The 71,789-nt window shown below is 44.5% G+C and overlaps 1 protein-coding gene and 1 non-coding gene across 4 annotated transcripts; one reads left to right on the top strand and one right to left on the bottom strand.

Moving 5' to 3' along the window:
• The first annotated feature begins 3,707 nt into the window (after positions 1–3,707).
• On the top strand, positions 3,708–43,327 carry HKDC1 (hexokinase domain containing 1). Of its 3 annotated transcripts, XM_027530697.1 has the most exons (18): positions 3,717–3,779; positions 9,351–9,513; positions 13,888–14,036; positions 14,129–14,248; positions 18,222–18,317; positions 20,118–20,217; positions 22,407–22,590; positions 25,907–26,062; positions 27,153–27,386; positions 28,392–28,696; positions 30,270–30,415; positions 30,515–30,634; positions 33,610–33,705; positions 33,876–33,975; positions 35,367–35,550; positions 37,656–37,811; positions 38,441–38,674; positions 42,403–43,327. In XM_027530697.1, exons 1-18 carry the CDS (start codon positions 3,717–3,719, stop codon positions 42,548–42,550), a joined length of 2,754 nt encoding a protein of 917 aa, XP_027386498.1. In that variant the 3' UTR covers positions 42,551–43,327. The 3 variants fall into 3 exon arrangements, with proteins under 3 accessions (XP_027386500.1, XP_027386498.1, XP_027386499.1); XM_027530699.1 differs by lacking the exon at positions 13,888–14,036 and having other exon boundaries at positions 3,708–3,779; positions 42,403–43,300; XM_027530698.1 differs by lacking the exons at positions 3,717–3,779; positions 9,351–9,513 and adding an exon at positions 12,232–12,267.
• Positions 24,421–24,492, bottom strand: TRNAC-GCA. The gene has a single exon. It is a non-coding gene; the product is annotated as a tRNA-Cys (tRNA).
• Positions 43,328–71,789: the final 28,462 nt, after the last annotated feature.

The following is a 71,789-nucleotide window of genomic DNA, read 5'->3' on the forward strand; positions in this document are numbered from 1 at the left end:
CAAAGTACTGGAGTTTCAGCTTTAGCATCATTCCTTCCAAAGAAATCCCAGGGCTGATCTCCTTCAGAATGGACTGGTTGGATCTCCCTGCAGTCCAAGGGACTCTCAAGAGTCTTCTCCAACATCACAGTTCAAAAGCATCAGTTCTTTGGCGCTCAGCTTTCTTCACAGACTGGTTCCAAATAGGAAAAGGAGTACGTCAAGGCTGTATATTGTCACCCTGCTTATTTAACTTATATGCAGAGTACATCATGATAAATGCTGGGCTGGAAGAAGCACAAGCTGGAATCAAGATTGCCGGAGAAATATCAATAAACTCAGATATGCAGATGACACTACCCTTATGGCAGAAAGTGAAGAGGAACTAAAAAGCCTCTTGATGAAGATGAAGCCATACTGCCTGCATTTAAATATCTATTCCATGTACCACTCGGGCTCTGTGCCTGTTTATTTGTAAAATAGAAGAGAATGATAGTTGCTATGGGAATTAGTATTGTAAAACACCCAGTAAACATTACACAAGGGTTTACTAAATAATAGGTAAATTCTGCTGGATTTCTTATCTTTCTGCTATGCTCAGTACTTAAAGGAAAGTAGATATTGTCTTTAGGCCTTCCCCTAGGGGCCAGCTCTATGGAAACAGAAGTGTGTATAGATGTCAAAGTTCCTTCTTACACGGAAGGTTTGGGCCAGACAGATAATACATTTTCACTGAAATGTTACTCGGTTTCCCTGGTGGCTCAGCCATGAAAAATCCACCTGCCAATGTAGCAAACAGTGGGTTTGATACCTGTGTCAGGAAGATCCCCTGGAGAAGGAAATGGCAACACACTCCAGTGTTCTTGCCTGGGAAATCCCATGGACAGAGGAGCCTGGCAGGGTAGCCCATGGGGTTGTAAAAGAGTCGAACATGACTTAGCGACTGAACAAAAAGAAAAAAAATTGTCACTTAGCTGGCCAACCCTCAAATGGTGTTCTTAAGCAAAATCTAAGTGCTTATAAGACTTGCGTATAGCTACATGGAGCTTTTTTTTTTTTTTTTTTTTTTAATTTTGCTGTGGCAAGATCTTAATTCCCTGACCAGGGACTGAACCTGTGCTCCCAGCAGTGGCAGTGTGGAGTCTTAACCACTGGACTGCCAGGGAAGTCCCCCACAGAGCTCTAATAAGGGTGAATAATTCCAACGGTCATACTGAAATAATCAGATGAAGGATGGCAAAACAATCTAATTATTCAGTCTTTATAAGTTGAGAGGGCTGAGCTAGATGACTCCAAATACATATGATCTTTATAGTCATTAAGCTTCTTGATTTAGTCATCCAACTCAGACCTGGAATGTATGAATCGATGCTAATGTGCTTAGATCAAAAAATGGAATGATACAACAGATGAAAATCCTCAGGTGTCTTTTGCCTGATTAAAATTCCAGAGGCTGCCTATCTGGCACATAGAAGCAACCACAAGATTGCAGAGATCTTTGGTTATAGCTTCGTTCCTTTTGTCCACGAGTCATCGTAACCCTTTATTCCCATGTCGAGTAGATCGATGATCTCGGTGCCACACTGCACCTCAGAGGTTACTTTTTCAATGAAGGAATTAGGACAATGCTGTTATCCCTCATGGGCAGGTGACCTGCCCGGGATGTTATCCTCAGCCAGTGTAGACTCAGGGACAACACGATCTGTCTCAGGAAACCAACAATTCCACATGCCGAGGAGTGTCAACAACGGAAGATTAACCTTTGCTTGCTTGTAGGAATGACAGGGGAGCTGAAAGCATTCAGAGTCTGAGGGGTAAATACACTGAAAAGGATAGTTTCTCAGTCTGGGAGAGGGTTTTATATCAATCTGAGAAAAGCATTTGAGTAATTGTAATCGAGCATCCTGGGCTCAAGCTAGACCTCTAGTGGCTATCCACATGATGGATGGGCAGTGAGCACTGATTGGAGAATCAATGCCTTCTGAAGAGGCAGCTGTCGAAGGTTCTCACCCTGGCAATTGTCTGGAAATTGTTTTGGTTAATGAGATTATGCTGCTGAAAAGCAAACAAAACTGAGGCTGTTGAGCTGACCAGGAAACAGTGTTTTCCCTTTGTATTGTAGAGCAGGTGCCTATGGGAGCGGAGAAACACTGGGGTGCCCATCTGACCGTCGTTTACATCAGGCAGTTGCTAATTTTAGGAAGCGTTTGGTTAGTGTTTGGGACCTTATGCTCAGAAATTTCCTTATTTAGCCATTTCCCGCCACTGGGAAGATCCTGTTGTAGTGATATCTCTGTGTTTAGTTTTCCGAGTACTGTTGACCCTTGAACAACTCAGAGGTTACGGGCACCAGATCTTCCATGCAGTCTAAAATTTAACAGTTAACAGCCAGCCCACCATGTATGTGGTTCCCCCGTATCTGCGATTCCACACCTGCAGGATTCAACCAGCCCTGGATCATGGAGTACTGTAGTATTTACTGTTGAAAAAAATCCACATATAAGTGAACCCATGCAGTTCAAACCCCATGTTATTCAAGGGTCAACTGGAGTTGGAATTCTTGACAATAACCCAACAGAACGCTGCTGCTAGTAGTAGCTATTAATCATCTATCATGTGGAAAAAGAAGAAAGGCAATGCTATGTATTGGTTAAAAGCTGGGCCCTGAAATGAAACTCCTGGATTCGATTCTTCATTGTACTGTTTGCAAGCTTTGTGATTTTGAGTAAATTAACCTTCCTGGGCCTCAGTGTTCACGTTTATAAAATGGAAATAGTAAGTGTTCCATCCATGTTAGCTACTGTTGTTAACATTGTTGTTGGTTTTATTAGCTGACCAACGACTCTAGGAAGAATGCAAGGTCTGTCGTACCCATATGTTGGCTCCTTTATGGGCCCTTCTCACATCAAGTATGATGCGTGAGATACATGAACCAAATATCCTAGTGGTCTGAGACATTTCCTGCTTGTGACTTCGATTTTTCTCGCCAATAGCACAGTGAGTACAATGAATACAGGTGATTTCATTCCTTCTCATGGATATTTTCCCCCTAGTTCCTTATCTGGGAAATCAAGGTTTTCTGGCTTGCCATTCTGAAAAGATAAACCTTTATTGATTTTTTTTTCCATTACCACAGGCTGTTAGCTAAGAGATCTTGATCTGTCACAAATGAAGGAATTTGCCCCAACATTCTTGAAATCTCTGACCAGGGCAATACTTAGTCTTAATTAAGGTAGTGCTCTAGAAGAGCAGGGATCCAAGAGTTACGTCCCTGTGTTGAGAAGAAAGGACCGAAGAGAAAAGCCTGGGACTAGACTTTTGCAGAGCAGCTCAGCCGGTTGGGAGTTGGCTTTGTTTAATGGTCAACTCCTCAGAAGATTTTCCTCAGCTGAGTGGGCTTGGTGGGGCACTAGCTTGAGCACGTTGCTTAGCAACGAGATTTTGTGACACCCAGTTCTCAAAGACTCAAGCAACTCACCCCTTGCCTGCCCTCCACCAACCTTCAGCTACCACCTCAAGCCTCCTATTAGACAATCTAGTGCGTGCTGGAGGGAGGGACCAGAGACTGGGGGCGAAGTTTAATCATTGAACTGAGCAGCCCACAAGTATTTAATCTGTAGCACCTAGTTCCCCGGAAGCCTCCAGGCTGGACTGGAAGTGGGCAGCTCTCCAGAGACGTGGGAGTAACACGGCACGGAAACCTCTGCTCACCTCAGGAGAAACCATACTTGGAGAAAATGTTTGCGGTACACTTGATGGCGTTTTACTTCACCAAGCTGAAGGAGGACCAGATCAAGAAGGTAAGCACTCTCAGAGCTGACACCTGGTTCTGTCTTCCCTGATAAACTGGCCCCTACGTGTAAAAAGATTTAAGAGAGCTTATTAGAGTAGGCACAAGGGACACAGGAGTGGTTAAAAAAAAAAAAAAAAACTCACAGAAGGGGACAAAGAGGTAAATCTCCCACCAGCTTACATTGCATAGTGTCCTGAGCCTTCAGTTTCACTCAGAAATTCCTGGCAGACACCAGACGGGAAGGGGATGAGGAGAAAGTCTGTAGAAAGCCTGGAGATGATTGTGTTTGATGTGAGAGATGTTTAGGAGGGAGGGATACAAAGGAGAATCATTTTGTTTTGTTTTTTTAAAGACTTTGAGAACTTTAGAAGTAATTCACGTGATTCTTCACGTGCTTGAAAAGATATAAATGCAAACACCAAAAGGGGTGTGAGATTCCACGTATAGTAATCAAAATATAAATTATTGGTATGTGCTGTTTGCCAGGGGTGTGTGTGCTGTTAATGATGTGCATTATTTTGCCACTTTGCCCAAGAAACCTATCTATGGAACTGATTCCAAGGTGGGCTGATTAAAAGTTGCCAAGGCTGGAGGCCAACAGCATTCTCTCCTGGCAGCCTGGAATGAGGCCAGCCTGCCACTCTAGCCATACCAATGGCAGGGCTCTGGGCACAAGAATCTAGAGACCAGAGGTCCTCCCAGCAGGTCAGTTCAGTTCTGTTGCTCAGTCGTGTCTGACTCTTTGCGACCCCATGAACTGCAGCATGCCAGGCTTCCCAATTCCCGACTTCCATCACCGACTCCTGGAGCTTGCTCAAACTCATGTCCATCAGGTTGGTGATGCCATTCAATCATCTCATCCTCTGTTTTCCTCTTCTCCTTCTGCCAGTAGGTTGGTTTAGCCAAGATTACCCAGGTATTTAAGGTGGAGTAGGGATTAAACCCAAGCTTCTGACTCCTCCTCCAGCATTCTTTCCATTGTGTCATGATGCTTCCTAGCCTTTCAAACTGAAAGGAAGGAAGCATGGCACCTTTGGGCAGCCCTCCTGCACTGGGTGGGATAACCTCCCTCCCTACATTCATTAGGGAGCTGACTTGCTTCTCCGGAAATATTGTAAATCAGTCAGAGTTAAGTTATCTGACTTTTCATTTATCAATTAGATTCATGGAGCCCTCTACTAGCTTAAGGAGGTGGAAAAGTGCTAAACAGCACTGCTTAAGAATTCATTTACTTCTTAATCAAGATGCAAGCTGCATGGTGTCTCTCCAGCCCCCAAGGGGAGCCTTTGCAACCTCTATACCTCCAATTCTAGCAAATGAGTTTCATTTCCTTGGGCCCCGTTGTGGTGGTTAACCTTTAGTCACACCCTGGAATCAGGCTGGACGTGTTTGTCCAGCAGCACAGGTGCGGGCCCAGGAGGCAAGGTACGCAGCCTCCAACAGTCTATTCTCGGTCCTTCTGGGAGGAGGATCGGTGTTTGTCAAGGCCTGGAGGTGACCCCTCTCTCTCTGGGGAGAAAGTTAAGAGTGAGGTGAGCAAGGATATTCAGGAACATTTTCCAGCCACCTGGAGTGAGTGGGCCAGCAGGTGTCTGGCATAGCAAGGTTTTATGAGCTGCCTGGATGAGTCACAGGTTTAGAGAAAGAACAACTCATTCAGCCTCCTCATGGTGACAATACATCTGGTCAAAAGGCACAGGCTCGTTCTCCCTCCTGGTCAAGCAGCCAGTCCCCTCCAGAGTTTCTGTGCTTCCTGCCTTGAGAGTTGTCAAGATCCTGGGCCCTACTTGCCCGCAAGTGTTAGTATTCAAAACCTGGGACGATTTTTGAAACCTGCTTATACCAACATTAAAATGAAAATAAAACAGAAAGGAAGAAGAAAGGGAAAGAGAGAGGGAAGATAAGAAGAGAGAGGAGAAACCACTCTTACAGCTGCTTTTCCAATTCCATGCATTGGCATTATTTGACCTAGGGATAGCATTGAGCTGAGTTTGGTCACTGACCTGTAGATTGTACATTTATAAGAGAGAGGACTGGCTAGGGTTTTCTATGTGTACTTTTTACAGTTTAGTAAGTCAACATTGCAAAAAGTAGAGATGTTACCTTTAGTCCCATCCTTCTCATAAACACTGTCATATTTGCCATGTGGAAGACTTTGTAGTCTTTTTTCACAGTGGATGTTTTTATAGTTATATGGTGCATATTGTTCTGGATCTGTGTCCTTCACTTACTGTTATATCGTAACCATGTATATAGATTTCTCCATAATTATCATTTTAAGACCTTTCTAATATTCTGTTCAGGCTTTCCTGGTGGCTCAATGGTAAAGAATCCACCTGCCACGATTAAAAAATAAATAAAATTTTAAAAAGAGAATCCATCTCCCAATGCAGGAGATGTGGGTTCAATTCTGGGTCAGAAAGATCCCCTGGAGAAGGATATGGCAACCCACTCCAATATTCTTGCCCAGAAAATTCCTTGGATAGAGGAGCCATTGGGCTACAGTTCATGGGGTTGCAAAAGAGTCTTAGTGACTAAATAATAACAATATTCAATCAAGTTGGATATGCCATAATTTAAACTTCCCCATCTTTTTGGACATTCAGCTACTTTCACAAACACTTTTTGCCAATTAAAGTATTTCTATGTTAAACACAGGCATGCATTTAATTTTCTCCATATTTGGGATTGTTTCCTAAGGGTAGGTTTCCAGAAGTGAAATCACTGGGTCCAAGAGTTGAACCATTTTATGACTCTAGCTTCATAATATGGGACCTTTGGACTAAGTGATCTGTAAAGTCCCTTCCAGCTCCCACATTCTGTAATTCAGCAGCTTTGAGCTTACATTTTTGAATTTGCTCTTTGTATGTTAAATGTGCTACTTGTTGGTTCTTTTGTTTAGAAAATATCTCATGTCGTATGATTTGTGAGTCACTCCAAGAGTAGGCTTGGAGTGACTCACAAGTGAGTGACTCACTTGAGTAGGCCCTCAGGTACCTTCTTTGGTGCCTGCAATGTGTGTTGCTGGTTATACAGTCCTCAAATCACCTGTTTGGGTTTAAAATATAGCATTGTTGTCCCAACATAGGTTTCATTCTTCTTTTCTAGCTACTTTACCAGGTGTTGTGGAAAATAAAAAATATATATACAAAACAAGAAAGCCATACCAGTTGACATTTTTTTGGACATAACTTTAACTTATTGAAACAGCAGGAGTAGTAACCCCAAGTCCTGAATGACTCTTTTAAACATCAGCTGGCAAATGACTCCAAAGGGTCTCAAAACCATTCCTTACTTACAAAGGATGATGCTATGGGAATGCCTAGAGAAGCTCATTATACTCTGGGGATGGGAAGAAATGAGCAGTAGGTTCAGGGCCACTGTCTGAAGGGCCTTGGGGTGGTAAAAGAGCAAGTTTAGTTCCTGAGGGGCACATCTCACCCTTCTCTGAGCCCCAATTACTTGGGTCATGTCCTTTCTGTCGGCTGTCTCCTTGTCTGTTGCTGTGCCAACCAATTAGTCATAAACAGACTCCGAGCGAACAGAAAGCCCTTAATGAAGCATGACCTGGTTCCATCCTATCTCCTCAAATATGCTGACAGCCCAATTGTCCTCTTTTGTTAATGGCTCTCTGATGGTCTTCTGGCCTCTTTCTGGCCCCCAGGCTCCCAAAAGCCATGGACCACTTCACTGGCTTAGGACTCCATATTGGCTCTGGACTGAACTGAGATGCCTGCCCTCTAAGCTTGGCTGAAGGCTGGGTACCTGTCTTATGATAAAGGTCATGTGACCCCTGGCTTTGGTATAATTTGTCTGTTGGATTCGTGGGTCCTGCACAAAGCTGTGAAGCAAAAGCAGGCCATTGGAGTGAGGAACATGGAGGAATTACAGTCCCAGTGCTGCCCCTGACATACAGCTCTCCTAATGGCTCTGAGCCTTGGAGTCCCCATCTCTCAATTAGGAGCCATCATTTTGGCCTTACCTGGCTGCCTCAAGGGGCTTCCCTGGTGGCTCAGACAATAAAGAATCTGCCCACAATGCAAGAGACTCAACTGGATATCTTGGAGATTAGATGAGGTATCACACACAAAAGTATTTTTCAGACTGCAACCAATGTTCTTAGCCTTAGGGAAAAGTGTGGGGAAGCAATTCCTTCAGGAATGTGCCCAGATCAAGCCTTCCTGTGACCTGGATGAATAGCGAGGCTGTTCATTATACAAAGCAGGGTGGCACTACAAGGCGCCTGTCCCACTGTCCCTTCTGATTCTCCAACCCAGCGAACCCTGGGAGTCCAAGCCATACCACCGAGTGACTCGTGTTAGCATGGGGAGGCAGGTAGTAAGATGTGACTCCTACCTTAAAATGGACTGTGTACAGCAAGAATAATTTTTATATCTTTCCTCCATTGGGGCGTTTGTCCTTTGTCACAATTTTCTGATTATGTGAGTGACATCCACTAATTTCTAATAGCAATTTGAGCTGGCTTTAAAAATTAAATTTCATCTTAGTTAGAACAACCTCAGTTAAAAAGGAAATTTAAAGCACTGGACTTCAGAGATTGTGACTTCCCTGGTGGCTCAGAGGGTAAAGCGTCTGCCTACAATGCGTGAGACCTGGGTTCGACCCCTGGGATGGGATGATACCCTGGAGAAGGAAATGGCAACCCATTCCAGTATTCTTGCCTGGAAAATCCCATGGACGGACAAACCTGGTAGGCTACAATCCATGGGGTCGCAAAGAGTCAGACACGACTGAGCAACTTCACTTTCAGAGATTGTACTTGGAAACTGAATTTGGCTTTGAGCTTCCTAGCAGCCCATAAACAAGGGGAGACATGTAAATAGCTATTATTATCACTGCATAAAAGAAAGCTTCCCTGTTTTGGAATGTAAGATTCACTCTATAAGCTAGTCTCTTCCAGTGGAGAGCCAATGGGAAAATGGTGAGGACCTTGAACTAGGAATTAGAAACCGAGTCCTTCTTGTTTTTGCCCCTCTATTGTCCCATCAGAAAAGTGGGGGAACCATTTTTTCCTCAGGGCTTGTCCTTCAGAGGAAGAAGTCCCTACCCCTCACCCCTCAGTTTTCCATTCAATTCTGTTCTTCTAAGCTCAGCGAGGGGTCAGGCAAGGGACCTTTGGAGATCCATATCAAGAAGCTGTCCCAGGGACTTCCCTGGTGGTCCAGTGGTTGAGAGTCTGCCTGCTGATGCGGGGGACATGGGTTCAATTCCTGCTTCGGGGGGATCCCACATGCTGTGTGGCAGCTGAGCCCATGAGCAACAGCTACTCAGCCTAGAGCCTGTGCTCCTCGGGAGAAGCCATCACAGTGAAAAACCTGCACGCCACAGCTGGAGAGTGACCCCTGCTCTCCGCAACTGGAGAAAGCCCGTACACAGCAACGAAGACCTGGCAGAGCCAAAAGTAAATAAATAAATCTTAAAAAGAAAAAAAAAAGAAGAAGAAGAAGCTTTCCTAAGTCAGGAATGCAGCTTTCTGCCTGGAGTGGGAATTAATAGCCTTGAATGGAGGGCAGGTGCCCCCAGCAGCCAACCCTGATCACTCTGCACTCTGTTCCAGGTGGACAGGTTCCTGTACCACATGCGCCTCTCCGATGAGACCCTTTTGGACATCATGGCTCGGTTCCAGGCGGAAATGCAGAAGGGCCTAGGGAAGGACACCAACCCCACAGCCTCGGTGAAGATGCTGCCCACCTTCGTCAGGGCCATTCCAGATGGCTCGGGTGAGTGAGGCTGGGGGCGGCCAGGGACACTGCTCCTCCTGGCTCCCTTTTGGCTGATGGGTACCTGAAGTTGTCTCCTGTTTCCTGGCTTACCTCTCCAAGCCCTCTCTCCACATTCCCCCATCCCACCTTCCCGACTCCAGTAATGTTCCGTATCAAAAGTTTGGAGCCAAAGTTCCGATACATCTTGCTTTCTCCCTGCCTGCCTTGGCCCTACACATTCTGTTCCCTCTCCTGCTAGAGCATCCCAACACTCTTCCCCTTATGAACACCAACCTGGCCTTCCCACCTGAGTGTAGAGATCACTGACCACCTGGGAAGCAACCCATGCTGGGTTAGGCGCTTGTCACCCTGCTGTGTATGCGAGTCTCGCCACGGGGCCAATGCGACCTGAGGGCAGAGTCTGCATCTTCTTCAAACAGTGCTTTGGCGCTGCATAGTCCTGGATGCAGACTAGGCCTGAAATGTTTGCAGAACGGATAGTAAATGGCATTTCACTCCTAAGTACCTAGGTTCTGGGCTACAGATAGCAAGTAGTGGAAGACAGAATAGTGGAAAAAATACTAAATGGTAATTGAAGAAACCTGAGTTCTAGGCCCAGATCTGTCATTGATCACTGACCTTTGGCAAAATGTTTAGCTTTGATTTTTCTATCTGTAAAATGTGTTCTCTCTTGGTGCTATAATAAGTTAGCACACACTTAGTAGCTCTAAACAACACACATTTATTCTCTTGCAGCCCCAGAGGTCAGAAGTCTGAGATGGGTCTATAATCAAGGGCTATCATCAAGATGTGGCTGAGCTGCATTCCTTGCGGAGGCTTTAGGGAAGAGTCTCTCTGTTTCCTTGCATTTCCCAGCTTTTCCTATGTTCACTGGCTCATGCGCTTCCCATCTTCAAGCCCCAATGTAGCATCTTCAGATCTCTGACTCTGACCCTTCTGCCTTCCTCTTGCATACTTTAAAACCCTGTGATTACTTTAGGCCAACTGATGAACAATTTTGATTCTATCAGCAACCTTCGTTCCTTCTTGTCACAGAACCTAATATATTCATAGGACCCATGATCAGGATGTAAACATCTTGTGGGAACTATTATTTTGCCATCAAACTGCTCTACTCTCAGCCTCTGGGTAAAGCCATAGGAAGGAAAGAAATTGGTACCTACTACACACCTCCTGTGGTCATGCAGTGCTAGGGACTCGCTGTCTCATACAATCCCCATAAGAACCCCATGGTGGAGCTCTTATCCCCAACTCAGATGAGAGCAATGAGGGCCAAGGGGCTACCCCCAATGTCAGAGTCCCAGTGCTCCAACCAAGCTCCAGCAGGGGCTTTGGGGCTTTCGAGGGAGCAAGGACTAAAGTTTAGGGAGCTCTCGGGGATGTTTGATTGGATTAGCAGGGCTCTGGGCCCCTCTGGGAGAACACATAGGCCAAAGTTGCTTGACTCTGCCATGTGAGAGGCTCCTGGGAACTGTGATGGGAAAGACCCATTCCCTCGCTGGTGGGGGTTGTGCGGCATGGGCACTGTACCATGTGGAGAAACACAAGCTCTGAAGAGAGACAGTCCTGCTTTGAAATCTCTGCTGAGTTCTGACACTGCTCTTTGAGAATGCTGAGAAGACTGGGGTCCTTGATGGGTCCTCTGGGGCCATTCAGAGAAGCACCTGGTCATAAGGTATGTGTGTGTTGGGAGCACCAGCTCAGAGTCCTCCTGGCTTCCAGTGCTTTGGCTCTTCTTGTGGAGGTGTGTCCCCAGAAGCAAGGGAAAGTGGCCTTCAATGGTCTGGAGGCTGCTGGCTGCTTCAGGAAGGTTTGGAAGTGAAACTGACCAAGTTTTAGAAATTACCTCCTCATCAGGCCAGGAGATGCCACCTCCTGTCTTCATGGTCTCCTCTCACTAACACAATCGGTCTCACCAGGGATTCTGCAGCAGTGAGGTCCCTGGGCCCAGAGTCCTTGTGGAGCCATATGCCTTTGTAAAGTCCCAGAACCACTGTACCCCTGTTCTCATTAGTAAAAGAGATGTGGCCAGTTTGTCCACCAACTTGTAGGTTTGGTAGCATCAGATGAGGTCATGTACAAGGAATGCTCGAAACTCTCCAAGATGTCCCAAGTGCTATGGAGCTCCTGTGAGCTCCTGGTCTGATTTTAGGATTATTTCCTAATCTCTTGGGGCCTCCATTTCTGAAATGTGTGCAGTTTCCAGAAGAAATCCTTCAGAGCTGGCCCACTCTCTAGTTTCCCCTCCTCCATCTGCACCTGCCTGAGGCGGGTAAGCTGATAGAGCCTTAGTTACCTCCCAGCTGTCAGTCGGGGAGCTGCACTTGACTGTTCTTACAAGAGCCTTAAAAGCATGGTTGTGATTTGTGCCTTCTTCTCCACCAGTCACAAGGGAAGGGGGGCAGGAAGTGCCCATCTTGTGATTTGAATGTGTCAGTGATTCCTTAGGCCCCTCTCCAGTGGCCTCTCTTCTTGACCTCTGCCTCCAGGCTGCCTGGAGGCTAAGCCTTGTGGGTGAGACCAGCAGCCTCTGTGTTATCAGCTGAGGGCCCCAGACGTCTGCACTGGGGCAAAGGTTCCACACTCGCCTGAGCTCCTGGGGGACGTCCCTGGCGGCTCAGACGGTAAAGTGTCTGCCTACAACGCGGGAGACCTGGGTTCGATCCCTGGGTTAGGAAGATCCCTTGGAGAAGGAAATGGTAGCCCACTCCTGTACTCTTGCCTGGAAAATCCCATGGATGGAGGAGCCAGGTAGGCTACAGTCCATGGGGTTGCAAAGAGTCAGACACAACTGAGCGACTTCACTTTCACTTCAATGGGATAATTCCTAAATATACAGTTTCCCAGGCTTCTCCCCTTGGAGATCGTGAATCTCCAGAAATCTACTTGTTCAGTCCCTGTGCACCTTTGGGAGATGCTGCACTAGAGGGTGGAGAAGGAAGAGGGGCACAAGCCAGACATAGCACAAGCCAGGGCAGGAAAGCCCAATGTCTATGGTTTCAGCGTACCATGCGGCCACCTTGGCTACCAGCTGATCTCTGGTGTGCAGGACACTTCCATTTCTGTTTTTACTAGCAATTTCCCTCTGTGTTTTATTTCACATTTTACAAGGAATGAATCCGAATGGCCAGCTGGTCCCTTAGATTCAGGCAGCTGTGTCTAGGGTCACATGGTACCAAAAAAAGGCCATTTGGGTGACCAGATTGGTGTGCATGGAGTTTCATTTATACATGCCTTGGGTATATGTCATGAAGTATGCCTGGTCATGTGCAGCCAGTTTTCCAGCACAGTTAATTTTGTACAAAGACTTGTTGGTTCAAGGGTCTGCACACATGAGCTCTCATCCCGTATCTGTGGCTGATGCTAAAGACACTGGCAGGGTCCTAGGCAGGAATTCTGGCTGGCTGGATGCTGATGACTGAGTTGAAGTCATCAGGGTGGGCCACCCACCCCAACATGTGTGTCATTTCTACCATCTTATTAATAGCATCTGTCTTATACTGGGCTAGGTCATGTTACATTTTCTCCTCTTGGAATGACTCTGGCCCAAAATATTAAGCATCCTTGGCTCCTTAAGGGCCAGGATTAGGTGTTTGTCTCCCTTCCCTCCTAGAGTATTTTCTCTCTGTCCGTGAGACTGAGGCTTGTATGAAGCTGGTTTCTCTTCCCTGAAATCCTCCTGTCTTTTCTGCCTTATTTGCGTTTTGTGGAGTATCAACTCTCCCTTCCTGGTTGTGGTGGTTGTGGTGTGCCAGAATAAGCTCCATCCTCGAGGCTCGTTTCTTTCTTTCTTTTTTAATTTTTGGTTGTGCTGGGTCTTTTTGCTGCCTGCAGGCTTTCTCTAGTTACGGTGTGCGGGCTTCTCATTGCAGCAGTTTCCCTTGATGCGGAGCACAGGCTCTATATGCATGGGCTTCGGTAGTTACAGTGCGTGGGCTCAGTAGTTGTGGTGCGTGGTCTTAGTTGCTCTGCAGCATGTGGAATCTTCCCAGACCAGGGATTGAACCCGTGTCCCTTGCATCAGCAGGCGGATTCTTATCCACTGTACCACCAGAGAAGTCTCTCAAGGCACATTTCTATTACCGCCTGCCAAAAGTGCATTCACATTTCCCCTCTCCCAGTGAACACATTTATTCCCAGTGGGCACGGCTGAGGCGCCAGAGGCAGGCAGACTTGGGTCACACCCCAACTTTGCCCTTCACTGGGAGGGTGCAAATCAACAGTCACACTTCTAGAGTCTTGGCACACAGGCATACCTGGCTTGTGGGGGTGTGAGAGTTCATGTTTATCACAGTCCAACTTCTAATGCAGAGCTTGTGTATAGCAGACTCTCAGTAAATGATAACTTTTGGGGGTTTATATTTTTCATAGAAAATGGGGAATTTCTCTCCCTGGATCTTGGAGGATCCAAGTTTCGAGTCTTGAAGGTACAAGTCTCTGAAGAGGGGAAACGAAATGTCCAGATGGAGAGTCAGTTTTACCCAACACCCAATGAAATCATCCGAGGGAATGGCACAGAGGTACCAAGGCCGGGGGCTCTGTGAAGGTGGTCCTTGGTACCAAGTTTCTGGATGACCTTAGCCCTGTGTGCTATGCTTTCTCTTCCCTGCAGCTGTTTGAATACGTAGCTGACTGTCTGGCAGATTTCATGAAGACCAAAGAACTGATGCAGAAGAAATTACCTCTTGGCCTAACCTTTTCCTTTCCCTGCAAACAGACTAAATTAGAAGAGGTAAGACTGGTGCAAGGGACGGAATAAGCTGTGTAGGATTTGGGTTTGGGGCTGGAGAATGTGGCATGTGCGGGGGTCAGGCTGGGAACAGGAAAGATCAGCAGGAGTTTTCTTGTTTGTTTTTTCTTTGTTTTTTAAACAGTGAGGCAGAGAATATGGTACCACGGCTGCCTTGAGTTTACATTTACCCTGGGCGCAGCACAAGGAATGAAATGGTTTCACCACCAAGCTCAGTGGTTCTCAGACCTTGGTTTAGTCAGAACCCCTGGAGGGCTTGTTAAACACAGATTGCTGGGCCCCATGCAGGAGTTTCTTAACCAATGGAGCCTTAGATTTGTATTTTTAATATTCACTGGGTGGTATGGATGTTGTTGGTCTGGCGACCACACTCGGAAGCACTGACACAGTTAACTAGAATAAGAAGGGGAAGGCTGGGGGAGTCTCCCTCTACAGTGAACCCTTAGGAGGAGGGCTGAGGTGGGGTCCCTGGAGTGACAGTGTTACTGAGCAGACCTGGTGTCTGGGATGTACTCTTAGCTGTGCAACTAGCCAGCTGGGCACTCGGGTAATCCACCTCTCTATGCCTCAGATTATCAGTTTGTAAATGGGGAGAAGGTAAACCTGATCTTACGTGAATCTGTGAAAATAAATAAGAGGCCATATAACAGGACAGGGAGCTTTCTGGGGCCAGGAGGCTATTGTCTTGAGTCAGGTCTCCTGCCTGGGGTGATGGTCCCTGAACTCTTGCTGCCCAGACAGGTCATGGCACCCAGCTCACAGCCAATCCATGGACCCACCTTGACTTGGGATGTGTTTGATGTTGTTGCCTTGAGACGTTTATTGATTGTGGGATAGTGGAAAGGGAGTGGGTTTTCACATTTAATAGACCTGACTTTGAATCATGGCTCAGGACCTGTTGGGTCCCCTGGGCAAGTTACTTAACTTCTTGGGTCCCTTGTTTTCTTATCTGTAAAACAGGGATACTGTCTACTCGCTGGGCTGAGGTGAAGCTTAGACAAAGCTTCTGTAACGTGCTGAGCACTGCGCCTGGTGCATCAATGGTAGCTTCAGTTTTAATGAATGTCCCCATACAACTTGTCTCTTCATGCTTTTGTACCTTGTCCCTCAACTGAACAGATATTTCTGGAGGGCAGGCACTATTTTATATTGTTCTTCCTGTCCATTTCTAGGGTTTCAAGCGCAGTGTCTTATATTTAATAAGACTTGATAACTATCTGACAATTGAAAGGTGTAATCAATCTTTTACTGGGTTCCATTGAATGGGAATTTACCATTATCTATCTATACATGATATGGGCTAAGGTTTACTGATTAGTTATTTTCTAAAGAAAGAATTGGTGGGGGGTGGAAATAGTGTAAAGGTTTCAGGAAAGTTAGAAGAGGCCAGGTGGAGCTTTGCTTGTCTTTGCAAGTTTAAAGGACAGAGTTCCCCCAAGTCAGTAGGGGCAGTGGGGGGAGTCAGGAAATCAGGCCTCAATTCTCCAGATAGTTAAACACCTCTTATTTGAGCTTAGGAACAGAGACCTTAAGAAGAAGGAAGATTATGATAATGATGATAGACTATACCTCAGATTTTTACACTTGTACTATGTTGAACCCTCCGTGTGTATAACCTCATTAAAATCCCAAAGCAATCGTATGAGGCAGATAAAATTATTTCAATTTTATATTTGAAGAAACTGCAGTTCAGAGAGGTTAAGAGACTTATCCAAGGCCACACAGCCAAGAATTGCTCAGCCCAAGCTCACAAACTCTCTGACCACACTGATTTTCCAAAAACACAGAGCTCTAGAATGTTGTTTAAAATGCCACCAGGCGACTCCCTGGTGATCCAGTGGTTTATTTTCTCTGCTCCCAGTGTAGGGGGGTGCAGGCTTGATCAGTGGTCAGAGAACTAAGATTTTTACATGCTGTGCAGCATGCCACACACCCCCCGCCCAGAAGTAAGTAAATACAGTTGTTTTTAAAAAAATACCAACAGGTGCCTGAAAGCATTTTGACCCATTTTGTGTTGCATCCCAAGGAGAGTTTTCGGATGACATTTAAACTAGGAAAGGGTGGCTTGATTATATCAAGTAAAGGTGCAAATGTTTCTCTTCCAAGTCTAGTTGAATTACTTGCATTTTATAAAATTTCCTCCCAGGTTGCCTTTCAGAGAAGTCTAAAGCAGAAAAGTTTCAGTCATAAGTAAATGCATTAGTAATAACAACCAAGAGTGGGCATAGCTGTTTAACCACGATTCTGCTGCATGTAAATTTGTGACATGAAAATAAGGGGTTTGGAGAAGGTGCAGTCTGATCAACCATGTAGGTACAGAAGGAGGTGGGAAAGGGAAGACTTCATGAGGGGGTGTGACTGAGGAGGATTCTTTGTGACACTAAAAAACGATTAAAGAAGATCAGGGCATTGGACTTAAAGGACAAGGTCATTTTGTTGTTGTTTTGTTTGTTTAAATGAGGAAACAGAAAAGTCTTAATCAAAGAAAAATTTCTGTGTGTGTATGTGTGTTTCTGATGATAAAATGGCAATATTTCTTAAAGGTAGGGGGGGAAAGAGAGAGAAAAGAAGGTCGGAATTGAAAACTTTAAAGAAGAAAATAGAAATCTCCTCTAATCCCAACCTTCAGAGATAGCCACTACTAGAATTATTGGGTTTTCCTTGCAGTCATGAAAGTGTTAGTCACTCCGTCGTGTCTGACTCTTTGGGATCCCATGGACTATAGCCTGTTAGCCTCCTCTGTCCATGGAAATATCCAGGCAAGAATACTGGAGTGGGTAACCATTCCCGTCTCCAGGGGATCTTCCTCAACCAGAGACTGAGCCTGGGCTTCCTGAATTGCAGGCAGATTCTTTTCTGTCTGAGCCCCTTGCAATTGTATCTATATTGAATACTGGTGCTATGCTGTATGTACAGCTTTTTTTTCCCACTTAACACTATGTCACATGCATTTACTCCCCACTCCGCCATATATCTCCCCTTAACAGGTCCCACATTGTCCCTGGCATCCTTTTTGAGGGGATACCACCAAACAATCTCTCACTCCTCTGTCCAGCGGGGCAGGAGTTACCATAGCCCAAGAGGGCAGAAGTTAGGGGGAGCTACCACTAGGTAGCGCTGTGGTGCAGGGAAAAAAACCTGATCTCTGAAGTGGGGGTGGGGGGTTAGAGGGGTGTGGGGGAGGGGGTTAGTTTCAGAAACCTGCATACCAATTGGGCTGTCTCCTTCACTGACTACGAGACTTGGAGCATCTTCCTTCTTTTCTGAAGCTTGTCTGCTTTATTCATAAGCTGAGGGGGTGGGGCTAGTCAGGGAGTTTGTAAGTTTGGGCTCAACTCCTCTCCACTAGGTAACCTTGGGCATTTTTTAATCTGCAAGTTCTCCTTCAGTCTGAAAAATCCTGTGATTATTTGCTATGTTAGACATGAAACTCTTTGAGAAATACCACTTGTAAGCAGATAATTGATAATGCATATTGAGATCCATTTTACCAAGTTGGAATTAAGTCCCCAGAAGAGTCTTACAAAGTAACACGTTGGTTCTGTTTGTGGACCTGGCAAACTAGACATTCTGCACACATCATGTGTCTGCCACATTCTGGGCACTTCCATCAGAACACTCCTGTGGCAGGGAGGTGATGTTTCCATTTCCAGATGAGTAAACTGAGGCTCAGGGAGGTTAAATGATTTGAACAGTGTATTGTGACCCCAAGCATTCTGACTCTGCAGCCATTGTTCTTTCTGCCCCTGTGTATAATATTTTAAACTGCTCAGATGAGAGTAATACACATGTCAAAATTATTAGAAAAGGCCTCTAAGGAAATAAAAGAATTGGTGTGACTCAACTTAAAGAGAAGGCTACAGAGGACCCACTGTAGTAAGCATGAAATTTCTGCAGCTCATTTTCAGAACTGCGTGCCTTCTTTATTTTGTCTGGATCTAATATCTTCCCCCAGGGTATCCTGCTTTCATGGACGAAGAAGTTTAAGGCGAGGGGAGTTCAGGGCACAGACGTAGTGAGCTCTCTGACCAATGCTATGAAAAGACACCAGGTAAGGAACCCATCTGAGTGTGGGGAGCTCCCCTAGTTCTGGCCCTTATCTCTTGTGGGGGTGGGGAAAGGTTGTCTTCTGCCGTGTCTGCCCTCGAAGGAGAATCAGAGAGGGACTTGATCTTAAGAAAGTTCTCACTGTAGCACAGATGTGGCCAATTTGGATAAACCCTCCTGTGGGCCTGGTATGTGGCAATTACTGTTGAAGGGTGACCCAATACTTCCCTGGGACCTCCCCAGCTGCCATAGCCTCTTCAGGGGGTCTTGGTTAGACTTGATGCTGTGTGATGCTCCAGCCCTCACCTTTCCTCTCTGAGGCATGAAAGGTCATTTTCTTTCCTGTCTGGTTCTATGTCCCATTTTCCGCACCCTACTCACTGAATATCTCTATTTGTTGGATACATTTTACAATAATTTAAAGAACTATTAAAGCAAGCCATGCTCCTGGCTGAGCTGAGTACACAAATTAACCCAGGTGACTCGTTACACTGACAATGTGAGAAATATTTTGAAGTATACCCTTCCAGTCTTTTTTCTCTTTAAAGTTGCTATCATAGTCTTTTGTATACTTTTTCTCTTATTGTTTTCATTTTGCTTTAAAATGCTCTCCCAAACATTGTGGAACCGTGGTGCAATAACCCTAGTTGACTTGATAGAACAGGAAACCCCTGGTGCTGCTCACGGAGAGGACTTGGCTGCGGCTGGTTAAAATGTCCCTGTGGGCGAGGACTTTGGTGTTTTCTCCTGGAGGCACCATTCCTCCTAGGATAAACATGATTCCTCAGCGTTCTTCAAGCACTGGCTGGAGTCCTGGAGATCTGTCCCTCATGTTTTCATTGCTCAGAGGCCTTCACCCATGAAACAGGAGCATGGGTTTCATTCACTCTTCAGTCTCAATTGCTCTTTTTCTCCCCTGAACCTTAAACCTCGACAAAGTCCTTCTTTCTTTTTTTTAACAATTTAAATTTTTTCTAGAAGATTATATAACTTAATTTCAATATACGGTCATTAGAAGAAACAGAAACAATAGAGAGGAATAACAGTGTATACATCACCAAATTGGGCCGACAACCTACGTCCACACTTGAATGACACTGGGAAGTCCTAAGTAATAGCAATCTGGAGCCCCAGCTGGGAAAAGGGTCCAAGGTGGTGCATCCGCACCATGGATGAGACTTCAAATCGCAGTTCTGCTTATAAGCAGCCTGCAAACTGATACTATTAACCGTTTTTCACATGAAAATGCAGCTCTGGTTTTCCTTTAACTTTTACATGCTATTCATTTCAACTTGTGAATCTTAAGATTCCTTAGACCCTGGGGGACTAGCGAGGTCTCCAGGGGCTTAAGAAAGTCCAAGACCCACTCCTTTTCTTATCTAAAGTGCCACTTGACTTGCTGGTAACCACCAGCAAGTGGCAAGACACTACATGTCTTGCAAGCAGACATGTAGTTCTGCCAAGGTCAGAAGTCAGTCAGAGGCCTGCTCCCCTAATTTTGAATCTCGAACAAGACTACCTCCATTTTAATTTCCCTAACAGTTCTTTCCTGTTTTGCTAGTTCATCTTGAGTCACAGGTGTGTACGATCTAGAGGTCAGCAGGAAAAGTCAGAACATCTTGACTGAAGGCAGACAACGGCTGTGGGGCAAAGGCCTTTTTTCTTACAGGCAGGCCCAGAAGACAGGATCTAGTGATTCTCTCAACCAGGCACCTTCGTTACTTTTGCTTCCCCTATGGGGAAAAATAAGGAAGAGAGCCTCTCTCCCACACACTGATGCCCTCTGGGACTTGTGTTCCAACAGGACTTAGATGTGGACATCCTGGCTTTGGTCAACGACACCGTGGGGACCATGATGACGTGTGCCTATGACGATCCCTACTGCGAAGTTGGTGTCATCATTGGTAACTCAATTTGCCTTGCTCTTTGGAGGTGGGTTGAAAGGGGCTGGTTTGGGGCTTAGTTTCAGGAAACTCTGAGTAAATTCTGTGGGAAGAGTATTGGTGGTTTCTACTTAGAAGAAGCAACATAGGGAGATAGAAAATTAATACACGCATTCATTCAACAAGTGTTTACTGAGTTACCATTGTGTGCTAGGCCTTGGGCTCTGTGTTGGATTCTCGATGGTGAGAGTCCCAAAGATTCCTGTACTCCTGAAATTTTCAGTGCAGAGGTGGGTGAGAGACCAAAATGGCCTAAACAAATCACATTTCAGGTGGTTAGTGTGATGAGGAATATAAACCAGGGTGATGTGACTGAGAGGGAGGGCAGTGGGGTTGTGAGGTGAGACCTCACTGAGGACTGACATTTGAGCAGGGACCTCCGTGATGAGGAGGAGGGAGCAAAGCAGAGATGGAGAGGAAGCGAATCCTGTGGCCTGTGAGAGGGGAATGAGTCTGGGCTGCTTGAGGAGCCCTAAAAGGCTGAATGGTTGTGAATCAAAGCGAGTGAGGCCATTCGGGTGAGAAAGAGTGGCTGGGACTGGGCAGATCACCGAGGACGTGGGACACAGTCCCTGGAAGCTCTTTGACTTTAAACCCACGGGAGAGAAGGCACTAGAGGACCTTGGGTGGTGGATGGACAAGTGGGGTGTGCGTTTGGAAAAGCTCGTTTGGCTGCTGTGTAGAGAATCGACTACTGGGGCTAAGGCCAGCCAAGAGGCCACTGCATTCTGTGGCGCAGGACCAGGGGGGCCACAGCAAAGTGGGAGTGTCCGTGGGTGTCTCAACACCTGAGCTGGAAGGGGGCCCTCCCGGAGGGGTCCGTGAAAAGGGCCGTGTGGGGTCAGTAAGGCCAAATGGACTGGATTTACAGGCTGTTCTCAAATGTCTCTTCAACCCTCCTATTCCTTTACTACTATCGGGGAAAGTTTTCTGACTTGTTTTTTCCTAATTTGCATCTCACTCTCCTCAGTCTGACTTTCCCAAAGAGTAGGATCTTTACATCTGGGGCTCTTGATTTGCCTTCCAGTTCCTGGAGCCCCATACCTCAGAATGGGCCTGGCGCTTGCCCCGCGTGGCACCTGCCATGGTCGGCTGTGTCTGTCTTACTGACTGTCTGATAACCTGCTAATTGGGTGCCAGTGTCTGTACTTTTCTGAGAAAAGCCTTTTCCGGATATTGTATTACAATCTGATTGCCTACGACTCTTATTTCTCATGTTGCCTTTAAAATCCTGAGACTAAATATCAGCCAGGGAAAGATACTTAAAATTAAAACAACAATAACAACAACAACAAAAATAGCTTTACTGGGACTTCCCTGGTAATCCTGTGGCTAAGACCCCACATTTCCACTGCAGGGGGCACAGATTTGGCCCCTGGTTGGCCAACTAAGATCCCACATGCCACATGTCACGGCCAAACAAAGACTACCTTTGAAGCATAGGGTTTGAAGCATAAAAACCCTCTCATTTAGGTAATAATTAGTGATTTTAGTGAATTTATAGAGTTTTGTAATCATCACCACAGTCCAGCTGGAACACTTCCATCATCCCAATATATCTCAAACAGGTTGTACCTATCTGCAGCCACTCCTCACTACTCAAGTGTTTGAGGCATTTCCTTGGAGTGAATTTATGTTTGAATAATGCATGTTGCTCTCTTATGTGATAGCTCATCACTGTCAAAGATAAGGATGTAGCTTATGCTAGGAACAATTTGTGGCAGGCTATGAGTAAGGAATATTTTTAGTATCAAATAGAGAAGAGGCTAAGTGGCACAGGGAAAGGATTAAAAATATTAGTGAGTCGGTGAATTTTTAAAAACATGAGATTCAGTTTACTCATCGTCCTCTCGGTAAATGTGCTCAGTCAGCTTTCATACATATTCATCGGGACTTCTTCACAATTGACTCCATTCATAACAGTACACCATTAACACCCCGACAAGTGTGGACTTGACATGTCAGCTTCATTCCTCATGAACTCCCGGGCTTGCCAAAGCTGCTTCCCTCAGCAGGAACCAGCCCCGGGAGTGCATCAAAAGCACTTTGTGGCGCTTTCAGAGGACTCTCAGGCGGTTGAGGGCTTCCTCTGTCTTTGCCCAGCTGGGAGCCCTCACGTCTGTCCGTTTTCTCTCTGCTCCCTCGTCCAGGTACCGGCACCAACGCGTGCTACATGGAGGACATGAGCAACATCGACCTGGTGGAGGGCGACGAGGGGAGGATGTGCGTCAACACCGAGTGGGGAGCCTTCGGGGACGACGGGGCCCTGGAGGACATCCGCACCGAGTTTGACCGGGAGCTGGACCTCGGCTCTCTTAACCCCGGGAAGCAGCTGTGAGTACCCTGTGCTGTAATCTGGGCATCGGCACCAGTGACTGTCCACTCACTCAGGTACGCTTCATACCTGGGAGACTCCTTAGCTGTCGCTTGTTCTCCGTCACAGGGAGTTTAAGAGGCAAGGCGTGTATTGATATTTCAGTTTCACCAGATAGATGAGGAAAGGGAAGCCAAAGAAACTGAGTGATTTCTCCCAGGTCATATCCCTGATCAAATTCAATCCAGAGGCAGGGGAGATACAGCTGTGAACCCGGTGACTCAAGTCCTGCCTTTTTGGCCCATTGGAATGAATGGTCACAGAACAAATCAGTGCAGCCTGAGGAAGCACACATTCCTCATTTGTGTTTCAGGGCTCCCCTGCACCTCACTGTCTCCTAGGCCTCATCGCAAAGCACCTGGTGTGAGTCCCTCCCGGCCTCAGGTCTCATGGAGACTTCCTGCACTCTCATCCCACGCCCACATGTGGTATAAGCCTTCAGGGTCTGCCTCAGCTCTGACTGTATGCTAAGCTCCCTGAAGGCAGCTACACTTGGGAATTCCTTTCCTTTCTACACATAGCGTCTTTACACATTGTTGCAGCTTTAAGTGTTTGTTAAAAAACAAACAAAAAGTGTCTGTTGAATGAAAAAATGTTTGCGATTTTAAAAAATAATTTCAGATTTATAGAAAAGTAGTGAGAATTGTACAACTTTCAGTCAAATTCCCAAACAGTAACATTCGATCTGTGTGTATATGTATATACACAGACACATACAATATACACCTGTATAAAACATACACCTGTATAAACACATGTCTGAATGAAATCATTTTTCTGAACCATCTGAGACTACAATTGCAAATGTAGTATCCCTTCACCCCTAAATACTTCAGAGTATTACCTGAGAACAAGTGCATTCGCTTGTATAACCAAAGTGTAATTATCAAAATTAAAACATTAGCATTTAATCAGTTCTAATATCTAATTTATAGATCTTACTCAAAACTCACCAGCTGCCCCACTAATGTCCTTTATTTAAAAAGAAAACTTGTCCAGGTCCAGGATCACACATTATATGTTGCTGCCGTATCTCTTTCACCTCTTTCAATCTTCTGTAATATATTTTTGCTTTTCGTGGTCTTCAAGAATACAGACCATGTGTTTCACAGCATGTCTCTCAGCTTGTAGCTGACGTTTCTCATGACTGGATTCAGGTGGTGCATTTTCAGCAGGACTATCACACAAGTGGTGTGTGTCCTTCCGGGGCATCAGATCTGGAAGTGTATAATATTTATTCAGTTACTGGTGACACAAATTCAAATCACTTGATTAAGGGAATGTTCGAGAGGTTTTTCCACCACAAGGTTATTCCCTCTGTAATGAATAAGTATCTGGTGAAGAGATACTTCGAGACTATGCAATTATCCTATGTTTCATTAAACTTTTACTCTCTAGTTTTAGCGCCCATTGATGAATTTCTAGATCCATCATTCTCTCTGCAGTTATTAGTTGCTATTCTACTGTAAGGAATACTGTAAGGAAGAGCTATCTCCTCCACTTACTTTCTTATACTAATATGGATTCTTTTATAATTTAATGAGTTATAATTCTTTCCTATCATTATTTTATCATTCCTTCCTATCAATTTTGTTTTTTCAGATTTAGCCAGTGGAAGCTCAAGCTAGTCCCTAAGTGCTTTTGACATGTTCCCATCACTACTGTGAAGTAGCTCAGTCGTGTCTGACTCTTTGCGACCCCCGTGGACTGTAGCCTACCAGGCTCCTCCATCCATGGGATTCTCCAGGCAAGGATACTGGAGTGGGTTGCCATTTCCTTCTCCAGGGATCTTCCCGACCCAGGGATCGAACCTGGGTCTCCTGCATTGCAGGCAGACGCTTTACCGTCTTAGCCACCAGGGAAGTTTCTCCTTATACTAATATGGATTCTTTTATAATTTAATGAGTTATCATTTTTTTCCTATCATTATCATTCCTTCCTATCAATTTTTTTTTTCAGATTTAAGCCAGTGGAAGCTCAAGCTTCCTAAGTGCTCTTGACATGTTCCCATCACTCTTTAAATACTTCCTTATTTTCTTGCACAGTAAGATGCTCCAGGCTCACCATGTACTTTCCCAGTCCCAGCAATGGAATCAACCATTTTCCCAAGAAGCCCTGGTGAATAAACATTTTAAGTACCTCCTGGAAACCACTCAACACTAGAAGTGAATATCTGAGGAACGAATTTCTGCTTTTGATGTACTTGTTCCCCAGCACACACCCATTCTGCTGGTGACACAGAACAGTCACAGCCTAAGGAACTGGGTCCACTGTGAGGACTTTAGCATCCTCACACTATTCATTTCACTTAACATAATTCCACTATCCCAAGCTCAGCTGGGATTTCTTTCTATTGTCTTTCTATTTTTGCAGTATTTTAAGACTTTTTATAATGAAATAGATAAAGTTGATTAGGGAACTGGTTGTCCTTGATTTTGTATTTTATTATGTTTGCAGAATAAAAATTATATTTAATAGTTTACTTGGGAAACAGTTAGTAATTGCTTGTTGTATGCAGACTGAAAGTCCACATGTGGGTAACGTGGTGGGACATTTCACCCATATTATTTTGTGTGTGTGTCTATAGATTTTATTTTATTACTATGTTTAAAAATTTTATTGGAGTATGGTTGATTTAAAGTGTTAGTTTCAGGTGTACAACAAAGTGATTCAGTTATACATATATTCATTATTTTGCAGATTTTTTCCCATATAGATTATTACAGACTATTGATAGAGTTCCCTGTTCTGTACAGTAGGTCCTTCTTGGTTATCTATTTTACTCATATTATTGTAGAACCTCTCTGAGGCTATCTAAGCCCAACTAACAGATGCAACATCTTTTTCTCTTGGGCAGAAACGTGTAGGAGTTGGAAAAAATTTCAAATTTGGGTTTGTCATGCTGTGGTTAGTGATCTTGTGAAAGTACCTAAATTCTCTGAAGTTGAGATTCCTTATATCTGAGAGTGGCACCCCACAGTCGAGTGTGATTTGAGATAAAGATTCTTGGACTCAAGCACTTTGTGATCAGAAAAGAATCATAGGTTTCCTCTAGTTCAGTGTTCCTCTTTTATACGCGGGGATAATGCAGCTCCGAGAGCTGCAGTGGGCTCCGAAGGGCACCTCAAGGTGGGGCAAGGACTGAGGCCTCCTGACCCGGAAAGAGGCCTTTCCACTACTTGTGTTCCTGACCATGGGCCATGGCTCACGGGCTTGGGAAAGGAATGCTGCATAACCAAAGGCATTGCTGCTACTTATCTGTTCACCAAAATGTAGGTTTGAAAAGATGATCAGCGGCCTATACTTGGGTGAACTCGTCAGGCTCATCTTGCTGAAGATGGCCAAGGCAGGCCTCCTGTTTGGCGGTGAGAAATCCTCTGCTCTTCACATTAAGGGCAAGATTGAAACACGGCATGTGGCTGCCATGGAGAGGTGAGCTACTGGCAGGGTCCCTCCCACCTTGACTCTGAAGAGGGTAAGGTGGGCAGCCAAGGCATGGTGTGCTCATGGGAGTGGTGCATAGGAGGAACCAGATCTTCTTCTTCACCAGGACGATTTCAGACCTGTGCACAGCTTCAGGTGGATTAGCAGTGCCTGTCATGCCTCACATGTGGCTTCTGGTTGGTTTCAATAGCCAGGTTTTCTGCTGTTGGAGGTTTACCCCCTTCTTATTTTGCCTTTTTCCTCCCTAAACTGGTGATATAACCTTTTTAGGGTTGCAGATCCCTTTGAGAGTCTAAGTTCTGGACCCTTTACCCCCAAAATGCACACTTGCACACAATTCTGCTTATAATATCAGGGCATCTTTGGAACCATTAAGGCCCTAGCGTGGAATCCAAGTTAAGAATTCCCACTACAGCAATAATCTTCTCTACCTGCTGCTGTCAGGGCCTGCATTTGGCTTTGGCTTTGGTGATTAGAGAGAAGAGCTCACACAAAGGTCTGCAGTAGGGAGCTGACTGCTGAGGCTGACTGGCCCCGGTTGACTCAAGATCCTGTTAGAAACCCTGGCACTGCCCTGAGCTTTGCAATCAGCTTAGATTCTGAGCTCAGCAGGGTGACATCTGACTTCCAGAATCTGTTTATGCAGAGCTTGGCAGGGACTGAGTTTCTATGAAAGGCAGTGCAGTATAGGGTGCTTACAAGGGTGGGCTCCTTAATCTAACTGCCGGAGTTCAAGTCTTGACCCTTGTACTCACCAGCCGTGTGCCATGGACAGGTTACCTACCCTGTCTGTGCTTCAGATCCCTCTTCAGCACAGTAGGATAATGACGGTCCTCCCCCCAGGTTTGTTGTGAGGACTAAGTTAACACACATGTCAAGTCCTTAGACTAGCACCCGGCCCATAGTGAGTGAGCAATAAGTGGTGGCCGCCATGATCATTGTTGAATCATCATTATTATTATAAGATGATGTGCCAGCCTGTTTATGGTCACAGTCCCGAGAGGTGGGAACACTCTCTCTGAGGGGGATTCCCATGGGATGGGGCAGTGTGATCCTCTCATTCCTGTCCCCTGGCCAGGTACAAAGAAGGCCTAGCCAATACGAGAGAGATTCTGACAGATTTGGGCCTGGAGCCGTCCGATGCAGACTGCATTGCGGTCCAGCACGTCTGCACCATCGTCTCCTTCCGCTCGGCCAATCTCTGCGCAGCCGCCCTGGCAGCCATCCTGACACGCCTCCGGGAGAACAAGAAGCTGGTGCGGCTCCGCACCACGGTGGGCGTGGACGGCACACTCTACAAGATTCACCCCCAGTGAGTGCTAGTCTCCGGCCCACACCCTCCGCAAGCAATCTCCCCTGGAGCAGAGTCCAGTTTTCTTTCTAAACTAGGCTGCTTTTCTGGGTTTCCAGAACCAACCATATTCTATGGTTCTGAGATTATAGAGCAAAGGGTGAATTCAGAGATTACATTCATCTAGCTGGCAGGGCTGCTTTAGGGGATCATTCTTAAAGGAATATTTTGCTAAAGCCAATAGCCTGAACTACCAAGGCCATCCATCTATGTGCTTATCCATCTATCTATCCCTATATTCATCTATCTATTATTGAATACTCACTATGTTAAGATAGGAAAGTAAGATATGTCCAGTTATAAATGGGGCAATAACTGGATGGCAGAGTTTGCCGTGTTCACATGAAGGATACCGGAAGGAAAACACAGAAGTAGGGAGAATGAAAGCCCCTCTGACTAACAGAGGTGTAATTCAGTCAGGCATGTACACCTGGGAAGAGCTGGGGAAAAAACCTTTTCCTTGTGGGCAGAGATGATGTTCAATCAATATATTATGAGTGTATGCATGCTAAATTGCTTCAGTTGTGTCTGACTCTTTGCGACCCTATGGACTGTAGCCCACCAGGCTCCCCTGTCCATGGGATTCTCCAGGCAAGAATACTGGAGTGGTTGCCATGCCCTCCTCTAGGGGATCTTCCCGACCTGGGAATCGAACCTGCAGCTCCTGCATTGCAGGCAGATTCTTTACTGCTGAGTCACCACGGAAACCCATATACTAGTTGTAATATTAGTGATAAAATAACCACTTCTTTGAGGCTTCCAAGGGTCCCTTCCACTCCCTCAGATGACCTGGACCCTACCCTAGTCACCCCCATCATCTCCCTCCATCCAGCAACTAAAGCAGTGAGCCTTGGCCCAGCAGGGCTCCCCAGGATGCTGTCCCACTGCTCCACCTGTATCTGTTTCTATTGGCTGGGCCTGGGCCTTTATGGTTTTTACATATTTTGCCATCACCCCTGCCTCCAGATACCCGAAACGCCTGCACAAGGTGGTGAGGAAACTGGTCCCGAACTGTGATGTCCGATTCCTCCTGTCAGAGAGTGGCAGCACCAAGGGGGCTGCCATGGTGACTGCAGTGGCCTCCCGGCTGCAGGCCCAGCGGAAGCAGATTGATAAGGTGCTGGCTCTGTTCCGGCTGACCCAAGAACAACTTGTGGGCATTCGGAACAAGATGCGGGTGGAGTTCGAGTACGGGCTGAAGAAAGATACCCACCCTCTGGCCACAGTCAAGATGCTGCCCACCTACGTCTGTGGGATGCCGGATGGCACAGGTGGGCCCTGCACCACTCCCTTCTCTGATGGGCCACCCGGAGCTCCATCCAAGCTCCTTAAACCCAGTTAGGATCTTTGTTTCAAGAGCCTTGTGTTCGTCTCTATAATGGAGGGAGGGAGAGTACTCTGCTGAATCTGTTCTTTGGTTGATCCAGGGCACTGGCAGTGAAGAATACCTAAGTTAGGTTCCATGTGTGTGAAGACCCAGATGCTGTCCCCGGGAGCTACCATCTGGACACGTGGCATGTCTGGCTGGTCTTCCTCCCTTTCCTCCAGCTTTCTTCTCTCCTGGGGCTTGGCTGTCTTCCTCTCCCCTCTCTTCATTTTCTGCCCCTGACTTTTTGGATACTTGATCCTTTTCCTGGTCCTCTGTGCTCAGCTGACAGGAGCTACAGAACAGTGAAGTCAGTTCTTTAGACAAGTAACTCATCTCTTTGCATCTCGTGAATCTCACCGAGATATACTGATCTTTGTAAAATGCTTCATCTCTTTAATTTGCTTTTGACTCTTTAGTTTCATTTTGTGCTCACAACCACTCTGTATGTTATGTAAAGAGAGAATAATTCCCATTTTATGGATGCCAAAACGGAGACTCAGAGAAGTTAGGTGACGTACTTAGGGTTACACAGCTGTACTTGGAGTCTCTCAACAACAGAGATCTTTTCCAGGGCCAGTATCCTTCGAGTCTACTTGGGGGAGAAAATGAGAGCAGGAAAAGACACTATTCAATTATTCATTCTTTCGTCTCTTTTTTCCTTTTGCCTCCATTCCTCAAAGTTTCATTAAGTACCTGCTATAGGTCAGGCTCTGTTGTGGGCACAGGGACAGAGCAGTAAAGAAAACACAGTCCCTGCCTTTATGGAACCTTTGCTCTGCTGGGCTGACAGACAGTAAGCAAATAAACACCAGATGATGCCATGTCATAAAGGGCTATGAGGACAAATAGAGCAGAGTCAGAGGTAAGAGAGCTGGCCGGGTGTGAGGGCTTCGGCAAATTCAAGGAACAGTAAAATGACCAGTGTGATTAGAACAGAGTGAATGAGGCAGTCAGCGAGAGGAGGGACACACAGAACAGACTATGATGCCCTGAGATGTCAGAGAAGCAAGAGGCGCTGCCCTAGGTAGTAATGGGTGTTGGACTTGATATGGTTTCTTATCAGTCTGGTGGGGGTGTGGGAATCCAGGGATGGGAAGAGCGGAACAGAGATCATTTCAGGCTGGGGATGAGCAGTTCCTCTAGGCCCTGCAGACAGAATGGACGCACCTTCCCGAGTCTACTGTAGTCAGGTAGCCTGACCTGGATTCACCCTCAGAGGTTCCTTGAGTATAAGTATCATGCGTGGCTGTTAGCAGACACCAAGGAAAGCAGGCTGGCCTCAGATGGGCTCAGGATGCCCGCCCAGGGCTCTGACACCATGCTTGCTGACCAGCACGCCCCTTTGGCCCCCGAACCTCAGGCCAACAGGCTCTAGGCCTGCTCTCTTTCGGCATCTCTTCTTCCCCCAATGCCTGCACACGAGGCCCTGCTTAGTGCATGCTGGTGGAACGCCACCCTCACTTCCTCTACCACAGAGAAAGGAAAGTTCCTCGCCCTGGATCTGGGGGGAACCAACTTCCGGGTCCTCCTGGTAAAAATCAGAAGTGGACGACGGTCAGTGCGGATGTACAACAAGATCTTCGCCATCCCCCTGGAGATCATGCAGGGCACGGGTGAGGAGGTAACTGCCGGCCGGGGGTTCACCCTCCAGGGGGCCAGCCTGCCATCCACCCCGTCCAGTGCACGTCCAGTACGACTGCTGCTCTCTCTCTCCCTGCAGCTGTTTGACCACATCGTGCAGTGCATCGCCGACTTCCTGGACTACATGGGCCTCAAGGGAGCCCAGCTGCCTTTGGGCTTCACGTTCTCATTTCCCTGCAGGCAGGCGAGCATTGACAAGGTAAGACGGTCCAGCCTGGCGGGCCTCCCTCCTGCATCCAGGGAGTCTCAAGGCAGCTCTGAGTCACTGTTCACTTTATTTAGGGGTCTCAGGTTCAGGGCAGCTGGGGAGACATGATCAAGAATTTAGACTATTTACTTTTTTTTATTTACTGTGTTCCATTTTCACTATTACTGTATTATGGATTGAAGTTTGCAAGATGCTTTCGGGTTGTATAAAAAGACACATGGATAAAATTATTGTTAAAAGAGAGGTCAAGTCATATTATCAAGAGATAGGAGGGAATGACCAGTTAAGGCAAATTATAAAACTCTTAGTGTGTAATATTACATGTATCTTCCTGGGTGGTCATTATAAACAGGGAAACACAGTACATTGAAAGGCTTTTATTGTCTGATGAACAAAAGCTTACCAATGCTTCTGAAGAAATGCATTTCTTTCCTGATATTAGACTCTCAGGAGACATTGATCACATTGACACATATTTTGTTGACACTGAAGAACTTCATGGATGATGATTTTAATAAATTGTTCATAATAATTTAGAAACGTGTATCACATGACTTTCTTGGATAAAAGCACCATTCACCTGCTCAAGGAGAACAGAGTACCCTCCTGCTCTCTAAGAGGCTTATGTCAGTCAAGCTATCTGATCTGGTGTAAAAGCAGAACAGCACTTTCAATTTACAGAGAGAACCCTGGTCAGCACAGCAAGGCAGCCAGAGAGCTCATGACGATAATAAGAATAGCACCAAAGATTTAAGACTCTGTTTGATCCAGTCAGTGTCTCCATGATGTACACATTATTTTTGTTTTATTTTACCATCTTTTATTGTGGTAAAATTTAGATAACATTTACCATTTTGGCTGTTTTTAAGTGTACATTGCAAAGGTAATGCATTCTTGTATTACTGCTGCTGTTAAAATTTAATACACATAGAAATGGAAATTGGGGGTGGAGGGGGGAAAAGCCACGTGCTGCTGTCCATGGTCCTGAGTGGTCCACAGGCACCAGGACACAGCTGCTCCTCCTGACTTGGGGCACTGGGCCTCCAGGCCTCCCTCCCAGGAGTTCTGACAGATTCACAAAGACATAACTAAGAAGGAAGGGAGACCAAGGGAGAGCTTGGAGCAAAGACACCAATGGCTGAGGAGGAAAAAAAAACTTTCTTTAAAAATAAATGAAATGTAATGGCATTGAAACATGTATAATATCATGTATGAAACGAGTCGCCAGTCCAGGTTCGATGCATGATACTGGATGCTTGGGGCAGGTGCACTGGGACGACCCAGAGGGAGGGTATGGGGAGGGAGGAGGGAGGAGGGTTCAGGATGGGGAGCACGGATTATACCCGTGGCAGATTCATTTCAATGTTTGGCAAAACTAACACAATATTGTAAAGTTTAAAAATAAAATAAAATTTAAAAAAATAAATAAATGAAATATAGATTTACAATACTATATAGTTTCAGGTATATAACATAGTAATTTGATATTGTTATAGGTTGTACTCCATACAAAATTATTATAAAATACTGACTATATTCTCTTGCTGTACATTACATCCTTGTAACTTATTTATTTTATACCTAGTAATTTATATCTTTAAATCCCTTTCACCTATTTTGCCCCTCTCCTCACCCCTCTTCCTTCTGGTAACCAGTAGTTTTTCAAAAAAGAGAGACTTTAAAAAAATATGATTTTGTATAATTGTAACTAATTAGAAAGATTTTTCAACTGGGGTTGAATCTCTAAGGTTCTACATATATTCACCAGGAAAGGAGCAACGAAGCCTAGGTTCCCAAGGACTGTGGAGAGGAGGGGGAGCCCGGAGCTGAGGGCCTCAGGGTGAGGTGGCCGTTCATCCCCTGGGGTTGGGGGTGCTGCCATTAGAGTTTCTGCCCATCTCTCCTATCCCAGCTGCTCTCCTGGCCTAGACACCCCAGCTTTCCCTGCGCTCACCCACTCCCAGCTCTAGGGGTGTGGAGTTTGAGGCTAGATAACTCTTGCTTCTGGCTAACAGTGTAACCATCTTTTTAAAATTAGAAATACTTTTCCTTGGTAGTATAAAAAGTTAGACATATTAATTTTAGGAAAATCAGAAAATATGGACAAGCAAAAAGAGACTGAAAGGTACCTATAATCTTACACCTAAAGAGAACCACCGTCAACCCTCTGGTGTATGCATTGTTCCAGACCTTTTTCCAGATTTGACTGTGTGTGTGTGTGTGTGTGGTTTTTAAAAGAATAATAGAATAATTCATCATCTGTATTTGTTTAATGTGAGTTCACTTAACAGTGTATGGTAAACATCTTCCTCTAATGGCTAACATTCTCTTAAAACATTATATTTTTGTGGCTATAGAGCATTTCCTATATTGATATACAATGATAAATCCATATTGTTGGAAAGACAGAATGTGTGTGTGTGTGTTAGTTGCTCAGTTGTGTCTGACTCTTTGCGACCCCATGAACTATAGCCCGCCAGGCTCCTCCGTCCATGGAATTTTCCAGGCAAGAATACTGGAGTGGGTAGCCATTCCCTTCTCCAGGGGATCCTCCCAACCCAGGGATCAAACCCACATCTCTTGCATTGCAGGCAGATTCTTTGCCGCCTTAGCCATCCATTTTTCCTGTTAAACAATGCTTTGATGAACATTTTGTAGCTTTATCTTTGATCATGAAGACATTGTGATTGATTGGATAAATCAGAAGTGGTCTTTGTTCTGTGCAGTCATGGCCAGGGAACGTGAGTTGATGTAAATTTCTGCAATTATTCCACCTAACAGTAGACCTTGCCTGAGCATCATGCTTCATGGTGCCTCTGGGTCCAGTGTTAGGGATCCAAATGGAAGCACAGTCAAAAGCATTTGACGAGCAGTTAGCTGCGGTCCCTTGCATCTATTTGATGCTGAGGTTGTGCAGTGGTTCCAGCAAACTATTGCTCAAATGAATTTGCCTTCCTTTCTTTCAGGGAACACTCATTGAGTGGACCAAAGGCTTCAAAGCTACTGACTGTGAAGGGGAAGATGTGGTGGATATGCTCAGGGAGGCCATCAAGAGGAGAAATGTATGATATGGCATTGAAGCTCATACCTGACCTGTCCTTCCCCAAGGCCCCTGTGCTCTGTCATCAGACACCAGCCCTGCGACTCTGGCCTCTGCCCACTTCAGTCTGATGTGCCCCTCTTGAGGCTGGCCTGCACATCCTACTTACAGCAGAGCTCTCTTCCTTTTCAGGAATTTGACCTGGACATAGTTGCAGTTGTGAATGACACAGTGGGAACCATGATGACCTGTGGCTATGAAGATAGTAATTGTGAGGTTGGCCTGATTGCAGGTAAGTGATCAGGTGTGTCCCATTGGCCTGCTCCCATCTGATCTTTTGGAAGTTACTTTTTAACATACTGAGGGGCTGGGGGCCATTGTTCCATTACATAGGGGCTCTGAAGCCAGCTTTGTCCATGGCTGAGATGAAGTTAAGATTGGGATTTCAGGTCTTCTAATTCCCAAGTCTTTACTTAATATCTTTTTCCCTAAGGGTTCTAAGCCAAGATTGTCCTTTCTGTTGAGGAAGGAGAATAACATAGAAAGAGGGAGCTTTCACATTTGGGCCTTGGGGCAGATTTTACTGGGTGGAGGGAGACCACAGTTGGATCATGTTGGTTGGCCTGGAGCTGAGAGAGCTAGATTTTCATTCCAGCTCCAACTTGTACCTCATCTATTCTCTGACCTCTTCTGGCTGTCAGAAGGTGCACAGGATGGGGAAGAGTTGGAAAGAAACCTAGGAGAGGAGCAGGGAGTGGCCCGAGGTATGATATAGGCATTTTAGGAGTCTTCTGAAAAAGTCTGGTGGTGATTAAGGGCAAGGGTAGATTCCAGGGGAATGACTGTAAGTGGTGAGGGGACAGGTGGCATTTGAACATGTGGAGACAGGGGCAGTGGGCATTCCAAGTGGCAGGCACTGGTTAAGTAATCACAGAATCTGAGAAAGTTGTTCCAGCTGGTTGTCTGGGTTTCCTGAGGGTAAGTAGTACATAGCACAAGGAGACGGGGATATATTGAGATGTTTTCAATGTCAAGGAGAGGTTTCATCTCACTCTAAGCCTTGCCTGCTTTGTGACCTTGGGCAGGTTGCTAGTCTGTCTGGACTTGAGCTTCCTCATCCATGGGAAGGGTTGGGCTAGATCTGAGAGGTCAAAGAGGTGAGATTTGTTTGATTGAAGATGATAATTACCTGGACTGTTGTCTTGAGAATAGTTCTGAGACCAGGTCATGGACAAAGGAGAAGAGGGTGGCTTTCAGATACCAAGTGTCTGCTTATCCAAGACTAGATGGTTCTTCATGGTCCCTTCCAGCTCCGCTAACTCTGTGACTACTTGGGGCTCACTTTGTGTGCCTATGGCTTATCAATAATGAGGAGGGTGAGGAGGAGGATAATGGTATCACAGGTACGAATTCTATGAGGAGAAAACTTACAGACATCATCTCATTTTTTTTTTTTATAACAAATCTGTAAGGCAGGCTTTAGATCCTTTTTACAGATGAAGAAATTGGATCTATGAAAGATGAAATACTTGCCTGTAGTCACCCAACTATAAATATAAAGCTGAAGTCCACACCCAGTTGTATCTGACTCCAAACCTAAATTCCTATCTACTGTACCCTGCTGGCTCTTTAAGATCTAGTGGTGTCTTCTGAAGACTAAAGTCCCTTTGTGATTCCTTCTAGGAACAGGCAGCAACATGTGCTACATGGAGGAGATGAGAAACATTGAACTGGTGGAAGGGGATGAAGGGAAGATGTGCATTAATACCGAGTGGGGAGGATTTGGAGATAATGGCTGCCTAGATGATATCCATACCCAATATGACAAGGAGGTGGATGAGGGGTCCTTGAATCCGGGCAAACAGAGGTGAGAAGGGGGTGTGTGTCCATTTCTGTAGGTCATCCAACTTCAGCAGATCTATGGGGGTGCCCTTTTCATATTAGAGATATTTGTATAGTTTGTATATTTATGACAACTCGTCAGATGTCAGTGAAGTGTCTAATTTGAGCAAAAGCAAAGATGGCCCGGTAAAGAATCCTTGTGCAATGCAAGAGACGCAAGAGACACAGGTTCTATCCCTGGGTCAGGAAGATTCCCTACAGATGGAAATGGCAACCCCTTTCAGTATTCTTGCCTGGGAAATCCCATGGACAGAGGAACCTGGCAGGCTACAGCCCATGGGGTCACAAAGAGTCTGACACAACTAGAGCATGGACACAGCAGCAGCAAAATTTATGACCAGTTTCCAACAAACAGAAGGTGTGCCTTTTTCTAATTACCATAAGGTTACCATAGGGTCTAGGGGTGGCCTTGGAAATGAGGCCAAGGTTGTCAGGAAGTCTACTCACCGTGGCCTCGATGTCACACGGCAGGGGCATGGTGGGCCTCTCAAGGTGGGTTTCTACTAAGTCCTGTTTAGAGGTCGACATCCTCAGTCTTTCAAGAGCAGGCTGCCAGGTTGCTGACCTCTGTGGTTCTGGGGTTGGGGAAGTAACTGCAAGTGAAGGATGGGAATCCTGCTTCTCAGCCATGACGTCATGTCCCAGCATGGGTCACAATCACTTGTAAGGGTTATTCCAATTGCTAACCATACTAAAAACACTGAAAACAATGAATGGTTAAAAAAAACAAACACAAAACAGAGTACATTTTCATTTGCATTCTCATATAGCTTCTTTAGTAGGAGAGAAAGGGGTAGAGCTAGCGTGGGGGGACCTGATTATTAGCCTGGGCCCATATATTTCCACAGGGGTTGGCATACTTTTTCTGTAAAGAATCAGAGAGTAGTGTTTTACTCTCAGGCCATGTGGTCTTTGTCACGACTAAGCTCAGTGTCTTTCTATATAAAACAAGATGAAAATATAGATTGACTGTGAGACAATATCCAAGTGGAAAAGTTGAGCTAGGAAATGTGATGGGATGCCTGGGTCATAGATGCCTTGCTGACTATTCAACTGAGAACACTCAGTAGGAAGAGGCTTGACAAGACCAAGACCAGCCCTGGTGGCCCCACATCTTCCTTTGGCACTAGTCTTTGTAGCTGGGAGGCAGGCAAGTTACCGTAAGCCCAGCTGAACCAGGGGCCAAAATCACAAGGGACCTGAATTCCAAGTTGGGGCATCCAAGTTTTGTGTCTGAATCCATTGGAGGTTCTCATTTCTGGAGTGGAGAGTGTTAGGGGGCATATACTTGGATTTACTTTGCTGTCCCCATTGTTTGTCTAAGTGTTGGTTCCTTAGACTGATGAAATCCTGAGCAGTTAAGAGAATGCAAGTCCAGCATGTAAGCCTCAGGCACACTCGGATTTTCATCTGACCCTGCAGGCAGTGGGAGTCCAGCTCCACCTCACTGTTATTAATACTGTCACACGTACCTGGGCAGAGTGCCTGGTCAGTGCCTGTTGATTGTAGAGCTTCTTTTTCTCTTGCACCTTCCATTATGGAGCTCACAGCCTGGTAGGAAGAGGGAAGGGAGCTCACATTTTGGACCACCCTTGGTGTGTGTATACACTTCAAATGTGTTATCTCATGGAGCGCAAGATCTAGTGGAGAAGATTTCTTCAAATACAAAGCCAAGGTAAACTAGCTTGGGGGCCAGAAAAGGGACTTATTTTAGCCTAGTGTCTACTGTGCACCAGATGCTTGGCTCCCAACAGTCTTGTGGGGTCAGTGCTTTGCTCCTGGTTTCATAAATGATGGTTTATAGTCCTTACTCAGGTCATGCAGCTAATGTGTGGCGAGCTGGAACTTGACTTCTGCTCAACATGTCTCCAAAGCCCAGCCTTCCCACATCATACTGTCTCCTGCATGCGCTTCTCTGGGCCTGCTGCCCACTCCACTCCACTGTGACCCAGGCAGCTAGTGGATGCCAGTGGCACGCCTTCTGCACTCTGACATGTGATCCTCTTGGGAACCACTCACCAGCACTGATTTTCCTGGTCTTACCCACCTTGTCTCTCTTTCTCTCAACAGGTACGAGAAAATGACCAGTGGGATGTACCTGGGGGAAATCGTGCGGCAGATTCTGATCGACTTGACCAAGCAGGGTCTCCTCTTCCGCGGCCAGATTTCAGAACGTCTCCGGACCAGGGGCATCTTTGAAACCAAGTTCTTGTCTCAGATTGAAAGGTGACTCATGATCAGTTTCACCTGCTGGACATAAAAGGCCCTATATTGGGACATGATGCTGTCTCACCAGGCTCCAGCAGATTTGAAATTTAAAAATAGAGAGTAAGAGCCCGTCCTGGGGCTACTCCCTCTCTCCAGCTACATCAGTACCACAGCACCCAGCTGAGGAGCCAGAAGCCTATCTGGGCCCCTAGATTCCTAAATGGTTACAGAAGAGTTAGGTTAGGTTAAAAAGTGATCCTCTTCAGGGACTTCCCTGGTGGTCTGGTGGCTAAGCCTCTGTGCTCCCAGTGCAAGGAGCCTGGGTTCCATCCCTGGTCAGGAAAATAGATCCCATATGCTGCAAATAAAACCCAGTGCAGCCAAGTAAATAATAAAAAAAAAATGATCCACTTTTGATTCTGAAAAGATGATGTGCTCATACTTTATTCTTTAAAGATGATGGGACTTCCTGGGGGTGACAGACCTTCTCGAATCTCAGCTTCTAAGGCATCCTGCTCCAACCTTGGCTTTGCTGGGACCATTTCTTCTCCTGCTCAGGCACCTAGGGATGGGGGACTGTGAGCCCTGGGGAGCAGGTTCCAGGGCCCCAGCAATAGCTCTTGACATCCTGCTCTGCTTGCTGGCAGCGACCGGCTGGCCCTCCTCCAGGTCAGGAGGATCCTGCAGCAGCTCGGCCTGGACAGCACATGTGAGGATAGTATCGTGGTGAAGGAGGTGTGCGGTGCTGTGTCCCGGCGGGCGGCCCAGCTTTATGGTGCTGGCCTGGCTGCCATCGTGGAGAAGAGGAGGGAAGACCAGGGACTCGAGCACATGAGGATCACCGTGGGTGTGGACGGCACCCTGTACAAGCTGCACCCGCAGTGAGTGCTCCAGAGTCTCAGGGCTGGGGGCTGAGGCTGAATGTGGACCCTGTTGGGGCTGACGGACAAAGGGGCTCTGCTTCCTAGTGCTGTGATGTGGGCGTGCTCATCACCCTCCCTAAACCCCAGGCTCCTCATCTGTATCAGGCAGGCAGAAATAATCTCGAGGATTGGGTGAGTTCATACATGTAAAGGGCTTTACACAGTCCTCGGGTGGCGCTAGTGGAACTCACCTGCCAATGCAGGAGACATAAGACACATGGGTTCGATTTGTGGGTCAGAAAGATCCCTGGAGGAGGGCATGGCAACCCACTCCAGTATTCTTGCCTGGAGAATCCCATGGATGGAGGAGCCTAGAGAGCTACAGTCCATAGGGTCACAAAGAGTCAGATAGGACTGAAGCAACTTACACATGCAGTAAATACAAGTGGTTATCATTAACACAGTCCAACCTGACCTCAAATGGAGCAGTGAGAACTGAGTATTTTGCACATCACAGAGTGTGTGTCAAGTGTGAGCTCAGAATCAGCAGGCAGAAGGATGAAGAGTGAATTTGAATCCTGGCTCCACTGCTTAGAAGCTGGGAGGCCCAAGGCCAGTTTCTTACCCTCTTTGACCCTAGTTCTTTATCTGTAAAAGGATGATAAAAATCATACCTACCTCATAAGTTGACAGGAGAATTTAGTTAAACAGTGTCTGTAGACTATGTGACATATTACAAAGACGGCAGTGATAACAACTTTTATTTTTATTTAATGTTTTACATTTTATCTTGGTAGATGAAGAAAGGTATTAGCCAGCTTGTAAAATTTTCTAATCATGCTGAAATATATAGATAAACATATTATTACTGTAGTCCTTGATGCTTAGCCCTTCCTAAGATGCTGACTAATTATCCAGGATAACTGACTGATATCTTTTCTTGATTCTCCCCTTGAGGTCACATATTTTTGCTGTGATTCCTGCAAGTCTCTTCCTTTGAACCAAGACCTGACCAAAGGACAAAAACTATATGTTCATTTCAATAGGTGCAGACAAAACTTTTGATAAAATCTAGCACAACAGACTGGTTCCGAATAGGAAAAGGAGTATGTCAAGGCTGTATATTGTCACCCTGCTTATTTAACTTATATGCAGAGTACATCATGCGAAGCGCTGGGCTGAATGAAGCACCAGTTGGAATCAAGATTGCTGGGAGAAATATCAATAACCTCAGATATGCAGATGACACCACACTTATGACAGAAAGTGAAGAAGAAATAGCGAGCCTCTTGATGAAAGTGAAAGAGGAGAGTGAAAATGTTGGCTTAAAGCTAAACATTCAGAAAACTAAGATCATGGCATCTGGTCCCAACACTTCATGGCAAATAGATGGGGAAACAGTGAGAGACTTTATGTTTTTTGGGCTTTAAAATCACTGCAGATGGTGACTGCAGCCATGAAATTAAAAGACGCTTACTCCTTGGAAGGACAGTTATGACCAACTTAGACAGCATATTAAAAAGCAGAAACATTACTTTGTCCACAAAGCTCCATCTAGTCTAAGGCTATGGGTTTTTCCAGTAGTCATATATGGATGTGAGAGTTGGACTATAAAGAAAGCTGAGTACCAAAGAATTGATGCTTTTGCACTGTGGTGTTGGAGAAGACTCTTTAGAGTCTCTGGGACTGCAAGGATTTCCAACCAGTCCCTCCTAAAAGAGATCAGTCCTTGTTCTTCATTGGAAGGACTGATGTTGAAGCTGAAACTCCAATACTTTGGCCACCTGATGTGAAGAGCTGACTCATTTGAAAAGGCCCTAATGCTGGGAAAGATTGAAGGCAGGAGATGAAGGGGACAGCAGAGGATGATATGGTTGGATGGCATCACTGACTGAATGCACATGTTTGAGTAAACTCCGGGAATTAGTGATGGACTGGGAGGCCTGGCATGCTGCAGTCCATGGGGTCACAAAGAGTCAGACACGACTCAGCAACTGAACTGAACTGAGCACCTTTTATGATAAGAGCACTCAGCAAGCTAAGAATAAAGGAACTCCTTCAACCTGATAAAAGCATCTGTGGAAAACACACAGCTAATGCCATACTTACTGGGGAAGCACTGGATGGATGATTTCACCTTAAAATTATGAACAAGACAAGAATGTCCACTTTTGCCACTGTTCTTCAACATTGTACTGCTTCTAACACTGCCTACAGATGATTGTGTGGGTTTTGTCTCTCAGTCAAGTCTTTATTTAAGGGAGGGGCTTATAGGATCCAGGTCAAAAAATTATGTGACTTCAAAGGGAGAATCAAGTATAAATCTAGACAGGCAGTTAGGCAAGAAAAAGAACTAAAAGGCATCTATATTGGAAAAGCAAAACTATAACTACCTTTGTTTGCAGATGATATGATTTTGCATATAGAAATCCTAAGGAATCCACAAAAAACTATTGGAACTAAGAAACAAATTCAGTCAAGTTTCAGGATGTAAGATCAGTATATAAAAATCAACTGCATTTCTATGCATTAACAATAAATAATCTGAAAATGAAATTAAGAAAACAATTCCATTTAAATAGCATCAAAAAGAATAAAATACTTAACAATAAATTAACAAAAGAGGTATAAGACTTGTACACTGAAAACTACAAAACATTGTTGAAATTAAATGGCAGCCCACTCCAGTATTCTTGCCTGGAGAATCCCATGGATGGAGGAGCTTGGTGGGCTACAGTCCATGGGTCGCAAAGTGTCGGACACGACTGAGCGACTTCACTTTCACTTTAAATAAATGGAAAGATATCCTATGCTAGTGGATTGAAAGCCTTAATGTTGTTAAGGGAACAACTTACCATCTTTTTTTTAAACTGAAGTATAGTTGACATGCAGTATTATATTAGTTTTAGGTATACAGGATAGTTATTTGATATTTATATACATTGCAAATTGATCACCGCCATAAGTCTAGTAACTATCTGTCACTGTATAAAGTTATTGCAGTATTATTGACTATATTTTCTATGCTGTACATTATATCCCCCTAACTTACTTATTTTATAACTGAAAGTTTGTACCTTTTAATACCCTTCACCTGTTTTGCCTGATCCTCTAGTCCCCTCCCTCCTGACGACCACCAGTAGTTTGTTCCCTGTATCTGTAACTCTGTTTCTGTTTTGTTTTGTTTGTTCATTTGTTTTGTTTTGTTTTTTGTTTCACATATAAGTGAAATCATGCTGTATGTCTTTCTTTGTTAGACTTACTTCACTTAGCATAATTCCCTCTAGATCCATTCATCTTTTTGCAAATGGCAAGATTTCATCCTTTTTGTGACTAATATACCATTGTGTGTATATGTGTGTGTTATGTATCATGTCATATTTCTTTATCCATTCATCTATTGATGGGCACATGGGTTGCTTCCATATTTTGACTATTGTAAATAATGCTGCAATGACCTTAGGAATACATGTATCTTTTCTATTTAGTGTTTTGTTTTCTTTGGATGAATATCCAGAAGTGGAATTAGTGGATCATGTGCTGGTTCTACTTTAAAATTTTTGAAGACCCTCCATACTGTTTTCTATAATGGCTATGCAAGTTTACATTTTCATCATCAACTGATGAGCGGATAAACAAAATGTGGTACATCTATACAGTGGAACATTACTCATAAAAAGGCAGGAACCACTGACACATGCTCCAATTAAGTGCCAATGGTGTTTTCTCTTTCTCTTTTTCTGTAGCTTTTCTCGGATACTACGGGAAACTGTGAAAGAACTAGCTCCTCAGTGTGATGTGATGTTCATGCTGTCAGAAGACGGGAGCGGAAAGGGAGCAGCTCTGATCACTGCTGTGGCCAAGAGGTTACAGCAGGCACAAAGGGAGCACTAGGAACCCCCTGGGGTTGGGCCTGGTGTTCTTTGGCTACTGACCAGCCTTTCCTCTGGCAGATGAGTTAATCAGAGACCAACACGCAAGCTTCTGGCTGGCTTCACCTTCTGGATGGTCAAAAGAGAACCCCAGGTTCTTGGGTACTCTTAGAATTTTGTTACTGGCTTTCAACAACATTAAATGACTCTATTTGCCATCTTTGTACCAAAGATGGGCCAACTTGTAAAACCAAAGCATTGGTCCCGAGAGATTCCATTTCAGCAAATTTCTCATTTGAAACCTGAGCTGTTAATTTTCTGTGGCTTAGGGTCCTGTGGCTGCTGGACTTGGAAGCAAATACATAATCTGCCCAGGTGGCCTGGCTGGCTGAATTCCTTATGGGGATGCTTCAGTCATGGCTTGTATAGCAGATTGGGCCATCTACTGGGAATGCACATTTCAGAACGATAGGGGCTCATGTAATTACCTGGGGATCTAATCTAACTTGTCATGTTGACTTCGAGCATGAAGTGAGAACAAAAACTTTGGAGCATTCAGCCCCAGGATGAAGAAATCATCCCAGGATGATTGCCAGGGATCTCCATAGGAAACTCTTCATGCTTAAAGTGAGTTATATCAGTGCCCATAGGATTTGTTTCTCAATACATGTGAGTGACAGGGAGGCTGCTGTTCGGGGCACCTGTTAATCATTTTACAGGTGGCACATGATAGCTTTTTAAAGGACTATCAGGTATATGAAATCCAGTAAATAAAAAAAAATATTTGATTTCCCAAGAATCTTTGAATGAAGTTTTAATATTTCATCTGGGAATGAAATGATTTCATCACTTGGGAACTCCATGCTCTGTTGGTGGAAGAAGAGACACAAAGAGTCAGAAGTTGTGGTTTAAACTCTCTAGTTTAAACTCCTTACCAACAAGGAGAAAATATATGGACTATTTTCTATAATATCTTTAACAAATTATCTGAATTTGATTTGAAGGAATACGTCCTGTGACCAGGGCATTTTACCACATGCTCCTACAGCTCTTGCTTTTGAACAGCAGGAGTTGACCAGAAGAACTTCCATCGTCCAAACTGACCCCTGCCTCTCTGGAACTTGGCCCCTCCTACATGCTCCATCTGTCTCTATTCTACCCTCCAGAACTAAGAGGAATTGGCCTGTCCTTGAACTTTTTCCCACTGGATGTCCTCTCTCTTTCCCTTTCTATTCATTTAATTCCCTGCTTCCCATTCTCTAAACCACCTGTAACCTTCTACCTAGTCACAGAGTTATCTGTACACATTTCTTATCAGGCCTGGTAGATTGTAAGTGCTTTGTTAGAAACATTTTTGTTCTGGCCCAGTGAACCCAGCACTGTGCCATTCCTATTAAATATTTCCTAGATAGAGGCATGATTGAAATAAAGTCTTCCAAGAAATTTTTCTTAGAAAAAGTGTAGGCCATTATCATGGGTAACAAATTGAGTAGAATGATATTTGATATTCTAGATCATCTAAGTTGATTTATTTCATATACTTAATGGTGCTAACTGTCTCCATTTGCTAAAGCAAGTCATTCAAACAGAATGGAGGAGGCTGGAGGGAGGGTAAGAGAGAGTCTAGTTGAGGCTGGGGACAGACGAGGGAGTTCCCTAGGAAATATTTTTTCACACATTTATGAAATAGGTATGGAGATACTGTTGTGGACAGGTTCTAGATTTACCAAAATGAACTTTTTTTTTTGCATTGGCATAATACCTCTCCTCAAGGATACTGTGTGGGTTTGTTAAAATTATCTTTTTGTATTTTGAGGTTATGCCTCCTTGGGGAAATGTTTCACCTTAACAGATTTTGCTTAGTTAGCCCCAGACCTTGTTGTCATTATCCTTTCCCCAGTTCTGCTATTCCTAAGGTACCCCCAGCTCCAAGTCCCTTTCTCTCCTGATTCTGCTGGGGTCTCCCCCTTTGCCATCCTGCCTGGATGGATGACCTGGCCCAGAGATTCAGGGATTTGTGCCACCACATTCTCCCACCACCTGGTCTTTCAGCACACGTTTGGCAGGTTCGAAGTCACCTGGCCTGCTTGTCTCTCGGGTTGGTTTCTTGTGAGAAAGAGAAGCCCCAAGGTATCTAGGCAACATTCTGACTAACTGATAGCATCATAGAATCCTTGAACCAAACGGAACTGCAGAGAGGGCAGATACCCTTTTTGCTGTCTTCAGACAGGCCGGCCCCAGAAACACCCAGGGCAATGGAGGGCTAACTTCTCACAGTTTACTAGGCAGGACCAGCAACCACACAACAAGGTAATCTGTCCTCACGCACATCCCACAGGCTTGTCCTCTTAGGAAAGACATCGTTGTCCATGTTTTCTACCTCTGTGGGGACTCTCCCAGGAACCTTTTATCCAGAAACAACTGATGCATATAAGTGTAAGAACTAGAGTTTCCCCATGACTATGACCCCAGAACAAATGGGGTCATTCCCACTGTCTCTCTTCAGAAATCTTGTTTTCTCTCCTTTCCATAAGATGGAATGGGTGCTCCATGAGAATAAGGAGTTGGGTTTCATTTTTCCTGTTGTCCCCAGAGCCTACCACAGTGGCTGGCTCTGAGTACCACTGGATAGTTCTCTAAATGAACAAATGAACGAGTGCTCACACAAGCGTGTGAATGAAGTTTTGCTCTCCTTTGAATCACGCCATTCTTCTACCCCACCCAATGGGACTTGAGCCTTACACAAAATAGACACTCTATAAATGATAGCTCAACAAATGCTGAGCCCTGTTCTAGGCACTGAGGAACCAATGAAACATAAGGTACCGTTCCTGCTTCGTGAGGACTCACAGGCTACCAGGGAAGGAAAGGTAATAAATATATATGATACAATATGGTAAACAGGAACGAGGTGAACACGCAATTCATGACCATGTGCTTCATCCTTTAGGTAAGGAGCTCAGTCTGTGTGTGCACATGCCTGTGTGTGAACGTGACCATAAGCCCCTTTGGCGATCATGAGAAATCTATGGATTCTTTCTCAGAATGTTTTTAAATGCATTAAATCCATAGGATTTCAAAGGAAGTCGGTGGTAGTGAATTACAGTTATTAGAATATTACAGGGGCAGTGTATTAATAGACATGCTTATCGTTAATGCATTCTATGACAAACGTAATAACAATCATAGTCTTCCTGATGACTATAAACAGTATTTTGAGACATTTGCAACAATAGCTTTTATATGAAAATTTCCATGGTTTTCACTGGAGAGAAAGTTATAGGTGCAGCTGTTGCCCATATTCGTAATGGAAGGAAAGGCTAAATTATAATTAGAAATGATTAAGTTTATGAACTCCTTGCTTTGAGAGTTGTTGCACCCTCCACCCCCTATCCCTGACCATGGGGTCCAGGTTAATAATCTCTGATCAAAATAGAACCGGTGCTTACTTAGGGATAGCATATTAGCTGGCAAAGAGAGAGTATGGTTTGGATTCAGAAGAACTAGGCATGCTATTTAAACTTCCCGAACTTCCACTTCCTCATGTGAGAAAGGAGAATAATATAACAGCCAAACACAGTTGTGTGAGCAACACAAGCTGAACATGTGGACTTGTGGATAAGCTATAAGCCATTTGTACACATGTGAGGTGGTTGTGTTATGGTCGTTATGGTTGTTACGGGCATCTTATCGGGGTGTGATCAACTCAAATGTCAGCATTAAGGCCCTTCAAAGCCCATTGTCTGGACATACAAATGGCTAACGACTGGCAATTCAAGCAAATGCATTTCCCACAACCCCTTCCTTCCATCTCCACTGTCTTGTTATTCCCTCTCTTGCCATTTCACAGTTGAAATTCCTAGTGAACCATATTTTATTAGAGAAAGCAGGGGATTTGGGAGAAGTTGGAAAGTAAATAATAGAGGAATCTGGTAGCTCATATTTAGGGTGAAATACGAGGTGATTAGGATAAAAGGAAATGGCAACCCACTTCAGTGTTCTTGCCTGGAGAATCCCGGGGATGAGGGAGCCTGGTGGGCTGCTGTCTATGGGGTCTCACAGAGTCGGACACGACTAAAGCGACTTAGCAGCAGCAGCAGCAGCAGAATAAAAGAGTTGGGTAATTTCCTGCTCCAGTCAGGGAAGGAAAGAAGCTTGGGAGAAAGTGAAAATACAAAAACTCTTCCAGCTTTTTTTTCTTTCATTTTTGGTTTTTCTAATGAGAAGGAGAGAGAGAGGGGAAGAAAGGTAGGTTATTGACAACCTGAGGAATCAGAATGGTTGAGGGATTGACCTCAAGAGCAGGGATGGATTAACAGTACAAGGGAAAACTGCAAGGTCTGCAGTTCACATCATGATCTGAATGTGACCCAGTTCCTACTGAATCATCTGTGTGGTAGCTCACATGGTCTCAAGTGGCCTTTCACAAGGAATGTTCTAAGTTTAACTGGATATTCACTAGTCCCTGGAGTCAGTCACTGTTTCCTTTAATACTTGAATGAAATGGCTTATTTCTCCATACTTATTTCCAGATACTGCAGAAAGCTCTGTCCCCCAACCCTAGCATTTCAGCAGTTCTTAAAGGGAATGCTTATATCTTCCCATTGCTTCTCTAATTCCTGCTTCCAGTTTGCTTCCCACTCATCTTAGCTGATATCACAATTCCTACAGCTGCTGCCTCTCTCTGTGTTTTGCCTAATCTGTGGGACTGTCCCTTTTTGATTCCCCAAAACACCATTAACTCAAGGCCAGTGACTGGAACACACTTAGCTAAATATTTGGGGACTGTGGAGGGGGACTCCATCACAGAATAGGAAACAATTAATCAATTAACTGATGGCATAAGGTGGCAGAATAGAAGGATGTGTGCTCATTTTCTCCTGTGAGAACTCCAAAACTACAACTTGTTGCTGAACAACCATCGACTGGAGAATGTTGGGTCCCACCAAAAAAAGACACCCCATGATCAAGGGCAAAGGAGAAGCCCCAGCAAGGCAGGAGGGGCGAAATCCCGTTTAGAATCAAGCCCCTTACCAACCAGAGATGCTAGGAGGGCTCAAACAAACCTTGTGCCCACCAGGACCCAGAGACCCCACAGAGACTGAGCCAGAACTATGTTTGAGTGTCTTCTGCAAAGGTACAGGTCAGCAGTGGCCTACTGCTGGGGCAGAGACTCTGGGTGCAGCAGACCTGGGTATGGCATAAGCCCTCTTGGAGGAGGTCACCATTAACCCCACCATAGAGCTGCCAGAACGTACACAGGACTGGATAAACAGACTCTTGGAGGGCACAAACAGAACCTTGTGCACACTAGGACCCAGGAGAAAGGAGCAGTGGCCCCACAAGAGACTGACCCAGACTTGCCTGTGAGTGTCCAGGAGTCTCCGGCAGAGGCATGGGTCGACGATGGCCTGCTGCAGTGTTGGGGGCACTGAGTGCAGCAGTGCATGCATGGGACCTTTTGAAAGAAGTTGCCGTTATCTTCATTACCTCCATCACAGTTTGGCCTTAGGTCAAACAACAGGGAGGGAACACAGCTTCGCCCATCAAAAGAAAATTGTATTAAAGATTTACTGAGCATGGCCCTGCCCATCAGAACAAGACCCAGTTTCCCCCTCAGTCAGTCTCTCCCATCAGGAAGCTTCCATGAGCCTCTTATCCTTATCCATCAGAGTGAAGACAGGATGAAAACCACAATCACAGAAAACTAACCAAACTAATCACATGGACCATAGCCTTGTCTAACTCAATGAAATTATGAGCCATGCCATGGAGGGCCACCCAAGATGGATGGGTCATGGTGGAGAGTTCTGACAAAACATGCTCCACTGGAGAAGGGAATGGCAAACCACTTCAGTATTCTTGCTTAAGAGCCCCATGAACAGCACGAAAAGGCAAAAAAATAGGACACTGAAGGATGAACTCCCCAGGTCGGTAGTTCCCAAATATGCTACAGGAGATCAGTGGAGAAATAACTCCAGAAAGAATGAAGAGATGGACCTAAAGCAAAAACAACACCCAGCTGTGGATGTGACTGGTGATGGAAGTAAAGTCTGATGCTGTAAAGAACAATACTGCATAGGAACCTGGAATGTTAAGTCAATGAATCAAGGCAAATTGCTGCTGTTGCTGCTGCTAAGTCACGTCAGTCGTGTCCGACTCTGTGCGACCCCATAGATGGCAGCCCACCAGGATTCCCCATCCCTGGGATTCTCCAAGCAAGAACACTGGAGTGGGTTGCCATTTCCTTCTCCAATGCATAAAAGTGAAAAGTGAAAGTGAAGTTGCTCAGTCGTGTCCGACTCTAGCGACCCCATGGACTACAGCCTACCAGGCTCCTCCATCCATGGGATTTTCCAGGCAAAAGTACTGGAGTGGGGTGCCATTGCCTTCTCCATCAAGGCAAATTAGAAGTGGTCAAACAAGAGATGGCAAAAGTGAACATTGACATTTTAGGGATCAGTGAACTAAAATAGACTGGAATAGGTGAATTTAACTCAGATGATCATTAACATCATCACATCCAGTCCCATCACTTCATGGCAAATAGATGGGGAGACAGTGGAAACAGTGGCTGACTTTATTTTGGGGGGCTCCAAAATCACTGCAGATGGTGACTGCAGCCATAAAATTAAAAGATGCTTGCTCTTTGGAAGGAAAGTTATGACCAACCTAGACAGCATACTAAAAAGCAGAGACATTACTTTGCCACAAAGGTCCATCTAGTCAAGACTATGGTTTTTCCAGTAGTCATGTATGGATGTGAGAGTTGGACTGTAAAGAAAGCTGAGCACCAAAGAATTGATGCTTTTGAACTGTGGTGTTGGAGAAGACTTCTTGAGAGTCCCTTGGACTGCAAGGAGAGCCAACCAGTCCATCCTAAAGGAGGTCAGTCCTGGGTGTTCATTGGAAGGACTGATGTTGAAGCTGAAACTCCAACACTTTGGCCATCTGATGTGAAGAGTTGACTGATTTGAAAAGACCCTGATTCTGGGAAAGATTGAGGGCAGGAGGAGAAGGGGATGACAGAGGATGAGATGATTGGATAGCATCACCAACTCAATGGACATGAGTTTGAGTAAACTCCAGGAGTTGGTGATGGACAGGGAGGCCTGGCATGCTGCAGTCCATGGGGTTGCAAAGAGTTGGACACGACTGAGCGACTGAACTGAACCGAACTGAACTATGGGCAAGAATCCCTTAGACGAAATGAAATAGCTATCATCATAGTCAACAAAAGAGTTCGAAATGCAGTATTTGGATGCAATCTCAAAAACGACAGAATGATCTCTTTTCGTTTCCATGGCAAACCATTCAATATGACAGTAACCCAAGTCTATGTCCCAACCAGTAATGCCGAAGAAGCTGAAGTTGAATGGTTCTATGAAGACCTACAAGACCTTTTAGAACTAACACCCAGAAAAGATGTCCTTTTCATTATAGGGGACTGGAATGCAAAAGTAGGAAGTCAAGAGCTACCTGGAGTAACAGGCAAATTTGGCCTTGGAGTACAAAACAAAGCAGGTCAAAGGCTAACAGAGTTTTGCCAAGAGAATGCACTGGTCATAGCAAACACCATTCTCCAACAACACAAGAGAAGACTCTACACATGGACATCAGCAGATGGTCAATACCAAAATCAGATTGATTATATTCTTTGCAGCCAAAGATGGAGAAGCTCTATACAGTCAGCAAAAACAAGAACAGGAGCTGACTGTGGCTCAGACCATGAACTCCTTATTGCCAAATTCAGACTGAAATTGAAGAAAACCACTAGGTCTAGGGAAAACCACTAGACCATTCAGGTATGACCTAAATCAAATCCCTTACGATTATACAGTGGAAGTGACAAATAGATTCAAGGGATTAGGCCTGATAGAGAACCTGAAGAACTTTGGATGGAGGTTCATGACATTGTACAGGAGGCAGTGATCAAGACCACCCCCAAGAAAAAGAAATGCAAAAAGGCAAATGGTTGTCTGGCCTTACAAATAGCTGAGAAAAGAAGAGAAGCTAAAGGCAAAGGAGAATGCAGAGTTTGACAACATTTGAATGCAGAGTTCCAAAGAATAGCAAGGAGAGATAAGAAAGCCTTCCTCAGTGATCAGTGCAAAGAAAGAGAGGAAAATAATAGAATTGGAAAGACTAGAGATCTCTTCAAGAAAAGAATGTTCAAACTACCATACAATTGCACACATCTCACAAGCTAGCAAAGTGATGCTCAAAATTCTCCAAGCCAGGCTTCAATAGTATGTGAACCATGAACTTCCAGATATTCAAGCTGGATTTAGAAAAGGCAGAGGAACCAGAGATCAAGTTGCCAACATCCGCTGGATCATCAAAAAAGCAAGAGAGTTCCAGAAAAACATCAACTTCTGCTTTACTGACTACACCAAAGCCTTTAACTGTGTGGGTCATAACAAACTGTGGAAAATTTTTGGAGATGGGAATACCAGACTACCTAACCTGCCTCATGAGAAATCTGTATGCAGGTCAAGAAGCAACAGTTAGAACTGGACATGGAACAACAGACTAGTTCCAAATCAGGAAAGGAGTATGTCAGGGCTGTATACTGTCATCCTGCTTGTTTAACTTATATGCAGAGTACATCATGCAAAATGGCAGACTGGATGAAGCACAAGATGGAATCAAGATCACTGGGAGAAATATCAGTAACCTCAGATATGCAGATGATACCACCTTTATGGCAGAAAGTGAAGAACTAAAGACCCTCTTGAAGAAAGTGAAAGAGGTGAGTGAAAAAATTGGCTTAAAACTGAACATTCAGAAAACTAAGATCATGGCATCTGGTCCCATCACTTCATGACAAATAGATGGGGAAACAGTGGAAACAGTGAGAGACTTTATTTTTTGGGCTCCAAAATCACTGCTGGTGTGACTGTAGCCATGAAATTAAAAGACACTTACTCCTTGGAAGGAAAGTTATGACCAACCTGGGCAGCATGTTAAAAAGCAGAGACATTACTTTCCCAACAAAGGTCTGTCTAGTCAAAGCTACAGTTTTTCCAGTAGTCATGTATGGATGTGAGAGTTGGACTATAAAGAAAACTGAGCACCGAAGAATTGATGCTTTTGAACTGTGGTGTTGGAGAAGACTCTTCAGAGTGTCTTGGACTGCAAGGAGATCCAACTAGTCAATCCTAAAGGAAATCAGTCCTGAATATTCATTGGAAGGACTGATGTTAAAGCTGAAACTCCAATACTTTGGCCACATGATGCAAAGAACTGGCTCATTGGAAAAGACCCTGATGCTGGGAAAGATTGAAGGCAGGAGGAGAAGGGGACGACAGAGGATGAGATGGTTGGATGGCCTCACTGACTCGATGGACATGAGTTTGAGTAAAGTCTGGAAGTTGGTGATGGACAGGGAGGACTGGCATGCTGCAATCCACAGGGTTGCAAAGAGTTGGACGCAACTGAGTGACTGAACTGAACTGAACTAATTAATTAATTATTTGGCTATAACACACAGCTTGCAGGATCTTAGTTCCCTGACCAGGGACTGAATCCTGACCCTGGCAGCAAGAGCACTGAGTCCTAACCACAGGACCACCAGGGAAATCCCAAGAAAAAATTAAATATGAATATCAAAGTTCTATCACCCTCTCTGCCCCAGAGAATTTCTCAGCAGCCATCTTTCTCCATAGGCTCTGCTGGCTACATGTTTTATGGATTCTTCCCACTTCTCTGGAGACTTCTTTCTCCTCTTTTCTTAATTCTGGATTCCTCTATAAAGTGAAAACTTTCTATAATTTTTTTTTAAAACAGAGTAAGTGATTTCTCCTGTGGTCTCCACCCACTTCTAGGACAGCCCAAGGAACCTCACCTTTCCCAACCAAAAAGACCCATTGAGATGTTTGAATAAAAAGGGTTTTTCTCCCTAAAATGAAATCATTCTGTTCTCCTAGAGTCAAGTTACAACAAGTGCTTTTTCTTGACATAATTAAACTGCATCTGTTTAAAGTGTGCAATTTGATATAATCTGATGACCCCATTACTAAAATTAAGACAATGAACATTATCCATTACCAACAAAACTTTCCTTGTGACCTTTTGTAGTCCCTCCTTCCTATCCCTCTCTTTCTCATCCATATTTGGGTAACTACTGACTTGCTTTGTTTTCTTCTGCATTTGCTAGAATTTTATATAAATGGAAGCATTTGTTGTTGTTGTTCAGCTGCTCAGTCATGTCTGACTCTTTGCGACCACATGGACTGCAGCATGCCAGACTTCCCTGTCCTTCATGATCTCCTGGAGCTTGCTCAAATGCATGTCCATTGAGTTGGTGATGCCATCCAACCATCTGTCCTTCACTGTCCCCTTCTCCTCATGTATTTTTACATGTCTATTGATGTATTTTAAATTTTTTCTCAATTACTTACAATAATGAGTATCACCTATTAATTTAATAATATTAAACCATCCCTGCAACACTGGAATAGACTCATCTTAGTCATGGTTTATTACCATTTTTTATAACTATTGAATTTGATTTGCTAATATCTTATTTAGAAATCATGCATCTTTCCAAGTGGAATGAGCTTATAATCTTTCATTTTCATATTGTCATTGTCTTGTTTTTGTAAGGTTATACTAGTCTCATAGAAAGAGTTTTTATTTTCTGGAAGAGTTAATTGAAAGTTTTGTGAAACCCACCTATAAAGTCATTTTAACTACTTCTTCAATTATTTTGAATAATCAGACTATCTAGGCTTGCCATTTTTTTCTTGAATCAAGTTTGTAGATTATATTTTTCCAAGAATTTATCCATTTTGTCTTATTTTTCAAATATATTTGCATAATTTTTTAGATTTATGTAATTCATATGACATAAAATGCCACAGTTTAAAGTATAAAATTCAGTGGTTTTTTGAGTATTAACAAGTTGTGAGACCATCACCACTATCTAATCCCAGAACATTTCCATCACTCTAAAAACTACTCTCTGTGGATTTGCCTATTTTGAAAATTTCATATCATGGAATCACACAATATGTGCCCTCATGGGTCTGACTTCTCTCAACATAATATTTTCAAGTATTTATCCATGCTGTAGGATGTATCAGAACCCATTCCTGTTAAATGCCAAATAATTTTGTTTATCCGTTCATAAGTTGATGGATGTATGCTTGTTTCTACCTTTGGCTATTAGAAATAATACTACTATGAGCATTTTAAAATAAGTTCTTGTGTGAACATATGATTTTGAATCTCTCAGATATATATCTAGGGTGCAACTGCTGGGCCAAATGATAATTCTGTGTTTTAACTTTTTGAGGAACTTTCAAATTGTTTCCCAAAGTGACTGCATCATTTACATTCCCAACACAGCAAGCTGTGTGTGTGTGTGTGGTGTGGCATCACACCACGACTTCCTCACCAACACTTGTTAGTATCAGTCTTGTTGTTTACAGCCATCCTAGTTGGTATGAAGTAATACCTCACTATGGTTTAGATTTTCATTTCCCTACTGACTAATGATACTGAGCATCTTATTATGTGGTCTTGGGCCATTTGTTTATCTTCTTTGGAGTCATGTCTACTAAAATCCTTAGCCCATTTGAAAAAAAAAAAAAGGTTATTTCTCTCTTTATTGTTGAGTTTTAAGTGTTGTTTATATTCAGATGTATGGTTTACAAATAATTTCTCTCATTTTGGTGAGTTATTTTTTCATTTTCTTGATAATGTCCTTTGAAGCAAATAACATAAATGATTTTATTATTCCTTCTGTTTCTGCTTTTGGTGTTATGTCTTGAAAACCACTTCTTAACCCAAAGCCAAGAAGATTTACCCTTCTGTTTTCTTTTGTAAATTTTACCTAATTTGCCTTAACCCTACTAAATGAGTTCTTTTTCCTCCTTTCCTCATTTCCCCCTTCCTTTTCTTCTTTTTCTTTTATTTTTTTACAAAATATTATATGAAAAAAATGTTTATCACAGGACTTGAAAAGGGGAGTGTACAATAAATTATCATTAGGATGGGTTAAGAGAAAATGCTTTTTGTTATTTTTATCTTGATTTCTAGTTTTATTCGGTAGTGATAATAGAATGTCTTTATGGCAACATAAAACAAATTGATATTTATAAAAAATTTATTGACATAATAGTGTTGTATTAGTTTTAGATGCATTACATGACTCGATATATGTACATATTGTAAGGTGATTACCACAATAAGTTTAGTTAAAATTCTATCCCACACATAGTTAACAATTTTTTTCTTGTGATGAGAACTTTAAAAATGTAGTCTTTGTAGCTTTCAAATATACAGTACGATATTCTTAACTATAGTCATCGTGTTGTACATTATATCCCCAGGAATTATTATCTCATAACTGGAAGTTTGTACTTTTTGATCACCTTCACCTATTTTGCCCATTCCCTATGCCTCATGTTTTGTAACCACACAAAGGTGGTATCTATGAGTTTTTAAGATTTTACACATAGTTGAGGTCATATGGTACTTGTCTCTCTCTATCTGATTTATTTAGCTTAGCATAATGCCCTCAATGGAGAAGGCAATGGCACCCCACTGAAGTACTCTTGCCTGGAAAATCCCACGGACAGAGGAGCCTGGTGGGCTGCAGTCCATGGGGTTGTAAAGAGTCGGACACAACTGAGCAACTTCGCTTCCACTTTTCACTTTCATGCATTGGAGAAGGAAATGGCAACCCACTCCAGTGTTCTTGCCTGGAGAATCCCAGGGACGGGGGAGCCTGGTGGGCTGCCGTCTATGGGGTCGCACAGAGTCGGACACGACTGAAGCGACTTAGCAGCAGCAGCAGCAGCAATGCCCTCAAGGTCCATCCATGCTGTCACAAATGGCAGGATTTTCCTTTTTTATGGCTGAATAAGATTCCATTCAATATACATGAATACCACATTTTCTTTATCCATTCATCAACTGATGGGTACTTAATTTCTATGCCTTGACTGTTGTAAATAATGCTGCAATGAATATGAAAGTGCAGATTATCTTTTCAAGATAGTGATTTCACCTCCTTCAGATAACTGCCCAAGAGTAGAATTGCTGATTCATGTAACATTCCTATTTTCAATTTTTTGAGGAATCTCTAAATTGTTTTTCCTAGTAGCTGAACTGATTTATATTCCCATCAACAATGCACAAAAATTACCTTTTCTCCATATTCTTTCCAACACTTATTTCTTCTTTTTTGGGGGGGGATGGGGAAGAATGAGGGCAGGAAGAAAAGGAGGCAGAGGATGAGATGGTTGGATGGCATCATCCACTCAATGGACATGAGTTTGAGCAAACTCTGGGAGATGGTGAAGGACAGGAAAGCCTGGCATACTGCAATCCACAGGGTCACAAAGAGGCAGTCATGACCAAGTGACTGAACAACAAGCCTACATAATACCCTATATCTAGCTTTTTGGCTTAACAATACATCATGGATAACTATTATGATTTATGTCTTTTTTTTTTTGGTAGCTCCTTATAAGCTTAAATGAAATAACACTCACCAGCTACCCCAGTGCTGATAAAAAAAAAACAACAGTATGTTTTACAGTGAACTATTGAGGGACAGGGGATAGGGCTGGGCACAAAAATAAATCTGAAGGAGCACAGGAAAGGAGGTTGACATTTCCCAGAGAAACTGACGCGTTTGACCCATGTCCCAGGTCAGATTTATCTTCTTGGAAGCACCCAGCAGTCCCTCTGACACCTAAAGCACTTAGTGCAAAGCTCACTGCTCACAGCTCACACGGTGGCTGCGTGGTTTGTTTTTAGATATGTGCATGCATAATCTGTTCTATCATTTTGCCTTTTCATACTGTTCCTGGGGTTCTCAAGGCAAGAATACTGAAGTGGTTTGCCATTCCCTTCTCCAGTGGACCACATTCTGTCAGACCTCTCCACCATGACCCGCCCATCTTGAGTGGCCCCACACAGCATGGCTTAGTTTCACTGAGTTCGAAAAGGCTGTGGTCCATGTGATCAGATTGGCTAGTTTTCTGTGATTATGGTTTCAGTGTGTCTGCCCTCTGATGCCCTCTCACTTAGGTTTCTCTTACCTGGATGTGGGGTATCTCTTCACGGCTGCTCCAGCAAAGCACAACTGCTGCTCCTTACCTTGAACAAGGTCACCCATCCTGACCTTGAACGTGGAGTAGCTCCTCTCGGCCCTCCTGAACCTGCACAGCTGCTGTTCCTTGGACATGGGGTTGCTCCTCTCGGCGCCACCCCTGACCGTAGGCATAGGGTAGCTCCTCTCAGCCTGCGCTGTTAGCCTTTTAGAACTAACACCCAACAAAGATGTCCTTTTCATTATAGGGGACTGGAATGCAAAAGTAGGAGGTCAAGAAACATCTGGAGTAACAGGCAAATTTGGCCTTGGAATACGGAATGAAGCAGAGCAAAGGCTAATAGAGTTTTGCCAAGAGAACGCACTGGTCATAGCAAACACCCTCTCCTAACAACACAAGAGAAGATTCTACACATGGACATCACCAGATGGTCAACACCAAAATCAGATGATTATATTCTTTGTAGCCAAAGATGGAGAAGCTCTATACAGTCAGCAAAAACAAGACCAGGAGCTGACTGTGGCTCAGATCATGAACTCCTTATTGCCAAATTCAGACTTAAATTGAAGAAAGTAGGGAACACCACTAGACCATTCAGGTATGACCTGAATCAAATCCCTTATGATTATACAGTGGAAGTGAGAAATAGATTTAAGGGACTAGGTCTGATAGATAGAGTGCCCGATGAACTATGGACTGAGGTTCATGACATTGTACAGGAGACAGGGATCAAGACCATCCCCATGAAAAACAAATGCAAAAAAGCAAAATGGCTGTCTGAGGAGGCCTTACAAATAGCTGTGAAAAGAAGAGAAGTGAAAAGCAAAGGAGAAAAGGAAAGATATTCCCATTTGAATGCAGAGTTCCAAAGAATAGCAAGGAAAGATAAGAAAGCCTTCCTCAGTGATCAATGCAAAGAAATAGAGGAAAACACCAGAATGGGAAAGACTAGAGATCTCTTCAAGAAAATTAGAGATACCAAGGGAACATTTCATGCAAAGATGGGCTCGATAAAGGACAGAAATGATATGGACCTAACAGAAGCAGAAGATATTAAGAAGAGGTGGCAAGAATACACAGAAGAACTGTACAAAAAAGATCTTCATGACCCAGATAATCATGAGGGTGTGATCACTCACCTAGAGCCAGACATCCTGGAATGTGAAGTCAAGTGGGCCTTAGAAAGCATCACTACGAACAAAGCTAGTGGAGGTGATGGAATTCCAGTTGAGCTATTTCAAATCCTGAAAGATGATGCTGTGGAAGTACTGCACTCAATAAGCCAGCGAAGTTGGAAAACTCAGCAGTGGCCACAGGACTGGAAAAGGTCAGTTTTCATTCCAATCCTAAAGAAAGGCAATGCCAAAGAATGCTCAAACTATCACACAATTGCACTCATCTCACACGGTAGTAAAGTAATGCTCAAAATTCTCCAAGCCAGGCTTCAGCAATATATGAACTGTGAACTTCCAGATGTTCAAGCTGGTTTTAGGAAAGGCAGAGGAACCAGAGACCAAATTTCTATCACCTGCTGGGTCATGGAAAAAGCAAGAGAATTCCAGAAAAACATCTATTTCTGCTTTATTGACTATGCCAAAGCCTTTGACTGTGTGGATCACAATAAACTGTGGAAAATTCTGAAAGAGATGGGAATACCAGACCACCTGATCTGCCTCTTGAGAAATTTGTATGCAGGTCAGGAAGCAACAGTTAGAACTGGACATGGAACAACAGACTGGTTCCAAATAGGAAAAGGAGTACGTCAAGGCTGTATATTGTCACCCTGCTTATTTAACTTGTATGCAGAGTACATCATGAGAAACGCTTAAGCACAAGCTGGAATCAAGATTGCTGGGAGAAATATCAATAACCTCAGATATGCAGATGACACCACCCTTATGGCAGAAAATGAAGAACTAAAAAGCCTCTTGATGAAAGTGAAAGAGGAGAGTGAAAAAGTTGGCTTAAAGCTCAACATTCAGAAAACAAAGATCATGGCATCTGGTCCCATCACTTCATGGGAAATAGATGGGGAAACCGTGGAAACAGTGTCAGACTTTATGTTTTTGGGCTCCAAAATCACTGCAAATGGTGATTGCAGCCATGAAAGTAAAAGATGCTTACTCCTTGGAAGGACAGTTATGACCAACCTAGATAGCATATTCAAAAGCAGAGATATTACTTTGCCAGCAAAGGTCCTTCCAGTCAAGGCTATAGTTTGTCCAGTGGTCATGTATGGAAGTGAGAGTTGGGCTGTGAAGAAAGCTGAGCGCTGAAGAATTGATGCTTTTGAACTGTGGTGTTAGAGAAGACTCTTGAGAGTCCCTTGGACTGCGAGGAGATCCAACCAGTCCATCCTAAAAGAGACCAGTCCTGGGTGTTCATTGGAAGGACTGATGCTGAGGCTGATACTGCAACACTTTGGTCACCTCATGTGAAGAGTTGACTCATTGGAAAAGACCCTGATGCTGGGAGGGATTGGGGGCAGGAGAAGGGGACAACAGAGGATGAGATGGCTGGATGGCATCACTGACTCGATGCACATCAGTTTGGGTGAACTCCAGGAGTTGGTGATGGACAGGGAGGCCTGGCATGCTGAGATTCATGGGGTCGAAAAGAGTCGGACATGACTGAGCGACTGAACTGAACTGTTCTACCAGCTCTTCAAGTGCCTCAGAGTCTATTCTGTCCTCCCACTCCCCGCCACTCACCCATGCCCTTTCCCTCTTGTGTCTGGTACACAGAAGGCAGCACATACTGGCTGAAATTGGAGATCCATCTATCCTCTCAGAGAAGGCTGGAGCAACGTGGTCAGTCTCTGGGCCCCAGATTCTAGTCCATCTAGATTTCTGAGTCTGTTAGTGAAGCCGGGGAATGCTTTGGGGGGAACACAGGGTGGACTGTCCTGGGACTGAAGCTTGGATCTGAATGGTTGGAGAATGTCTGGAGTTTTGTACAAAGGAGAATTGAATTGTGAATGGGCTGGGAGGTTATTGTGATAGCCCTGGTGCCCTGCGCCTCCAGGGGACTGGCAGCCTGTGGGAGCACATAGCTGGCATTTTTTGCTTGAGATTACGAAGCCTTTTGCTTCCTCTGGGTAGAGACTTGAATTCAATGAACTGTTGTGGTGGGATGTAGTCTTTTTCTTTCGGAAAAATGAAACAGAGATTTGGCTCCAATTATTATGAGGTGGTGGGCAAATGAGCCGACTCTGTGGCGTTCGGTGGAAAGCCAGTGTAAGAGCATGTGGTCACATTTTTGTCCGGCATCATCAAGAGCACGGAGAAGCTGTGATTCCAGCCTCAGAGGAGGGAGCTTTTATCTCGATATGATTCTCCAAAGACCATCTTTATGCAAGAAATGTCAGAGCCCCATTTCATAGTAAGTTTCTTTGGTGCTTTATTTTGGTTGAAGATAAATTTCATATAATCACTCAAGGACTGACATCATCTTCAGATAGTGGTGTTTGGAGAGCCTTCCCAGGCCTGGGAGGTGCTGAGTGGTGGTGGGATGACCAGGCTGGAAGGCTGATCCCTGTGTTGCATTCTAGGTTTCGTCTGACTCTCCCTGGGCTGATCATCTTTCGACCCTCTTCCTCATGTTCCGAAGGAAGTTGGGAGAGCATGAGAATGCGGGTTCAAAAGCGAATTTAAGTTACTCTTTCACACAGTGTCACATTTCTGTTTCTCGAGCTCTTTGTTAGCATCAACTTTGGAGTAGGACTTGCCTAGAGTTCTCTTAGGTTTTTCAGCTTGGAGAAGAAATTGGGTGGTGCCCAACTGCAAGTTGATTGAGGAGGCTAGACTGGACTGGATGTGCAGAATGGTTAAGTGAATGTGTGAATGAATATACAACTGGTAGAATGTGATTGAGAACCTCAGATTGACACGAGAAACATGTTATGAGGGATGTTTATTCCAGAAACTAAGTAGATCCTGGCTGTTATGTAGTTAATACCCATAAGCACTGATAGTTTACATATACAGTCCAAAAACTTCTTCCTAGCCAGCCAAGTCATGAACGCAGGACTTGAAATAAACCACGTGCTAGGTGTCATGGGAAGCTTGGGCCAGAGTTAGGAATCAGATCCTTGTAACCTTTGTTGAACATTCTCCAGAATGTGAGTCAGTCTGCAAAGCCAACTTCATGTCAGTCAGCCCAGCTGAAAGCACGTGTACTTGTAGTTGTCTCTATCGTGTTTTCTCTTGCTTTAATAAAAGCATTTATAAGTATGGGATCTTCTCTTATATTTCAGATGGTCAATTATTGTGTCTTCACTAAGAACCTTAGATAAACAAGATTATCATCCTTGGGAGGTCACAGGAAAGAAGACTTTTTGCAAGAATCCAGAGAACTAAGGTTGATGAAAGGAAGTCAAAAGGAGGCAGATTTGGGGGCTTCCCTGCTGGTCCAGTGGTTAAGAATCTACCTGCCAATGCAGGGGACATGGGTTTGATCCCTGCTCTAGGAAGTTCCCACATGCCGTGAGGCAGCTAAGCCTGTGCAGCGCAACTTCTGAGCCCAGGCTCTAGAGTTCAAGGGCTGCAACTACCGAAGCTCATGTGTGGCCTGGAGCCCAAGCTCTGCAATAAGAGAAGCCACCACAATGAGAAGCCTGTGCATCACAGTGAAGAGCGGCTTCCACTTGCCACAACTAGAGAAAACCTGCAGACAGCAACAAAGATCTAACACAGCCAAAAATAAAAATAAATCTTTTTTTTTTTTTTAAGAAAAAAGAAAAGGAGGCAGATTTCATCCCAGACATGATTAACCATCAACGGAAAAGGCTACTTTAAAGGGTGGGGTATCACCTATCCAGATCTTGTCTTGAATGGGGTTAAGAATAGGATATGATATGCCAAGTTCTTTCCAGTTTTCAAAGAATCTGATTTTACCTCCTGGAGTCTCATGTCTGGGGCAATGGATCTCAGACTTGCTAAAATGTTTGTATTTTATCCCCCATTCTCAACAACATCAAATCACTTGTCCCATTTCTCTCTACAGCTGCAGATCCCTATCAGGCTTACTCGCAGAAGATCATCTGTGAATTCCTCTTCCATAGGGAACACATGAGAAAGTGGGAGAGAACCAGAACCTATCATACTTTTAGTGGGTGAATCCACTTGACTGTCGGTATCTGGAACATAGCTCTCCACTTCATCAGTTGCAGAATGGCTATGAAGTCTTGTTGAACACAGATGGTTGGCTCCGTCCTCAAAGTTTTCAGTTCAATAGTTCTGCAACAGGGCCTGAGAATGTACATTTTAAACAAGTTCCCAGATAATGCTGCTCCCACTGGTCCAGGGAGAAGAATTTGAGAACCCTAGAGGCCCAAGCCAGTCCACTCTCAGTAAGACCCAAATCTGGAGGGATAGATTAATAATCAGTTTTAGGGCACACCCTCCTCCTTCATCCTTCTCTCCTTTTCTTTCATCAAGACTCACTTCTCCCTGGCTCAGAGGCCTCAGAGAAAACTCTGAGGACTTCCCTTGTGGTCTGGTGGTTAAGACTTCATCCTCCAATGCAGGGGATTTGAGTTCAATACCTGGTCAGAGAGCTAGGATCCCATATGCCAAAAAACAAAAATGTTAAACAGAAGCAATATTGTATCAAATTCAATAAAGAATTTTAAAATGGTCCACAACAAAAAATTCTGACCCAGACCAATGTGTCTCAGATCCAAAGTTTGTAATGTGTGACTTTCAAAAAACTTTCTATTTTTATTTTTGGCCATGCTGCTTGGTTTGTGGGATTTCTCTGACCAGGGACTGAATCCATGCCCCAGCACTGAAAGTGCCAAGTTCTAACCACTGGATTGCCAGAGAATTTCTGACTTCTTTTCTAAGTTGCTTTATTATTTATTCTTTACAATTATACTATTGAAATATTATTGATGTACAATATTATATGTTACGGTGTACAAAATAGCGATGTACAATTTTGAAAGGCTATACTCCATTCAGAGAAAGGCATTTAAAACTTTTTAAAATTTTCTTTTGCTTTTGGCCCCACGGTGTGGCATGCGGGATCTTAGTTCCCCAACCAGGGATTGAACCCTTGCCCTCAGCAGTGAAAGTGCAGAGTTCTAACCACTGGAGCCAGGGAATTCCTTCATGTGATTTCTTAACTAATCTCTCTCTCTTCCAGAGACTCTACGCTCCATGAGGGCAGGATTTAAGCAAGAAACAGGTGAAGGGACAGTAGTAGGTTACTTCCAGGATTGTGAAAGAAGGTGGAAGAGCAGGGGTTTTTGTCCTGAAAGAAGGGCCTATTGATGGAAGGAGGAAAGGAGGAGGTGACCTGGGACAGTAACTAGGACTTTTGGCTCAGGTCTACCTCGGCTCAGTCTGGCACCAACAGATGAGGTTTGTGTGTGTGCCTGCTAAGTCACTTCAGTAGTGTCTGAGTCTTTGCAAACCTATGGACATGTAACCCCCTAGGCTCTTCTGGCCATGGGATTCTCCAGGCAAAAATACTGGAGTGGGTTTTCATTCCCTTCTCCAGGGAGTCTTCCCAACCCAGAGATCAAACCCGCATCTCCTGTGGCTCTTGCATTGCAGGCAGATTCTTTACCTCTGAGCCACCAGGAAAGCCCGGATGAGGTTTATCTTCTTTATTTTTTCCACCAACCTGAGCATTTCATTTCTTCCCAGATTTAAAAACCTGAGTTGGTTTTACTAATTCTGAACTACTTGCTAACTCTAAGCCTCAGCTGCTGCACCCATAAAATGCAGAAGTCAAGCCCCAGGATGGGAGAGATCTGCGTTCAAAAGCCAGCTCTGCTTTTTCTGCTGTTTCCATGAGCCTCTGACTCAGCTTCTCTAAGCTTCAGCTTCCCTAGGTATAAGGAAAAGGTTTCTATTTCCTAAGGCTGTTGGGAAGCCTCTGGAGTCCATACACAGGAAATCTTTAGCACAGTACCTGGCACAGTGAGGGCTCAGTGCACATGGGCTTCCACTGCCATTACCGTCTTCACCATCCTCTTCACCACGGTCACCATTCCTGTCCTCCCCACCCAAGGCTTCTGTGAGATCCCAGTGGGACAAAGAACTTTATAACCATAAAGCATAACCATAAAGCACAACCATAACCCTGACCTCTGAATGTCAAGGGCACCAAGGTCCCCAGCCCCTGCCCATAAGGCCATAATAACATCCCCTTTGTTGAAAACAAGGCCTGTGTCCTTCCATCCTCAGGATGCTGGAGCAGCCTCTACACCTTCCAGTCCTTTGGTGACCCTTGATACAGTGACAAATGCATCTTTTGTCCCTTTCTGTTCTCAGGACTCCAACTAACCAACCGAAGAACTGTTACCCAGTGCATTGTTCCCAAGGAAGAAAAGAGCCAAACACCCACCCACACTTGCTTTGTGCCAAGAATCTACAGTTGGGTTGCAACACAGCATATGTTGTCCTTTTGGAAAAATGAAAGTGAGACCAAGTGAAGAGCCAGCAGAGGTGTCTCAAGTCATCCCAAGGCAAGTGAGTGGGCGGCCAAAACCTGGTGGTCTGACTCTACCCGGAGCCACGCCTTCCCTGACCCTTGCATTAGATAGCTTCCTGTCCTGTGTAAAACAGGACGAATAAAGAGATACTATGATCTCAAAGGGTAGATCCTGGAGTTCAAACCCACATACTTGACTAAGGGCTTCCCTGGTGGCTCAGACAGTAAAGAATTTGCCAGCAATGCAGGAGCCGCAGATTCAATCCCTGGGTCAAAAAGATCCCCTGGAGAAGAGAACGGCAACCCACTCCAGTATTCTTGCCAGGAGAATTCCATGGACAGAGGAGCCTGGCAGGCTACAATCCATGGGGTTGCAAAGAGTCGGACACGACTGAGAGATTAACACTTACTTACTTGACTAAAGAAGCCCAGAGAGGGACAAATACTTTCCTAAGTTTACCCAGTGATATATTTATTTATTTTTGACGGCACTGACTGGGTCTTGATTGCTTTGCACAGGCTTTTCTCTAGTTGCAGCAAGTAGGGGCTGCTCTTCGTTGCAGTGCATGGGCTTCTCACTGCAGTGGCTTCTCTTGTTGCAGAGCATGGGCTCTAGTGCGTGGGCTCCGTAGTTGTGCCACAAGGGCTTACTGTTCCACAGCATGTGGAATCTTGCTGGACCAGGGATCGAACCCATGTCCCCTGCATTGGTAGGCAGATTCTTAATTCCTGAACCACCAGGGAAGCGGACACGGTGATTTTTCAACTGGACCCAAACTCACTTAAGTCTTTTGGTTTTAAAGAACTGGGCTAACAGTGTGATTTTTTTTTTTAAGGTAAAAGCTGTACTGGTATTCATCATAGCTTAATAAACTGTAAAGGGTCTCTCTCCCCTGAGTAACATTTGCCCTTCTTATTAATGTCAGTGTTTGAGCTGATGCTCTGCTGTTGAGGGAGAGTGTAGTACAGAAGTGAAAAGTGCAGGAGCTGGACCCAATCTGATCTCCAATCTCAGCTCTGCTACTTACTTGCTGTGTGACCTTGGGAAGTTACTTGACCTCTTTGAGCCTCAGTTTCTTCATCTGTAAAATGGGGTAATATTACTTATGATATGTTCTTGTGAATTAGTGTCTTGACTTATTTGTAGCAGTGCCTGAGAAATAATATGCTCTCAATAACTGCTAGTTACAGTCACCTCCAAGTGAGTTGTTTAAGGGAAATATTTGAAGTCAATTGATTAGAAGATTCATGCTCTCTCATAAAGTCTCAGATGATACCAAGAAAGCATATCTTGAAACCAACAAGGAATTTGATCACTGATATGTGCAAATGAATTGTGGATTTTTTGTTGTTGTTGTTATTAAATTCAGGTAAATGACTTAAATTGACTGACTTAAATTCAGGTAAATGACTCAAGAAATGAAGCATCTGTTTGGAAGTTGTGTTAAGATATTGGCTGTGCCAGGTTTTTTGGGAAGGGCAACTCTCAATTTACACAGATGCTCTAAATTCTGAGAAGGGAGTTGAAGAGAGACTGTCTGAGTCCCAGAAAGAGGACTCATGGGCTTACAGGGTAATGCCAGCTCCTAGAAGGGAGGAGGATATGTATGCTGATAGAACCACAGTGGGCCAGTGGAAATACCACCACTTTCCACATGAGCTCTGGGCCAAAGCAGTTTCTTAACAAAAAGAAACACTGCTTTGAATGACCTTCACACTGAGTGCCCTGGGCCAGTCCCGAGGGTTTCTTTCTCCCCTCATTCCCATCTCCTGGGTAACAGCAGATAGGAAGCCAGCAAAGAAGAGGATGAGAGCATAATCTTCTCGGCCATGTGACAGACCCGTGGTGTCTTTAAGAAACAAATACCAATGGGAAAGATGGACATTTATTCTCTGTTAGGTTGCTTTGGTGATCCAGGGTAGTGTTTGAACTAGACTTGGGAAGCTGCCTGGGTATCAGAAAGAGTGCATGTAGAATGTGTTGACGAACTGCTTTGAATGCTAGTGGGCAACTCAGCTCCTGCAGACTCTCTTTGGAGAGGGGCTGGACCTGGGGAGTGTGTGATTCACTCCACTCCAGCCTTCAGGAGGATGAGGCGCGAGGAGGCGTGGATGACATGACAGAGACTCTGGAGGACAGGCAGCTTGTGGAGGGGGACAAGGTCTCGGGAGTCTGTGAGATCGTCCCCCATGCTTGTTTCCTTGTGTCCTGCTGTGTGACCTTGAACAAGTTACAGCACCTCTCTGAATGTCCGCATCTTCTTACAACTGAGTGTCGGTCGTATTATCCCCCTTGCAAAGGTGTTACCAGGATCAAAGGAAAAAATGTATAATAACTGCAAATGAAACTCTTTCTTCTTATAGCATTATTAATAATTGGAAGGCAAAGTTTCTTTATGGCCAGCTGCCATTCAGGCCATGCTAATAGCTTCCTTGAGGGATACAAGTAATTGGATGAGATCTTCACAATGACCTACTGAAGTAGACAGGAGAGCAGTTGTGATCAGGCGACACTCTGAGGCTTGGAGGGATTGAGCATCTTCCCCGAGACCATTTAGGTAGCAGCTGGTGGAACCAGGCTAGAGGGAGGCAGCTCTCTGACTCCTGGCTCAGCACTCTCCTATTATAGATGCCCCTGGAGGGCTCAGTTATTTATTGCGATGTTAAAAAAAAAAACACCCCCAGGGACTTCCCTGGAGGTCCTGTGGTTACGACTCCATGCTTCCACTGAAGGGGGCACAGGTTCAATCTCTGGTCCAGGAACTAAGATCCTGCATGTTATGTGGCATGGCCAAGAAATTAAAAAACAAACAAACAAACATACTTTGTGGTTTACAACAATAAGCTTGAGATTCTGTGTTACAGCAATGTAGGCTGGGCTGAACTGAATGGCTGTAAAGGAAGATCCATTTCATTTGTGTATCTTCTACTCACTCCAAACTCTTCTGGTCACCAGGTGGATGGGGTTTCTCTCCCAAACCAAACAATTCCATGACACCAGAATTATAGGCCATTCTATAACTTTATTCTGACACCATCTACCAACTCCATGGGTTAAGGGCTCAATCCCACAAGGCCACCTCTTCAATGCCAGTCACAAATCCAGGTTGTCATCTGTGCTCTCCCAAACCAAACAATTCCATGACACCAGAATTATAGACCACTCTATAACTTTATTCTGACACCATCTACCAACTCCATGGGTTAAGGGCTCAATCCCACAAGGCCACTTCAATGCCAGTCACAAATCCAGGTTGTCATCTGTGCTTCTCACCAATTGACTCTGTGGATCAGAATTTCCCACAATCCTCTCTTCAAGTTTAAGTTGCTAGAACAGCTCACAGAACTCAGGGAAACAATTTACTTATTAGATGGCCAGTTTATTATAAAAGGATGTAACTTGGGAATATCCTGGTGGTCCAGCGGTTAGAAATCTGTGCTTTCACTGCTGAGGGTGCACATTCAATCCCTGGTCAGGAAACTAAGATCCCTCAAGCTGTATGGCATGGCCAAAAGAAAAAAATTTATAAGAGTATTACTCAGAAACAACAAAATGGAAAAGATCCATAGGGCAGGGTAGGTGGGAAGGGACATCCAGCCTCCATGCCCTCTCAGGGGGCACCTTCCTCACAGAACCTCCATGTGTTCATCAACCTGGAAGCTCTCTGAACCCCATCCTTTTAGGTTTTCAAGGAGTCTTCAATACACAGACAAGACAGATTAAATCACTGATATTAATTCATCTTCTAGCCCCTGTCCCTTCCCCATGGGTGGTGTGGCAGTGGGGTGGGGAGGGGCCTGAAATTCCAACCCTCAAATCACAGGGTTGTTTCCCCCTGGCAACTAGCCCCATCCTCATTAACATAAACTTGAAAGGGGCTTGTGAATAATAAGACACCCCCCTTGATCACTTGAGTTGTTTCTGGAATTGAAGCTATTTGCAGACAAAAGACCAAATATTGTAACAAAAGAGTATCCCATTATTTTTATCACTTAGGAAATTACAAGGGTTTTAGGAACTATGTGCCAGGAACAGAGACAAAGACCAAATGTATATTTCTTATTGTAAATCACATTATCACAGTGCTACTGCAGATCTGAGGCACACGTGGCTGGTCTTGGTCAGACTCACTCCTGCATTTCTGTCAACTCCCTGGTTGGCTGGGGGCTAGCCAGCCACAGATACTCAACTGGGTTGGCTATTTCTGCCCCACTGTTGCTCCTTATTAGCCAGTGGCCAGCAGGGGCTTCTTCCCATGACAGCAGTGGCAGGGCTGCCAAGAGCAGCAAGAGAAAGCCCTTTATGTGTAGGTACTTTTCAAGTCTTTTCCTGTGGCACAGTTGCTATTGGCCAATTGCCCAAGGCAAGTCATTGGTGAAACCTGGGTCTTTGGGGAACTACCCAAGGGCATGGATACAAAGAAACCTATCCACAGTTGCAACAATCTGCCATGTGTACAGTGATGAAAGGGAGAAGATGAGTACCAGGGCTCCAGTTTTTATTCAACCTAGGATTCTGTGTCATGGGCCAGAGGTTGGTGTTCTTACTCTGAGAAGTCTCCTTGGATTCCTAAAATATAGTTCCTTGTTCTTCCCCATCACAGTGCACTACTCTTGGGGGAGTTTGTAATTTCTTCAGTTCTGTCTCGCCCCAGCAAAAATTTAAATCGACAGACGGATCGGTGTTACAGCTCAATTTTACTCGGCATGCAAAGGAAAATACATCCTCAAAGCGTGAGGGTGGGCCAACCCAAAAGACGTGAGGAGAAGAGAAGCCCAATTTTGGCTCCTCTTTTTATGTTTTTTCCTCCTCCCCCTGAGCCTGCCCTATGTAAATTGGGCTAGCCAGGAGGACTGTTTGTTTCCCTGAGGTCGGTCCTCCGACCTTACTTTGTTCTATTTTGGGGGGCTTTTCCCTTCTTTGTCTTTTGGCTATCACCATTCTGGACTCCTTTTTCCTATTCTACCTACCTAACATTCCCCCCTCAAGAGATGGGAGGCCCAATTCTTTGGGAATTGAGACATCGAGGTCTCTCTGGCTACTTCCTGCAGAGCTGGGATGGTGAGGGGCATTGGGCCTCCCCCTCTTGCTAGTCTCAAGCCTCAGAGTCTTTATAATGGTGTCCATCTAAGGGTGAGTGATATTTTCTGTGGTTGGGTGTAGTTTTCTATATCCTTGTTGAACTGGCACTGCATGTTTTAGCTTGTTGACCTGGGCAGAGACAAATGGGTTAAACAATTGATAATATATGAGGCAATCATAAGCAGCATCAATATGGTGATAATAAGGATTAGTAGGGGCATTCAGTTCAGTTCAGTTGAGTTGCTCAGTCGTGTCTGACTCTTTGCGACCCCATGTTCGCACCATGCCAGGCCTCCCTGTCCATCACCAACTCCTGGAGTTTACCCAAACTCATGTCCATTGAGTCGGTGATGCCATCCAGCCATCCCATCCTCTGTCATCCCCTTCTCCTCCTGCCCCCAATCCCTCCCAGCATCAGGGTCTTTTCCAATGAGTCAACTCTTTGCATGAGGTGGCCAAAGTATTGCAGTTTCAGCTTTAGCATCAGTCCTTCCAATGAACACCCAGGACTGATCTCCTTTGGGATGGACTGGTTGGATCTCCTTGCAGTCCAAGGGACTCTCAAGAGTCTACTCTAACACCACAGTTCAAAAGCATCAATTCTTCAGCACTCAGCTTTCTTCACAGTCCAACTATCACATCCATACATGACCACTGGAAAAACCATAGCCTTGACTAGATGAACCTTTGTTGGCAAAGTAATGTCTCTGCTTTTGAATATGCTATCTAGGTTGGTCATAACTTTCCTTCCAAGGAGTAAGCGTCTTTTACTTTCATGGCTGCAATCACCATTTGCAGTGATTTTGGAGCCCCCAAAAATAAAGTCTAACACTGTTTCCCCATCTATTTGCCATGAAGTGGCAGAATAGTCCCACTGATGGGACCAGATGCCATGATCTTCGTTTTCTGAATGCTGAGCTTCAAGCCAACTTTTTCACTCTCCTCTTTCACTTTCATCAAGAGGATCTTTAGTTCCTCTTCACTTTCTGCCATAAGGGTGGTGTCATCTGCATATCTGAGGTTATTGATATTTCTCCTGGAAATCTTGATTCTAGCTTGTGCTTCTTCCAACCCAGCATTTCTCATGATGTACTCTGCAAATAAGTTAAATAAGCAGGGTGACAATATACAGCCTTGACGTACTCCTTTTCCTATTTGGAACCAGTTTGTTGTTCCATGTCCAGTTCTAACTGTTGCTTCCTGACCTGCATACAAACTTCTCAAGAGGCAGGTCAGGTGGTCTGGTATTCCCATCTCTTTCAGAATTTCCCAGTTTATTGTGATCCACACAGTCAAAGGCTTTGACATAGTCAATAAAGCAGAAATAGATGTTTTTCTGAACTCACATTAGCCAACTCCAAATTCCCCCTCGCCATGAGAAAGATCTCCCAAAGAGAGATTGTAGTCACCCCAAGAATTCTCCAACTCGTTCTTTGAGATCCTGTAGGATCTAAAGGTTTTTCTTGAGGACTGTGAGGCTTTCTTTAACTTAGTTGGAGGTATTTACCCAGAAACAACATGTCTCATTCAAGATGTCTCAAGTGCCTCCTTGTTCAGGGAGCAAGAGATCTCAGTTCAGTCGCTCAGTCATGTCAAACTCTTTGTGACACCATGGACTGCAGCACGCCATGCTTCCCTGTCCATCACCAAGTCCCAGAGCCTACTCAAACTCATGTCCATCGCGTTGGTGATGCATCTCCTGTCTATTTTGGAGTACAACCCCTGCCAAGCTGTGTTGGCTCTTTAGAGCTGCCCTGAGAAATCTTATCCCTAGAAGCTTAATTTTGGGGTTGTTCATTAGAATGGCACTCATTTGTAGTCCTGAATAGGTATCTGAGAGCTCCCAGGAGTTCACAGGTATATTGAGTGACCTCTTCTGTTTTCTTCCATGGTTTGACTCATGAGTAGTGAATCCAGGAGTTGTGTCCTGGTATCTTAACTGCTGTGGGGTAGAAAGTATTACAGGGTAGGGGCCCTTCCATGTGAGCTGGAGTTTGAGCCTTTGGGGACCCATCTTTCCAGACTTTAATTAGGATTTTAATTAGTGGTGACTCTTTAGAATTTTTCGGGTCCTGGTTGACATCCCACAAGTGTATATCTTGTTGGAATTGCCCAGTAGCCATGGTAAAGACCAGAGGGCTTGAGCCTCTGCATCTAGGAAGAGGTCATTGACATAAACAAAAGGTCTCCCATATAGCATCTCATAAAGACTAAGACCAATCTGTTCCTTTGGGTCAATATGGGTGTGGAGGAGAGCTATTGGTAAGCCTCCTTCCATCCCAAGGAGGTCTCCTGGGTTTTCTTTTTTATTGCTGATTTTAAGAATTTGTTGACTCTCTCTACTTTTCCTGAAGACTGAGGCCTCCAGGCACAATTGAGATAATAAGTAATGCCCAATGCTTTAGAGACCCCTTGGGTGACCTTAGAAGTAAATGATGTCCCATTGTCACTTTGTAATGACCTGGGCAGACCAAATCTTGGAATGATTTCATGGAGCAGGTTTTTTGCCCCTCCTCAGCCTTCTCAGTCCAGGTGGGAAAGCCTTATCTATCTTGTGAATGTATCTATCATGACTAGTAGGGGTTTATAACCTTGAAAAACTGGCATCTGTGTGAAGTCCATCTGCCAGTCCTCTCCTGGGTAGGTCCCATGTCATTGGACAGACT

This window comes from Bos indicus x Bos taurus, chromosome 28 (assembly GCF_003369695.1).
Source record: "Bos indicus x Bos taurus breed Angus x Brahman F1 hybrid chromosome 28, Bos_hybrid_MaternalHap_v2.0, whole genome shotgun sequence".
Taxonomy (NCBI): Eukaryota; Metazoa; Chordata; class Mammalia; order Artiodactyla; family Bovidae; genus Bos; species Bos indicus x Bos taurus.

Bases quoted from the DNA above. Each gene is read 5' to 3' on its own strand.
- HKDC1 (XM_027530697.1), top strand. From the start codon at position 3,717: ATGTTTGCGGTACACTTGATGGCGTTTTACTTCACCAAGCTGAAGGAG. The intron at 18,318-20,117 runs GTAAGGAACCCA...GTGTTCCAACAG, and splicing joins ATGCTATGAAAAGACACCAG to GACTTAGATGTGGACATCCT. The intron at 38,675-42,402 runs GTGAGTGCTCCA...CTTTTTCTGTAG, and splicing joins CTGTACAAGCTGCACCCGCA to CTTTTCTCGGATACTACGGG.